This window comes from Ochotona curzoniae, unplaced genomic scaffold (genome assembly GCF_017591425.1).
Source record: "Ochotona curzoniae isolate NIBS_2020 unplaced genomic scaffold, NIBS_Ocur_1.0 contig_523, whole genome shotgun sequence".
Taxonomy (NCBI): Eukaryota; Metazoa; Chordata; class Mammalia; order Lagomorpha; family Ochotonidae; genus Ochotona; species Ochotona curzoniae.
Window position 1 is genome coordinate 1,728,191 of NW_024466459.1, and position 50,907 is coordinate 1,779,097.

Consider the following 50,907-nt stretch of genomic DNA (forward strand, 5'->3'; position numbering starts at 1 on the left):
GTCCCACTGGAAACTGAATCGCCCAATGCTTGGGTCTAAGCATCACCCTAATCTTGCTTGGGCAACACTTACTCTAAAGACCACCTCGCTTGCTGTTTATCTGACAGGCAAGCTGAGCTGAGCACCATGGATGTGCAGCACCTGCTAGATCTGACAACCCTGTCTGCCAGGGTTGCCCAGGAGACGATACCTGGAAAGCAAACACCAGCCCTGTTTTTTTTTTTTTTTTAACCACCGTGTGTTTGAGACCCAAACCACCTTGGCCCTGGCTTCGGTGGGGGTCTGCAGGCCCTGGGCCTGGGCAAGGCCTTAGCCACAGATGAGGTCCCCTCTGCTGTGTCTGACTTCAGAGGCGTGGGCGCTGCCCAGATCCTGCTAGGAGAGGGCCCTTGGAAGACATCTCACAGACTGCTGGAGAGTAAAAGATCAACTTTATTGAACACAGCACGCCTCTGGCCCGGATGTAGGTTGTCCAGACCGACAGCCTCAGAGCCCCTCTTCTGCCTGCTCCCAAGCCCACCCCGGCACACCTCAGGAAACCATTTCCTTAGCAAGGAATAAATAAAACAGACAAAAGAATTAATAAGAAAAATACACATTTTGTTTTTCTATTAAAAATATGACTTGCTGTAGGTGACTACCCTCCTGTCTTCCAGCCCTCAGCAGGGGTGGGGGAGAGGGAGAGGCAGGGTGGAGACATGGCCCAGGACACGGACACCTGTGTTTGTGCCCTCCCGCCATCCCAGCCTGAGCACCGCGGGGATCAGGGGAGGGCGTTGGCGTTGCCAGGTGGGCATCAGAGAGTTTGGTCCTAGGCACTGCATTTGACCTCGTGCGACGTGGCGTGGCATGACAGGGCAGGTCATAGAGGGGGTGGGGAGAAGCTGGGGAGTCAGCGCTATGGATTTCCAAAGATAAGGGCTACCCAGAAGTAAAGGCAAAGGCGAAACTCGTCCACAAAGTGGGCCACTTACTCCAAAAAGTGGCAACTACACGACAGAAACTGGCTTGGGTTAGGTTGGGTTGGGGCGGGGAGGAGAAGGGCGTGCGGAGACTTAGTTCTGTACAACAGGAAAGATTCAAGTTTCAAAGTATCCCAATGGCCTGCTCACCCCGAACCCCCCTACTGCTCTTCTGTTTGCAAGGCGGCTCCCAGGAGGACAGCGACACAGCCCCCCAAGTGTATCTCTTCAGGCCTGATGTCAGCGCCCCACAGTGTGGTCCGAGGAGCCGCTGGGTTGGCCAGGAGCTGGGCAGGCTCATAAAAGTAAGTGCGCAGAGCTCTTGGGATACAGGATCTGCTCTTCTTGAAACGCGGATGTCCTCCCGCGGATGGGCCTCTGCCGGCGCTGCCTAGGTCCCGTCCAGGGAGCCCTCCGTTCTCTGCAGTGACAAGAGACAAGATGAGCTGTGGTCGCGGCCTGCAGCACTGTGTGTCACTCCAACAGGAAGACATGCACACCGAAGCTGGCACAGCTCATACTAAGTCCACAGCTGGGGCTTAATAAGGGCACCTGCTCACATTCCTCCCAGCCTTCTGGGTGGACCCCATGCCTGAGATGCATCTGCCCTTTCTCTCCATGCCTGCACTCTAAGGTCTACAGTTCACACCCTTAGGATCCACGGTGCATCTCCGTCATGGCCAGGAATCTCCCCCAAACCCCCAGGAGAATTCATAGCCTATTCATCGCCATTCCTTTGACCTGAGTGACAGTGAGGGTGCTTCCATCTCATAGTTCACTCCCGAATGCCTGCAAAGGCCCTGAGCTGGAGATCTCCCACGTCAATGGCAAGAACCCAATGACTGAGCCGTTCCTGCTGCTTCTTGGGGTTTGCACTGGCAGGAAGCTGGACTCAGGGGCTGGGGGCAAGGACCAACCCAGGCACCCCAAAATGAGATGCAGGTGTCCAACGCACTCCCTGTGTCCTATTAACTCCTGATAAGTGAGCTCCAGTGACACAGGATCAGCAGCCTCACCAGGTGCACAAAGAGCTTGGGGCCAGTGAGGACTCTGAGCTGGGCAATGAGGCTGCCAGCCTCCAAGGTGGGGTTTCTGACGACTGGAAGGGGCTTTGCCCGAGAGGGAGATGCCAAAGCCTGGCCCTGGGCAATGGCCAGCCTGGAATAGGAGGCAACACTGGGTCTGTAACTGTGGACCTTTATCCTGACCACAGGAGCCACTGCTGGCAGAGCTCAGGCAGGAGCCAAGTTAGAGTGCACAGGGGGCCTTGGGACGCCTTGCCAGGCTAATCAGCTTCCATCTCCATATTGTTCTGGTCCTGCTGTGTCTTGAGTAGCTTTACGTGACAGGAAGTGGGGACAAGTGGCCCCCACTACACACAGCCCAGGGGTCTGGCTCCTTCCCTTGCCAGGAGAAACTCAGGCAAGTAGGCCGGGAGAGCGGTATAGGCACAGTGGGCTGGACATTTGCCAGCACTAGTGGCTCCCCTTGCCCCATTTCCTCCCCTCCAGCTGGAGCAGGGAGCCATGACTCTGGCTGCCCAGCCTTCCTGCAGGCTCCGGGCCAAATCCCCTCCCCCAGCTGCTCCCCTGGCGGCCAGCAACACTCAGGGCCCCATTGCAGGGCCGAGACGCCACAGACGGGAAGGGCTGGGCCTCTGTTGGCAGGGCTTTGGGGGATCTTAAAGGTTAACACGCTCACATCCCAGGCAAGCAGGCGCTGGCCATGCCAATGTAGCCGTGGAGTCAGCTGCTCCTGGCCAGGCTGTGGATGCCCTCCAAGGTCATGTGCTTCCAACACTTCTCAAGATCTTGGGTTCCTGCTTTTAGAATGCACCTCTGGTGAGAATGACAATCTTTCCAGACCTGTGGGGGTGCTCACGTGATCCCTGTGCCTTAGCTGCCTCAGGGATTTCATCTTTCCCACTTTCCAGATGAGGAAACAGAGAAGTACTGAGAGCTCAGGAATCTGCCCAAAGCAACTCAGTCAGGAAATGGTGAGGCAGCAGCAAGGCAAGGCTTGACAGGGGTCTCAGATCCCTAGTCAAATTCGGGCTCTGGTTGACTCCTACATGCTGGGCAAGAAGTTCCTACATTCCTCTCCCTCTACCCCCTACCCCAAACACAAGGGGACATTTTAGGGACAAATAAAGCAACCCTCCCATGGGGATGGGCCATCATGGCATAGTAAGTTAAGCCTATGCCTGTAGTACCAACATCCATCCTATGGGCACCAGTTTGTCTTGGCTACTCCACTTCTGATTCAGCTTCATGTTAATATGCCTGGGAAAGCAGAGGAAGATGGTTCAAGTCTCTGGGCCTCTGCAACCCACGTGGGAGACACAGAGGATGTTCCTAGCTCTGGCTTCAGACCAGTCCAGCTCTGGTTGTTACAGCTATTTGGGGAGTGAACCATTGGATGGAAGATTCTCCCTCCCTCTCATTCTGCCTTTCAAATTAAAAAAGAAAATATTTTTAAAAAGTAATCCATCTACAGCCACCTTTGCTAGAGCTATGAGAAAAAGAGCTTCAGCATGGTCAGTCAGCTAGAATCAGAAGCCAACGCTCTCCTCTCCCTCCTCAGCTCCATTTTCTAGATGGAACAACCCAGGCTTGAGAAGACAGGAGCACTGTCCAGACAGTAGTGGAGTTGGAACTTGCTCTGCAGCTCCAAGCCCACTCCTGGCCAGTGCCACAGTGTCCCAGGAGGGAGGCACGTGCCCTTTTTTCCCTCTTCTGTAAGGAGGCAGAGTTCTTTCCAGTATCCTAAGACTCTCCAGGATCCAGAGTCAGCCCTTCACATTCAAGTACAGGGCGTTCTTGTCATGCTATCTGTCTGTCTTGGCTGCCAGCACAATTCATAAACAAGGCAAAGAAAAAAAAAATGGCAGAGGAAAAATGAAGTCAGAGGTGTGCCATTGAAGCAAGTCAAACAATACGAAATTAACCGTTGGCTGAGTGGCTATCTCATTGTTAAGATATTTCCTCCAATATGTTTCCAGAAGCAACTGCCATTCAACGTGGGGAATGATTGCCAGCTCTGATTTCAGGAAGGAAGTCCCCTCCCATTTCCCTGCTGGGCAATTCCATTGGGTTTCTCCCCGCCTCGCACCAGCTGGCCAGTAGGGAAACCATACCGGCTTCTCCTATGAACAAAACCAATTTGCACAAAGATTCATCATTCCTTTTCCAGTGTCTGGGAACTGCCATGCACTTGGCCAGTGGCTTTATTATTTGGGGGAACTGGAGGGGGCAACCTAGGAGTGGATTTTTGGGCCCATGGGCTGGTTCCTGAGGAAAGAGAAAGTTTTGTCTGGACCGGAGCTGGGACCCTTTGAATGGGACACAAAGTAAATATGCTGGGCCTGAGGGAGTTTATGTTGCTTGGCTGCAGATGTGTCCTGGGTGGACCATGCAGTGTCTCCCAGCAGGAGTACACAGCCAGTGGGACCTGGTTTTCACTTTCATTTGGTGAAAGTCATGATTCCTGGGACAATGACCTCACTTCTTGGAAAGGGTTTTGTGGCATGAAGAGAACACTAGCCAGGGGGAGCCTGGTACCCTGGCCTCTCTGCCCAGCTCTACTGAAAGCTCTCTGGGCAACACCAAGGGCTCCAGGACTCAACCTTCTTACCTATGACGGAAGCTCCCTGGCTTCCATGCAAGAGGCTCTGACTGCAAGGGGTCTGGGAAGAAGACATTCATTTTGTCCCTCTTTTCCTTAAATTGATAGCTTTCCTCCATAAAGAGAACAGGCCAGCTTCCTGTCTGACACAGGGCATAATGAGCTCTGACTTACAAGGATCCAGATGGGCTAAACAAAGGAAGCCAGGGGCGCCCCAGGAAGGGCTAGCAGGGAGCCTGGAAAGTTCCTCCAGGTCACAGGGCACATTTCTCATCTCTCCAGCCCTGAGCTGCCCCATTAACTCCTGCAGTTCCAGGTAGCCAGCTCACAGAAGGCCTGGGAGAGGTTAGGCAGGTCTCTGCAAAGTTCGAACTTGGCCGTGTCTTTCTTAAGCCCTTCAAGCTGCCTTCAAACCTTCTACTTCCTGCAGTAGAAAACAAAGCTTTGGGTCCTTCACATTCAAGGCTTAACTCATTTCTCCCCATCAGTTGTCACTGTCACTCGCATGATCTTGTCTCAAGCTGCTTGAAACCAGGCTCACCTCTCAGCCTCAGGTCCTACTGACTTCTCAGTCTCACCTGCCAGGATCTGGGTCAATCCTCAATACCAAAATGGCCCCTCCCAGGAGAAGGCCAACAGCAGGTCTTGCCTGCACTTCTATAGTCTTTAGGGTTGCTATCATGCCTGGATTCACAATCAGGGACAGTGTGCCCAACCCTCTTTTTGGAGGGCTGGCTCCTGGGGGCCCCTGCAAGCCCAGTGCCTGGTGCGTAGAGGGCCACTTGCCAGGCTTCCCTGAGCCGGAAGGAGCAGTCAGATGCACTGTTCCTCCTACGTGCCTGGCTTCCCGATCTGCCTCCCTCCCAGGGCCGCTGTACCCTGGACTATGTTCAATCAGAGCTAGGCACCCTAGAGACCCAGAAATAAGGGCAGATTTACAGGGCGTTGAGATGTGGTGATGGAAGCAGTAGGAGATGATATGTGGAGATGATATGTGGAGCCTGAACTGGCCCAGTGCAGTCAGAGGGGCCCAGGGTTCCTGGGGGAAAGCACACTAGGTCACTGAGTGTAAGTGTGTGTCGGGGGGTGGGGGGTAGAGAGACAGCCAGTGGCAGTGCAGAACCTGGGAAAGTGTGGAAATATGTCACAGTTGCACAGAGCACTTTCAAATGGATACAGAACAAGTACTTACAGAGTATCTGTTTTCCACGAAATCTGCAAAACAAAAGAGAACATGGTGGTGGTGAAGGAGGCAAACTCAAGGTGGGTTTTCCACTTGGGCACCTCAGGGCTGGGGGCAGGAAAAGGGGGACCACAGGGACCTGGAAGGGGCTACGAGACCCATAGGCTGACTCTATTCAGGTGGCCAGGCACCCTGCCATCTCAATTGATATCTTAAATAGTTTTTCCAAAAATATTAGAAGTTTTTTTTTTTTTAAGGGAAAAAAATGTCAAACTATGGGAAAGTAGGAAGTAATGGACAGAAATTATTCCTGGTCCCACTATTCAGGCTCTGTTGACTTTTTTTTTCTTCTTCCATTTTCTATTGTGAGTAGACATTCTTTTCCAGAACGGTTATAACCATACGCTGTTTTGTATCCTGTTTTGCATGACATGACTTTCTACACATTTTCCGGTTCCTTCCTAAAAGGGATTGCTCAAGTTGCTATACTGTAATTGTTAAGCGAATATGCATTTGTGTGTGTGTGTGTGTGTGTGTGTGTTTTCTTGCTTTGAAACTTTTACTTCACAAGATTCTTATTTCAAAAGTTAGGCTCTGTCCAAGTTTTTTTGGGGGGGATTTTACATAATGTTGCCAGCATTCTCCTTGTGACTTAAGAGAGTCTTCTGCTTTATACTATTCTGTCTGTTTGCAGGAGTGGGGGCACAGAGCAGGATAAGTCAACAGTGGGGGTGCTGTGGCATGGGTGACCTAGCTGTGTAAAGTGCAGGGTTTCTCTGCGCCTCACTCACTGTCTTGGGGAGCCTTGTCGAGCTGTTGGGAGCATGTTCCATCTTACTACCAGGCTGCAGGCTGTGACCAGTTGGCCCTGACAGGCCACAATCATGCATAATGCCCTGGCCAGAGAAGGGAAGGGTATGGGAAAAGAGTCAGTGAACACCAGGCTTCTCCATGCAGGATGAGCAGTCCCAGACAGCATTAGGTGGATGAGGATTTTAATATTAGACCCAAACAGTAGGACCAGGCCCCCGCCAACATCAGAGGCATGACTTTGGATGGGTGGTCCACTGCTAGGGTAGATTCCCCAAGTGGCTCACTGTGGACAGGAGGCTTGAAGGTCTAGCTGCTTCCTGGCAAAAGCCCCAGGAGGAGCGCTGGGTGCTGGTGAGGACGGCAGTGGAGGTAACCACAGGAGGGCCACAGCTGTCCTTCCCACCCTCACTTCTGCACAAGTGAAGCCTTCTGAGGGGCCTGGTTCAAATCCAGCCTCCTAGACCAGCCCCTTCTGGGCCTTGGGCAGCCTTGGAGGCTGGCTGTCAAAGCAGCAGTCACCACCCTTCCAGTCCCTAATTGGGAAATCTCCTGTTTGCACAGATCTGCTTTGCTTCCAGAGCCATCTTCTCACACTCCAGGGTGTCTGCCTCCTGAGGGAACATGACCCTGAGTTCCCCTTTTTTGGTGCTGGCTGGAACAGAGGCAGTTGACAGTGGCCAAGTGGATGAATCAGCCCAACCGCCATGGTGAGAGCCATTGTATCAATTTCCACACATTGAGAGAGATCCCGGGCAGCGCTATGTGCCCCCTACCCTGTGCAAATCTGACCTGGGTGGATCCAAGAAATCCTATGCTTCCAGCTCCCTCACAACCCCAAAGGCCCTGGAAGCAGATGCGAAAGCCATGCCTCATAATGCAACATGAGCACAGTATACTGGCAGGCATTGCTGACCATGCTGGTGGAACACCAGGTCTACCTGGTGGCTTGGGCCTCCCTTTTGGTAACAGAGCAAGTGTCACAGCAGTAAAGTGGGGAACATCCACTTTGTTTTCAGGGAGTGCACCTTTACCGCTGACCCGGTGAGTAGGGTTGGCAGTGCCCGCTGACCCTGCTGGCAGGGGCCCTGCAGGATGGGTGGGGGACTGGCTCTCAAGTAGTCATTGCTCCCTCCCACAGGGGACTTGGCAGAGAGGCCTCCTTTTCTTCGGTTCTTTCTTGATGACTGTTTCCTGTTATGGTTTTCAGCCCAGCTACCTCACCATGTGCCGGAGGGCAGAGGGCTGTGCTGAGGACCAGGGGCTAGGCATCCTGCAGGTCTGAGCCACAGGTGAAAGGAAAGCAGAGGAAGAGGCTGAGTGAGGGATGCTCAGTTTGGGGCTGGCCGACAGCAGCAGACGGGCGGGCTAGCCAGAAGCAAGACTCAAATGTCTCATGTGAGAAGTATTCCTGGTCGCCTGCCAGGGCTGACCCAGGGAAAGCAGAGCTGGCGTCTAGGGAGGCAACCCAGCTTTCCCCTTGGAGGAGGCACAGAGGTGAAGTCCTCTAAGGTAAAATGGCTCCACGCTGGACTGGGTACATCTTTGTGGGAACACTCTGGGCTTGTAAGGTGTCCCATAGTATCTCTGGCCTCCAACCAACCAGATGGGACAGTTTGTGCCTCAGGCCCCACCAACAGATAGTGCTAAACGTTTCTTGCATTGGGAAACACTGCTCCAGGCCAGTCGAAAGCTTCTCTGGAAGGACTCGTGTTGCTGATTGCAATGCACTGCTTTGCCTCCGATTTCAAATGCAGCGTAAACAGGCATCTGGGGGCTGTGCTTTGGATGACTTGCAAGCCATTCAAAAAAGCACGTTCAGAATAAGCTGCAGGACTCTTGAGACTTCCAGCCCCAGAGCAGAATAAAGAGGCACTCCCCTCCCGACTCCCGGCCCCTCAGAAGAACAGCACACACAGGCTCAGCCAGGTGCAAGACAGCCCAGCAGTAGAGAGCAGCCACAGAGGCTCCCCTTGGCACCTGTGCAGCTCGCTTTCAGTTCCTGTTCCCAGGAGAGCACAAGAGGGAAAGAAAGTCACATCATTCCTGTGACGAGTTGAAGCCAGAAGCAGGAGGGGAAGAAGCTGACAACAGATGAGGAGCAGGGTTTGAGAAGGCTTTGCATGCCTGGTTAAAACCCACAGCACCACAGCTAAGACCAGGTCCTGAGAGATGCCCTCCGTCTCAATCAAGACAGCACAGAAGCAGATCAGGCCGTCCCACATAAGATCAGAGGCTGACAGAGATGAGAGTAAACTGGGCCTGGTTAGGTTCCAGGAAGAAAGGAACTAGATTACTTTTCTTTTATTAGATTACTTTCCTTTATTTACTTTTGAGAGGCAGACATAGAGAGAGCTGCCATCTGCTGATTCACTCCTCCAATGTCTGTGACAGCTGATGCTGGGCCAGGTGAAAGTTGGGAGTCAGGAACTCACTCCGGGTCTCCCATGTGAAGAGCAGGGACCCACAAATTTGAGCCACTGTCTGCACCCTCTTAGAGGGTGTGCATTTATCTGAAGCTGGAATTGGGAGAAAAGCTGGGACTTAAAACCAGGGACTTCAATATTGGATTCAGGCAACCTAAGCAGCATATCAACTATTGCATTAACCGTCCACTTGCTCCTTCTTAGCACCACCGACATTACTGCTTTAAAAAGGGCATGGGCACAAACACTTTCCTGTTTCTGGGAAACCATAAGCTATAAACTAGAGCCATGAGTTGACAGCTTAACAGGTGGAGCTTGGTCAATTTCACAAAGTACAGGGTGGTTGCCCTGAACTGGGGTGAGAGCTATGATCTAATGGATATGGGATCTCGGTTTGGAAAAGTGATATGGAATATGGATACAGAAAGTGGTGACCTGTGCACAGCCTTTGAACATGCTTAGGGGTACCCCTGCCTCCAGAGCCAGCCCCTACAACTCCTTCTAAGGCTCTTCCTGGGGCTGCTCCATGAAGGTCGGCCTGCCCCCATGCCCTTCTGCTTATCTGGGGGAGCAGTTTCCCTTTGTGTCCTTCAGGGAAAAGGGGGTGTAGAAGCCAGAACTACGCCCTGTGAGCCATTTCCCTAAATAGCCAGCTTCCAAGTGCCATGCGCTGGAAGGCTGTGCAGGGTGGGAGAAGGGAAGGTTAGCTAGGATTCTGCTCCTTACCCAGTAGCTCCAGGTTGGCCAAACTCCCATCTTCACAGGGGACCTGGGTCTTATTTTATTGGGGGGTCACTCCCCAACCCCTGCAGTATTTTCTCTGCCAGCCAAACCTAAACAACTGCTCTAGGATTTCTGGGGAGTAAGAAAAACTGTGCTCTTTGCTGTCTCAGTGTGGCACATCTCAAGGCATCTCAGAACATTCCAGAGAATGATTCACTTAAGTATGATTCCCCAGAGCCGCAGCACCAGAGCCAGGAAGGACGCTGTTGGAAATGCCAATTCTCAGGCCATCCCAGACTGAATCTGAAACACAGAGTGCAGGACTAGTGCCAAGTGATTTTTTGTTTTTTTATAAACCTTGGAATGGGCCCAGCGTGATTGCGTAGTGGTTAAGGTCCTCACCTTGAACACCTAGGATCCCATACGGGCACCAGTCTAATCCCAGCAGCCCCACTTCCCATCCAGCTCCCTGCCTGTGGTCTGGGAAAGCAGTCGAGGACGGTCCAAAGCTTTGGGATCCTGCACCCACGTGGGAGACCCGGAAGAAGCTCCAGGCTCCTGACTTCAGGTTGGCTCAGCTCCAGCCGTTGCGGCCGTTTGGGGAGTGAATCATTGGATGGAAGATCTTCCTCTCTGTCTCTCTTCCTTTTTGTATATCTGACTTTGCAATAAAAATTAATAAATTAAAAAAAAAATAAACCTTGGAATCATGGCTCCAGAGACTACACCATCACCCTTACTTTTTAGAGACGGTGACAGAGGTCTGGGGTGGTGACAGGTGATTTCTGTGACTGGCTATGGGGTCAGCCAGACTACACCAGAGTCGTAACTTCCACAGAACGCAGAACTTGAGTCTCCAATGCAGCGGAAGCTACCGGGGAAGCCAGACCAAGAGAGATGCTACATGGAGGAGCAGGTGGCCCCTTGGTTTGACAACACTGAGGAAAGAACATGGCACAGCCACCGGTTACCCTGAGTTTGTCCCTACTGTTTCAGGACAAGGACAAGTTACAGGTGCTTTGGGCTCACGCGCCCTCGTAGTTCAGGGGAATAACAGAGGCCCAGGATAATCTTGAAGATGAAGCACAGGAAGTGTTCAGTAAATGCCAGCTGTAATGATGGCAAACGAGGAAAGGCCTCCGAGCTAGAGAGAATCAGGTGGGTGTGGGGATGTATCTGAGGGTGCGTGAGTTGAGATGGGCCTTGGCCTCTAGGGAAAGCCAAGACAAAGGGAGGCTGAGAGCGAATGTGGGAGAGCAGGAAGGGGGCAATTATTAGGAGTAACAGGTGCCAACGTGTCCCTTCTGATTTTGCAGGGGACAGTGGCAGGAAAGGGACTTTTTAGCAGGTGGTCATTGTGAAGGAAGCCCCAGGGAATTAAGGAGAAAACCCTGTTGTTGACCCATCAGCAGCAGGAAAAGGAATCCTTCAGAGCCCACAGTCTCCTTCCCTTGAACATCAGCTAAGGAGACATATCCAGAAACAGGAGGCCATGGGCTCCCTGGACTGGAGCCTTCTAGTAAGGCAAGAGCCGTGGCAGTGGGCAGCTGTCCGCTCCAAGTGCCGCCACCACCCATGCAGGGGCAGGGCTTGGTCTGACCTGAGCTCTTGGGGAAGGTTAGAGATCAGAGCCCTAACTGGCAACAAGAACATAGCCTCAAGTCTCGAGACTGCTCTGCTCTCACTCTGGGGCAGACACTGAAGTACTGTGCTTTTAAACCAAAGTGGATGGAAAATTCACTACACAGTAGGGAAAACAACACTGCTTGGAACAAGTAGCACTCTCCTATGATCCTCTCTTATCCCCATTTCTCCTTTAGTCTCACATCTGAATCTGAGTTTCAAAGGGAGTAAGACATCAGGGTCGCACACCATGTTAGCGGCTGGAAGTATCTCCCAGCAAAACCAGGGCGCCTCACCATGCACCTTGAATCCCTACAACAAGGTACCTTTGGATGCCCATGGTTCTGCAGCCACGAAAAAGAGGGTCCCCTCTCTTTGCTAACAGCAAGCTTCCCTCAGCTGCCCAACACACAAACAGCCCACAACAGTTCTTTGCCAGCCTGCTGTTTGCCAAGCTGCCTCTTTGCAGGCTCCCTAATAAAACTGGACAGAACCAGCTGCAGCTCGTTGTGACTGGAATCCATGCAAAGCATAGACTGGCCAGAGAATGACTTAATGGTTCCTTACGATCTAAGATGACCCATCTGAGATGACACTTCAGCATGTGACACACATAGAAGCACGCCAGGGAACATACACACACAAATGACTTTCCACACGCCCTGTCCTCCATTCCTGAGTGTTTCATTACTAATTTTTGCCCAGTTGCACCCTGAATCCATAAACCCCGAGCTCCTTACTGAATGTGAAGATAGGTTCCTGCCCCATCTTCTTTAGAAGTCTGCTACAAAGCTAATCTTTCTCAGAAGACACATCATCTGGTGTTTGTTAACTCGGAACAGAGGAGGTGAAGTGAGCCTGTTGCTTAGCAATAGTCCCACTTCAAGGAGCACTCCCATGGATGAATCATCTAGAACCAGCCTGGAGACCGTGGGAACCTCCTTGAACAGCTGCTAACTCCATCCTAAAGCAAATGCAGGTGTCAGAACCCAGGGCCTGAACCCTTAGGCCTGATAAAACCGGGTGGAGACAGTTAATCTCAAGGTTAGTGGAATGTTCACTGACACTGCACTAGGGCTCATTTTAAACTGCTAAGACAATGCACTGTAAACTTTAACAAGGAGCCTTCCTGCACATCTCCCACCCACCTTATCAGGGTCTCCTGTGGTGCCCACACCTCTTCCAACAAGGAAAGGACTTTGCCTGCTGCTCAAATGGAATGAGGGCTGGCTTCAAATCCGGCAGGCTCAACCTCTACTTTCTCCCCACTGCTGATCCTGTCTTTCCTAAGATAGTCTTCTCCAACTAACCACTTCCTCTCTTTCTTTAAACTCTAAAATTATAAGACTACATGGCAGGAAACCGGAGTTTCCTTATCTGCATCCAAGAGGACTGCTATAACTTCCCTGCTTTCTGCAAAGTTTTATGGTCCTGAAACCTGAAGGCAGGTCCTCAAATCGATCCACACAAACCAGCCTTGCTCCATGAGTTTTCCCCAGATATGTGCCTTGGAAGCTTAGGATCCCCACCCTTGTACGTCTCTAGTTTATGGGTCTTTGTTAAGATGTTACATAAACACCAAGTTCTTGCCACCACTTTGGGCCGCTGATCACTATAGTTCCTCCCACATGGTAAATGCCACATCTCCCAAGAGATCTTTTCTGTTGGAACTCTGTCCCACCCGTCTCATTCACAGGGTGCCAGAGAACCTTCCTCACCCATTTGTCAAAGATGCAGGGCTCAAGACAGAGGTCATGAAGCCATGGTCTCCTATGGTGAGAGGTCACGGGGCCTCCACTCTTCACTACTTCCTTCCTGAAGCCAAGGACAGTACAGCCCAGTGGTCAAGAGTGTGTGAAGGACAACTCCCAGGAAGGAGGCCAGAACTCAGGGGCTTGCTGTGTCACCCTGGGCATGTGTCTTAAACTCTCTGAACCTTGTCTGAATGTGAGATTTGTTGTGAAAGTTGAAAGACATTGTGCTCGCTTTGACAGCACATATACTAAGAAAGTTGAAAGAGATGATGTGCTGGACTAACAAGCACATATAGGAAACCCTTAAAAAGAGCTTTTGCATAGACAGAGTTCAAAATGGTGCTAGAGCATTCACCCAAGGAGGGAACCACCTCAGGGACCAATAGGAGCGAAAAAAGCATTCCCACACAATGACCCAGAGGACCCCCTCGAACCCTGCTCCTTATTTTTTTAGCTTTCTGCTGAGACAGAGAGAGAGAGGGAGAGGGAGTGAGTGCACCTACCTACCTTCAGATTTGCATGTCACTAGCTTTGGGTGTATTGAGAAGTCAAAATAGGATAACTTGAGCCAAAAATTCTTTAGGAAATGGTTTCCAAAATTCACTTTGTCAATTTCCTCATGCAGCCAGGTTTCTGCTTTGCCCATGAATGGACCAGTTTGAAGAAAAGTAGAACTGGAGAGAAGTGATCACAGCTTCAAAGACCAAGCAGCCTTGGGGAGTGAAGGGCTCCTCTGAGCCAATGACACTCAAAGGCTGGAGAAGCAGAGGACTATTTAAGCTAGGTGCTGGAGGGCATGACTGTGGTGCTGGGTGTGTGCTGGGCCCTAGACCAGGACTGGAGGACTGTTCAAGTGCTGGTGGACATAACTGTGGGTTTGAGCTGGGTGTGGACTGGGTTCGAGACCAGGACTGCGGCAGGTTCACAGACCACGCATGGAGTAGCCTCCTTCACAATCCTTTCCCAGTCCACACTGATGATTCCATTTCAAAGAACCCACTTCAACAGAAGTCTCTGGTACAGACAAGATAAGTGTAGAGCTACCATTTCCCCTAGAATGTTTTTGTCTTCACAGTTGCTGACTTTGAGAATTTAAGTCCTCCCCATGAATTGAATTGCATCAGAGCTAAACACAGTAATTACGAAAATCCAGCACCTGGCATCCAGCAAGGTGTGCAAGGCAGTCAACGAGCAAGAAGGAGTGAATGAGGAAACTGAAGCAGGAGAAACCAAAGAAAGGGATGCAGGTATGCAAACCCATTCAACTCCAACCCAGGAACAGCCAAGACCAAAGCCCAGCGTTGAAGAGGTAGGGTAGGGAAGAAGCTGGGGAGGCTCCCTGGGCAGCAGAGGGGAACAGACAGAGCGGCCTTTGATGGGTAGATAAATGCAGCCTGGGCTCCAGGACCTGACTCACCCTTCCAATAACCTCCTCCTGCAAGATGGATACCAGGATGCCTGAGCATTTGCATGTAACCTAAGCACGGGTTTTCAAAGAGTTCATGCCATATTTTGATGACTTGGAGATCTAATTCAATGTGAACGCTATGCAAATAGTTGCACTGCCAAACTTTCTGAAAAATGTCCTGTCCTTGGTTTGAGTCTTGGGGCTGACTGTAGGAACTGTAGCGTGTGGTTGCCTTTCAAGGGTTGTGGGAGAATCAGCAACTCTGACATAAGCGGTCACCCGTCTGGCCTGCATTGCCTCCCCTCTACCCAGCCCTCTCCCAAGGCTCCACCCAGGATTCCAGGGGAGAGCCCCAGGGTGGGGGATCAGGGACCCTTCACTCACCAGGGTTAGTTTTTCGGATCTCACTGTACACAGTCTCTGTGCCCTTTGTTCCTAGAGCTGGAAGAGGGTCCAGGTACAGGTCAGTAGCTGCCCCGGACCCCAGGTCAGTCTACAGCAAAAGTAGGGGAACATCTGCGATTCCCCAGGCCAGGTCACCCCACCCGTGCCCATCCAGAAGCAGCAGGAACCCTGCTATCCTGACTCCTGAGATACAAGTGGGAGATGAACAGGTCACCTGCTACAGAGCAGCCCTGGTGGCCAGGAAGATGCATTGCACAGGCTGGCAGCACCCAGTTAAGGGACCTCTTGTCCTGCTACGGTGACCCTTGTCAGCTGCTCCATTAGCCCCTCCCACAAAGGCTGGGCTATGGCCTCCCACACCCTGGCAAGCTGGGACTCAGCAGTCAGCGTTTGAGCCTTGATTGGCAGGAACTCCACACAGAGCTCCAGACAGCTGGGTTTTCTGTGCAACCCTGGACCTCGCTGCAGAAGCTGATGACGCTTGGCCCTAGCCAAGGAGTTTTCCAAGAGCTCCCTAGGGAGTTCTAGTACATTCCTTTACAGGGAAGGGAGCGCTAGGCAGGGTGAGACACTTCCTGTTGCCATGCTTAGCACCACACAACACTTCTCAGTGTATAACTAGGGGCTCTGCACCCTGAGCCCTCTACTCCCCAGGGACGCACCCCTCCACCACCACTCTCTCCGCTGCGTAGCCTTGCCACTCTGTCCACACTCTTAGGCTATCAGCATCAACTTTTTTCACTGCCCCATTGCTCACAGGCCTAGGACAAGCATCTTGTATTCATGTGTGTGTCATCACATACCTTCATGCCCTCTAGGCTCCAGGGAGATGCATGGGCCTCTTGTGCCCACATGGTGCCTTTTCTACAGCACAGCAGCAAAATTCTTCCCACGACTACCTCTCACCACCCCAGTGGGCCCCAAACTATGCCAGGGCAGCGGCTCCCACTCCCAAGCCATGCACAGAACTACCTAGGGAACCTACATTGTTTGAAGCAGCAGGGAACAGTGGCACTGCCCCTGGCAGGGCCTACCCCAGAAGAATACTGTGGCAGGTGAGGTGACTGGACCCTAGCTCAGGGCACCATAGCCACTTCCCTAGGGTAGGAGTGAACACACACAGTGAGGAGGCTGAGATCCTAGGCCCCAGTTGCTAGAGCATCTACCGTGATAGAACTGTAGAGGGCGGACAGAGATGCCCACACAGCTCTCTACTCCCCAGGTTTAGGGGGCATCCAGGAAAACTCTAGGGACCCCCAGACTTGATGGTGGCTCCTCCACACCTTCAAGGGACCCTCTGCTCAACACTGGGATGGTAAGTTACTTACTGAGCGCTACCCTAGACACCTGCTGTGGGCCTTGCCTGTTGGGAGCTCCAAGCTGTGAGGCAGATGGGGTATGAAAACAGCAGCAGTATGTGATGATCAGTACAGGGTCCATGTGTCAGGTGCAGCCAGCCCTTCCTCCTCCACCCAGGCCACATCACCATGGGGTGGGGACAGGGGTACTAAGCGGAAATAGAGGGCTGCACAGTCAGTGTGGCTGCTTCATGAGTTCCACCCTGTCCCCTCTGCCAGGGCACGTGAGAAGTAGCCAGCAGAGCTCTCTGCTCTGCTTGGGAACATTCCATCGCCTGGTCAGGACTGAGCAGCAGGTCCCTTTCAGCTCCTCCCTCAGAGCAGCCAGGCCAGCAGGGGGAGGCATGGCGCTGCCCCCTGGTCGGCCCCGCTCTATGATGGGAGTGGCAGAACTTGGCTCTGGGTCCCCTCCTCCAGCTGCCCTCTCTTCCCTACCCTCCAGCAGCTGCCTGCTAATGACTAAACCAGGCCTGCAGGCTGTTTGTCTCTGTGTCAGCCTGGCTTCCGGATGAGGTTTTATTTGGGCTTCTGTTTTTCTCTTGGTAGCAGAGTTGAGAGGTAGCTTCAACGTCATGGGGTTTTTCCCAGCAACTGCCTCAATAGCAAACACGCAGCAAACAGGGACTTGATGAGTTCCTTCCCGCCCCTGCTTCACCCCCAGGGGCTTCTAGGTCATCAGTGGCCAGTCAGGCTGGAGCTGCACATTGTCTCCAGTCCGGCCTCCACAGGTGGGGGAGGGGAAGCCTTGGGGACAGGCAACGGGGCTGTCCAACACAGGGCCAAGTTTTCTCTTCACTGGCCTTGACCCCACAAAGCCTTTTCATCCCCAAGTTATTACCTCTCTCTTTACCTATGGGAGGATCAGAGGCAGACACCAGTGGCTCAGGCCTGGCTACTGAGAAGGAGGTCAGGTCCAGAAAAACTGAATGTGAACCCTCTAGAGGCTATCCAGTAGCACCCAAGTAACCTCTGTGCAGGCTGGGCAGTTGCAACCCCACAGCTTTGGTGATAGGAGCTCAGGCCATGGTCCCTGGCTGCACCCCAACCTAGACACCTCCATGTCTCCGTTCCCTTCTGAGCGAGCCTGGGACTGGAAACAGGCCAGATGCATGCCAAGACCCAGAACCTGACCAGCACAACACTGCCACTCTGCCCTGGCACATGTACACTACACGGAACAGGATGGAAGGCCCTGGTAACAAACACTGGCCAACGGAGAGCAAGATTTAAGTTTTAACAGAAACAAGTTAGGAAGGGCTCAACACCGTGCGACCATGTAACTTGCTCCTTGGAGACAATGTGCTGAAGACATGTAAGTACCCTTAGACCATGAGAACTCAGAGCTCACTGGCCCTTCTGCCTGGTTTGCAGTCTCTTTCTCCCACCTCTGTGTCCAGTCTTGCAAATGGTCACTGACACCAGGACAGGAATCCAGCCTCATCTCAGCAGCTCTCCTGCAATTCCTCTGCGCTTTTCAACCGGAAAAAGAAACCCAGATGCTACCACCAGGCAACCTTCCCAAAGGAATGGAACATGCATGTTTCTCCAAGGCAAAAGCCTGTTCTCTCTCTGCTTCATTTCCCTTAACCAAGCCTGGTAGGGGTCATATACAGCCTTGTGGCTCCAACCTGCCTGGCCTGTGTGGGAAACTGAGGGCCCAGGGCAGTCACTGTCTGCTGTAGGGCTGTGGGAAAGTGCAGAGGGAAGAAGGAACAGGAGGGTCATTCTGCTCACACCCAAAATCTTGGGGTAGTTTCATCCTCTTGCTGCCCTTCCCCTTCCCCTTATTTCTTCACTAAGAGGAAGTAAGCTAGTCCTTGTGGGACCAAGCCTGCAAAGTCTGACACAGTTGTATACTATATATGTCATGGGGTGCAACACAGTACAGTGCAGCCCTGGTGGGCAAGGCCCGTGCTTGCACTCACCAGCGTGACATCCAGAATCGAACTACACAAGAGAAGATGGAAGAAGGAATCCCAAGCTCTTTCCATGCTGGGTGATTTCAGGAAGCCATCATCACCACATGGCTTTGGCTCATGATGGGCAGGCCCAACCTGGAGAACTGCCCAGGACTGACTGCCCAGCCTCAGCCGAAAGGGACATAGATGGCAAGCCCTTAGGAGCGTCCCAGCAGGGCTGAAAGCTCTGGATGGCTGTTTCCTGTGAGTAGGCAGGAGCCTCTGGGTGAGCAAAGGTGGAATAAGATAAGCCAGCCCGAAGCCACCAAGGTGGACGCGTCAGCATTTGTCGTGGACCAGCCTCTCCTCGGTCTCCCCAGCACAGGACTGGAGGGAGGGTTCTGCAGGCCACCGAACCCCTATCCTGGTGTCAGTGATCATTTGCAAAACTATTTGCAAATCAGAGCCATGGGAACAATTAGAAGGGATCCAGGATCCCCTCCTTTTCAAAGTCTGGATCCAAATGTCCTTTCAAGCAACAAATCCTTCATTGTTTTAGGCACATGCTGGGACAGGACAAGGAGGTGAACCCTTTTGGAGGTAAAATTCTCAGAAGGGAAACTACCCAGGAAAGACTTTACAGAGAAAACACATCGCTTTGCACCTCAGTACGGCCTGGTACTCGGTGAACGCTCCATTAGAGGCTCCAAGATTGGAAGGACAGTAACTGATCATTGTTAACATGGCACATGTTGCCCTGCCCACCCTCTCTTGCAAACCATCTTCCCTGGTGTCTACACCCAAGCCGATGGCTAGGTTCTCTCTAGGGATGGCCTTACCTCGATGAGGATCCACGGAGGATACCTCCACTTCTGTGTACTCCACGTCCAAGTTCAGGGGCTCTGTTTGGAAGAACCACCATACTCTCATTTAGAGACAGAATTTCCTGTGGGAGCCACGTACACATTCTCCTTCCAATTTCTAAGGATCCTGCCTTTGAGGGGAGGGGACAGCCAGCTGCAAGCAGCGACTCCGACCTAGGTGGAAGCTCAGGCTGGTGAGGGCAGGGCCATCTGGTGCCAGCCTGGGATGCAGAGGGGCCCTCAGGATTACCCCAAGGTGGGGGTCACAGGACCACAGACACAGAGGACAGCTTAGCATTAGTGGCAGCAGTTCACGCCACTGAGTCCCACTCAAATCCCTGGCTGCCTCCCAGGCTCTCTAAAGCATCTGCAAAGTTGTCAGAAAGATGTCAAGAAGTGGGCAGCAGAGGTAGCCTCCTAAAAATGCTTTGCGAATAGGAGGTGTTTGCACGAATGGACTCACTTGGGGCATTCTGGGGACTTAGAACATGCTTCCACTTGGAATATTAGAACTAATATTAGAACTAGAAGGCCCTGAGGATCAGGGGTTCTCACTAGCTGCCCAAACAATACTCCAGCCATGGGGAGTACTTTATACAGAATGTTTTGCTCACGGCCCTAAGTAGAAGAGGATTCTGAGAAATGGGGTGGCCAGGCTGGCCCTTCTGAGCTCTCACAGCAAAAGCAAGCACGGTCTTGTTACTTTGTCATCCCTGAAAGTCCCTGCCTCAACTAACTAAGAGCCAGTGTCCCCTTGGCAGCCTTCTGGAGGCTGAAGCTGCTTCCTGGGTGTCCCTCAACCTTTCCTCCGTGGATCTAAGTTGCCTTCCCTCAAGGGACCATAGATGGTATCTTTGGAGAAAGAAACTCTCCCATACCCCATCTCACATAGCGCTCAGTTATGGGGTCACTAACGGGTGGGAATGACCCATATGCCTAATGGTTTTGTTTCCTTTTCCTAAAGGTCTTTTTTCCCCCCCCAAACAAGTGCCTAATTCAGATAAACTTTATTAGATAATTACCTTTATTTTCGTTGACTGGTTTCATTGCATGGTTTCCAACATCATCGCTGTAACCTAGTTTAAATGAGAACAATGCATTAGGCTGAGTGACTGCGGAAATTCTAGCTCTCTATAAATTTTTTTAAAACGCACTGCTTGCTCAGTGGCTTCCTGCCATGTTCCTGGCCCTGCCCTTTTGGCTGCCTGACCTCCACCCTTGGGGTACTCCTCAGCTCTGCCCAGTCCCTGCAGTGTCCCCACCCAGCGGAAGTTGATATCTGACACCAGAAAGGCTCAGATTCATGAACCAGCCAAGGAAGACCTCACAAATCAGTGTGGTAATTAGGGCCAGGCAAGAAAACCTTGTCCCTGTCCTTCTTCTGACAATCACTGCGACTAAACAAAGCTGGGTGAGCAGGGGTATTTGGCCTGCACCCACCTCTGGGTGTCTGGGTCTGAATACTGGGTGTGTCCCCCAGCTCCCTGCTATGGCAGACTCTGTGATGATGGCTCAAGTAGTCGGGTCTCTCGTGCCAACCCCATGGGAGACCTATATTGAATTTCTCATTGCTGGATTTGGCTTAGCCTAGCCCTGGATACTGCAACATTTAGGGAATGGGCCAGTGGATGGAAGATCTCTAAACATCTATTTTTCAAATAAGTCAAATTTAAAAATTTAAAGGAAAAAAAAAAAGGCCCCAAATCTGGGCTGGGACTGGCATTGATGCATTATGTAGTGATGGCCACATCTGGAAAACCGAGAACCCCTGCCCCGTCATCCCTCCTGGCCCTGCCCCATCCAGCTTTGCAGAATCTATCCTATATCAGGACTCAGGGATCAGGAATTCCTGGACTGGCCAGGCACCCTGCTAAGCAGAACCCCATGCTCATGGTGAGTCTCACAAGCACGTATTTCTTCATTGGAGAATTTGATTTGATGCCTAAGTGAAATCTGTCCACTGGTTTCCCTGTGGCAAAGGTGAAGTTATCTCCATTTACCCAGGTGCAATATCTGAAGAGAGTGCAGGCCTAAAAACAGAGAACTCTAAACCCTATACTATACTGCCCCGTCCATCTTAACTAAGCACTTATCCCACACTGTGCCTCTAACACCTTGCAGGCTGAGGAGTGACAGCAAAAACTAGCACAGACTTCCTTTTCCTTCACCACAATCTCACAAGTAGATGCATCCTTCCTTGGCAACCTCACCACATGATTTCTTTTTATTTCTTTAAGTGGCAGTTCTCAGCTTCTCTGAAGAAGCACTTTGCTGCATCTCTTTGGCACGTCTAGAGCATGACCCCTGGGTACTGGGCCCATTATTAAGTAAAACAAAGGGTGCTTGAACATAGGCATTGCAATATCCACGATAGTCCATGGCTAACAAATACCAGGCAGGTGGAGTGGACAGTACAGATGCACTAGAAAAAGAAGGACACAATATTTTTTCCATTCAATATTTTTGGGTTCTAGTTGATTGTGGGTATTTAAAACCACAGAATGTGAAACTACAGAGAAGGAGGAACCCCTGTCTTATACGTGTAATAATTCCTGTTATGAAGATGTTTTGCCAGGGGCTGCTGTGCTGGCACACTGGGTTCAGCTGCCCTCAACCCGGTGATATCAGATCACCGGTTTGAGTCCTGGCTGCTCTATTTCTGATTCAACAATCTGCTCTTGTCATTGGGAAAGCAGCAGAAGGTGGCCCAAGTATGGCCCAACTACATGGATCCCTCTCATCTGCCTAGGAGACTTGGGTGGAGTTCCAGACGTTAGCTTTAACCAGAACCAACCTAGTTGTTGCAGCCATTTGGGGGTATGAACTAGTTAACGGAAGATATCTCTCTCGTGTGTGCCCTGTCATTTTTCCTTTCAAATAACTAACTAAATAAATAAATAAATAAATTTTTAAAAAATGTCTTGCTGGTGCTTTAATATGGTATTGGATTTCCGACAACAAAAAACGATTACACACAAGCAACAGTTAAAATCTTGAAGTATCACCAACTATTTTCCATGTTTCATGCCATAGGAGGCTTAGAAAGTAGTGACATGAAAATCGATTTTTCTACCTTTCTTCTAAGTTTTTTCTTTATCAGCTCACCATCCAATGGCTCATAAGATGAAGGAACCCTGATGGAAGCCAGGGGTCTCCTAACATCAAGCCCACTTAGAGCTCCCGCATCTGAGAAGGCAAATGAATCCATAGCAAGTTAGGAAAACTCTCAGCAACGAAGAAAACTTTTATTTTACCGTAATGACTGTTGACTTCAACATTGGGATCTGATACCTTCTCATTGTTGGAGTTCAGAAGTGGTACTGCTGGCCTTAAAATGAAAGGAAAACAGATCTTAACAGAGAGGTAAAATGCATGTATATGGACCTAAGCCCAAACTGACAAAATAATCAAGGGAAATCATGAATAAATTAAGGAGAGTTTTCCAAAGGGAGAAGAACTTCACTGTCTCATTTGGAAAACGAATACTCCCCGCCCCTCGCCCGGGAGTACCAGGATGCCACACCCCACCCCAAACCCTCACACTCTGCTACTGCTTCTCAGAAGAGCAGAGCGCTCATTTCCATACTTCGAGTTTCTAGACTTTATGACAATAGCATGCAGTCATTTGGTAGAGACGAACTCCACTCTGCCACATAAGTACGTTTTAAAATTCCCATCCACTACCGTTATAATTTCCCAAGGAAAAGGGCATTTCACAAATAATAGTGTAGGAAGAGTATGAGCTCAGGATGAAGGCCATTCCTTCCCCTGAAATCAGGAATCCGCCACTGGGACAGGCACACACACACACACACACGGCCCCTGTGTTTCTGAGCTTGCAGAGAATCACTGGAGATTTCCTAAGGGCCAGACTCCCCCTACAGACACAGCCTTCCACGCCCCACACAGCCTTCCACGCCCCACACAGCAGCCACGCCCACACAGCAGCCACGCCCACACAGCAGCCACGCCCACACAAGGACACTGACCTGGACATCTCCACCGGCATCTGCTTGCCTTCAAAAAAGAAGAGAGAAACAAAGCAGCGTCAGAGAAGGCACCGCACCCCTGGCCTGGGGGGGACACTCACATCCAACATGTTTGGCTTGCTGATGATGGAATGCTCACAAGAAAAGAGAAAACATGGCCAGATCCATTCACCCCTAGGGGTGGGAGGATCAGAAAAGGCTAAGAGGGAAGAAAAATGGGAGGCGGGGAGGGAACGGGTTCTCTCCATTCTAGATTCGAGTATTGTACATCATTTCCTCCCCATAGGACGTTTTGACTTTGTGAGCCAACCATGATTGCTATGAGCAGAGTCTACCAGGGACCAAGAGTGGGAGCCAGATTAGCTGGACAGGTGGGCAGCTGTCTCCTTGATCCAGGACAATCCCATTAAAGTAAAGGCTAAGTCAATTACTTCACTTTCCATTTCACATTGGCAGAGCCAACGCCACAGTCGGCCTTGAGGAGGAGTTTGTCCTAGAGCCCGTCCTTTCCCGCTTGGGAGAAACATCCCAGGCTCCTCACCCAATCTGCCCTGACCAACTCTAGAGACTCCCCAAGCAGCATCCTGCCTGGTGGACCTACACAAACGATGTTACTGTAACTCCTCCAAGTCCAGGCTCCACACCTACCAAGCTTCAAGCTTTACTCGTCAAGGGAATCTCCCCCATCAAGGTGTCCTCAGCCCCTTCCGGGGCAGAGCACCAGCCACCCAGGGGAGATGAGCTCAGCCTGCCTGTGGCCAGTGCCCTGGGAAAGACCACCTGTCAGAAGGGAGGGAGAGAGAGCGTGGCTCACCCTTGGCTTTCCTCAGAAAGTAGCAGCGGGCCCCGATGATCAAGGAGGCAATGATCACACCGATGACAACCACTGCAATCAGTCCCTTCTGCCACGGGGCAAGGAAGACTGCAAGAAAACATTCAGATGTGTAAGCTCCCCCTCTGTCAGCCAGAAACAACACCAGACTTAACGGTGTCGCAGGCAAGCCTGATGGGTAGAGTCCTGATAATGAATGTTGGTCTAGCTCTGGGTGACTTGGCACCCCTGGCTGGTGCAGAAGGGATGGTCTCTACTCCCAAAGGCAGGCAGCTATGGTGTTCCTGGAAAGAATAAGCTAGCTCTGGGGGTGCAGACGTCTTTCTAGGGTGCCTCCTCGGTCCCCCTTTGCTGGAGGGGTTCCCTCCCCATGTCCCTTCTGCATGACCCAGGCCCCTTGGCCACAGGTGTTCCTGAGGGGAGATGTTTGACTGTGAGACAAGTGGTATCCCTCTCAAGAATCTCTTAAGAATATTCCCAGTTGCTTACCCACCCCATTTCCTGTTTCTCACTTAAGCTTACGTAAGTAAGACTTCCAATTCATTCCAATAATGTTTGTCACTGGGCAACCAAAGAGTCTGGAAGGCACTTGGTTTCTTAAGTCTCAGGCATGCCGTCTGCCAGGTGGTGTGGAGTTTTTGACCTTGCCCTTGGAGCCCAGGCTGAACCTGGCTGGGACTTGACTCACCTCTGACGGTCAGGGTGTTGCTCTGGAAGGCACGTCTGGTAAAGCTGGCCCGGTTGGAGGCAGTGCAGTAATACCTGCCCTCCTGCTTCTTGCTGGCCTGATGCGTCCTCCAAAATGCCTGTGTCTCATTCAAGGTGATCTGGTAGAAGGCTTGGTCCAGGTTCTCTTTGTAAAACTTGTACGTGATCGGGCCGGTGCCTTCCTTCACAGAGCAGCGCAGCGTCATTTCTTTCCCAGTCTCCACCTCCTCATTGAGCAGGATGGAGAGCCTGACCTCTTCCACCGGGGCTGGAAAGAAAGAGAAGGGTGAGCTCCTGGCAGAAGGCTGAAGATAAGGAACTTGTGCTAATGGACCCCTCTTGGCTTCACTGACTGAGTCAACTATACAAGAGATGGAGGACACTCTGCTCTCTTCTTACCTCTCATGTATTTCTGACCACTCAGCTTGGCTTGACTCCCACTGCTCCATGTCTGAAAATGCACTCTCGGGCCCGGCGGCGTGATCTAGTGTCTAAAGTCCTCGCCTTGAGCGCACTGGGATTCCATGTGGGTGCCAGTTCTAATCCCGGCAGCTCCATTTCCCATCCAGCTCCCTGCTTGTGGCCTGGGAACACAGTCGAGGATGGACTAATGCTTTGGGACCCTGCACCCGTATGGGAGACCTGGAAAGAAGTTCCTGGCACCCGGCTTCGGATTGGCGCAGCACCGGCTATTGCAGTCACTTGGGGAGTGAATCATCGGACGGAAGATCTTCCTTTCTGTCTCTCCTCCTTTCTGTATATCTGACTTTGTAATAAAAATAAATAAATCTGGAAGAAAGAAAGAAAGAAAGAAAGAAAGAAAGAAAGAAAGAAAGAAAGAAAGAAAGAAAGAAAGAAAGAAAGGAAGGAAGGAAGGAAGGGAGAAAGAAAGAAAGAAAGAAAATGCACTCTCTCTACTTTGCAAGAGCCCTGAAAGGTCACCTGAGCCCCTGCCCATGGTCCCTGATTCTCCTGAAGACAAATGGCTGTTTCCCAGCCTCTCCTGCTGCATTCAGCTTTCTCTGCTTCTGCGCCACCTCCCATCCCTCCTCTTATCCACGCCTTATTTTCTCTTTTATCTTCTGAAGTACAGGTCCTCTGAAAAGTTCAGTCTTCAGCGCTCCATCCATACTTGTGTCTATTGGTTGTGTCTACACTCAGAATTTCTATTCCAGAGCCTTGAGCACCTACACATGTGCCCTGCTAGCAGCTCCAGGCCTCCCTGCATCGCCTACCCTGGGAGCCCAGCCAGTGTCCTTGCCAGTGGCTCCAAGAAGAACTCAGCTGCTTCCTTTATCATCCTCGCTCAACCACCAAACTTCTGGTCCTGAGTTGGCTCACCAAGTAGACTTCCTTCCATGGGAGAATGGCCAGGTCAGCAGCAGCCATGCTGCCCCATGAACTACCCTCTTGTCCTTGCAGAGGCCAGTAAGACCATGAAGCAGTGCTGGTGGGAAGAAGCCACACCAGGACAGACACATCCCAGATCTCTTCCACTGGTACACAATTATAACGCAAAACAGAGACCAAAGACAGCAAGGCGAAGGGGAGGGGGGGGAGCCTTGTTATGCTCTTGCAGTTCTGACAGATGCAGGCTCCACATCCTGCAGCCCCTGCCAGGGCTGGTAGGAAAGCAGCACCCTGACTTGCCATCCTCAGAGATGGATGGCACTGATGGCCTGGGAGGCAGCAAAGACCAAGAAGGCCCCCCTCTGCCCCCTTCCAGCAGCCATGCTTCCTGAAGTCTGGGTGTTCTTCCTCTGAGAAGTGCCGGCCATGTTTAGAAAAAGGGCTACACTGATCTCAGCAATTGCTCCCCACCCCTAGTATTTTGCAGCCCTGTTTCCTGGATCCTGTTTGCGAGTGGGTACACATTTATTATGTGGCTTTTGTACAAGAATCACTCACTTCTCTTCGCATCGCCATGATCCCTGGGTAAGCCTAACTTGGAAAAATGCTAACTAAAGCCCCCAGGTCCTTGTGATTTTTCTCTTAACACAGCAACTCACCTATCACCTTGACCTTCACAATCTCACTGGATATTTTGTCCTGGGAATGGCAGTTGTCCACAACACACTGGTATTCCACGTCTTTGGTTGGAATATCTTTAAATACTGCAGGGTCATTTGAGTACTTTGTATAATTCTCCAAGATGGTATTTGCTTTCCAAAGCTGATAAGAAATGGGCAAAGTTCCATTTGCTTGGCAGCTCACTTCTATGGGCTCCCCTTTGATGATCTCAGACTTCGTGTTATGAGAAATCCTGGGCCTGGAGAGCATTTCTAGAAACAGGGAAAAACTGTGTGTAAGTGGCATTAAAGGCAGAAGCAATGCATCCACTGCAGAGGGCCCTGTCCCAAACTATGGGCTTTGCTTTTTCAGTCCCTGCAATTTCAAATGCCTGCCCTTCTTATCTATCTTTAAGAGACTCCTGCCTTAGACTGACAGGCAGTGTCTGGGGAAGGAGGTGGGCTGTTGGAGGGAGGGCAGTTACGTGCCTGATGATCGGGGAGAGAAAAAGACAGGTGCTACAAGCAAAACACAGACAAAGAAGAGTGGGGGAACAACTGACCTATTGGTTTAGCTGCTACCTGGAATGCCTGTGTCCTGTATTAGAGTTCCTGGGGTGCTCCAGGTTGACCACAGGCTTTGGTGTAAGTAATTGGGCTCCTCACTCCAGTTTTGGCTGTTGATCGCAGGCATTTGGGGAGTAAACTAACAGATTGGGGATTTCTCCTTTACTCTACTTATCAAAAAATTAAAACTAAAAATAAAAGAATGAGAGGGCTGGTGCAGTGGCTTGGCAAGCTAACCCTTAGCCTGCAGCACCAGGATGCCATATGGCCATCAGTTTGAGTCCTGGCTGCTCTACTTTCAATCTAGTTCCCCGCTAATGGCCTAGGAGGATGGCCCATGGCCTTGGAACCCGTGCACTCATGTGGGAATCTTGGAAAAAGCTCATGGCTACCAGCTTCAGACCAGACCAGCTTTGCTCTCACTGCTGTGGTCTTTTTAGGTACTTAACTAGATGGAAGATTCTTGCTTCTCCCTCATCCTCTCCATAACTCCTTTTTTTAAAAAAAAAAAAAGATTTATTTATTTTATTGGAAAGTCAGATATACAGAGAGGAGGAGAGACAGAGAAGAAGATCTTCCATCTGATGTTTTACTCCCCAAATGGCTGCAATGGCCGGAGCTGAGTCAATACGAAGGCAGGAGCCAGAAGCTTCTTCCAGGTCTCCCATGCTGGTGCAGCATCCCAAGAGAATGGCTTTGGGCTGTCCTGGACTGCGTTCCCAGGCCACAGGCAGGGAGCTGGATGGGAAGTGGGGCTATCGGGACTAGAACCAGCGTCCATATGGGATTCTGGCACATGCAAGGCAAGGACTTTAGCTGCTAGGTTATCATTTCGGGTCCATCTGCTCGATTATTCTTTTATTTCAAGTAAAATAAACAAATGTCAAGCAAGCAAGAAAGAAAGGAGGGAGGGAGGGAGGGAGGAAGGGAGGAAGAGAGGAAGGAAGGGGAAGAAAAAAAGAAGAATGGGGGGGCGGGGTGGGGAGTCAATGTTTAGTAGTTAAGGTGCTAGTTGTGGTGCATCCCACACAGGAGTGCCTGAGTTCAATTCCTGGCTCCAGCTTCCTGCTAATACAGCTCCGGAAGGTAAGTGGGTTCCGGTTACCCCTGTGGGAGGCCTGAACTGAGTTCCCAGTTCAGGCTTTGGCCAGGCCCAGCTCCAGCAGTATCAGGCACCTGAGGAGTGAGCCAGTTGATGGGAAGCCTGTGTGAGTATATACATAAATAACAACTTAAGAAAAGCATCACACCCTCACGAATGGACTGTTTACATTATAAACTCACACGTTCACATGTGCTTAAAAATATACTATTTTTGTGTTAAGCACACATACAGAATTATGCAAGCGTAACAAGTACACAGAGTATGTTTTAAAACAAAATCTTGTCAGGGTAGGCATTATGATATAGGGGATAAAGCTGCTGCCTATGGCACCAGCATCCTAATTCGTGTCCCAGAGGCTCTGCTTCCTGCTAGTGGGCTGAGAAAGTAATAGAAAACAGTCCAAGTCCTTGGGGCCCCTGCACCCATGTGGGCTCCTGGCTTCGAACTGATCCAGCTCTGGTCATTGCAACTATTTTGGGAAAGAACCAGCAGACAGAAGCACATTCTCTCTCTCTTTCTCTCTTTGGCTCTTCCCCTCTCTCCCTGTTAACTGTCTTTCAAATAAGTAAACCAATAATTTTTTGCAAAAAAAAAAAAAAAAAAAAAAGAATGACCAATGATTTTCTCCCAAGGATAGCAATGAGAGGACTAAAATGTAAAGGCCTACAATTGTCTCTTGTACTCTTTCCTCTTGAATTAAATAGTGTGTTCACATATATGTTAAAATCTGGGTTTAGCTGAAATGAAAATTTTACAGGGATAAACCACACCCCAGATTAGACAGCAAGACTAGGACTGGATAATATTAACTGTTCCACAGTCATCTGGAACCTTGCTTCTCACAGTGGAGTACAGGGTCCATGGCATTAGCACCACAGGGTCCAAGCTGAAGACACAGAATCTGCCCCCATCCTGACCTGCCCTGTCAGAACCTTGGTCTTTTACATTTTTACAAAAGAACTCCCACAAAGTTCATGGGAAACAGAATTACAAGGGCAGATTATTTGGGCACAAAAAAAAAAATAGTTAAATCCATGCACAGTTTTTTGGCACCCAAACTAACAGCATGATCTCTTAACAGTTTTCCCAAACTGTTTGAAGTCCTCACATGCACAGATCCAGGAAGAAGAAACCCAACTCTAAGTGGTCCCAGTGCCTATACTGAACTCACTAGGAGTCCCACCACTTCCAGTTAGCCAAGACACAGACAAAAACTGAAACTCAGGTCTTGTTATGGTTTGACGTTGACTGAGCAGGGTCTCCTTTCTGACCTTTTGGGTAGATGTAGCCAGACTCGTGCCAATTCAGAAGTCACATTCATGGGCATGCAGTCCTGACACAGCTTGAGCCCGATCTTGGCCAGCACATTGTTCTTGGACCACCTCTTGCCCACGCTCAGAGCACAAATACCCCCTTGCTTCTCTTTGGTCCCAAGATATCCTCCTCTCTCTCTTTCTTGAGAGAGTTCCTTGCCTGACTCTAATCTCCCTGAAGACGGGAGTTGAGGACAGTTGGCAGGCAGTTCCCCTCTTCCCAGTCCATCTCGGCAAGGACATACTCACCACACACAACTATCCAGACAGTGTTGCTTCTCTTGACTACTTTGCCAATGCTTGCAGTGCAGGTGTACATTCCACTGTCCTCCTGCGCTGCAGTTTTTGTGAAATTTTGATTTTCTGATATGATTGTGCCTTCCTTCAGCATGGTGAAGTTGGCTGGGGGTGCTCCTGGGATGAAGCATGACAGGGCCAGGCTCTCACCTTGGTCCAGATGGGTGGAAGAATATTCCAGCTTTGGCTTGGCAAACAGTTCTGGAAAACATTGAGTGGGAATGGGACAAGATGTGTCTGGGCACCTTCCAAGGGCTCAGGGAGGAAGTTATCCAGGGAAAATATCCTAGCAAGAGTTATCTTTGCCCATAGGGACTGCTGTGACAAAATGCCACAGACTGGTCTCTTGATAACAGAGCCAGATCTTAAGGAGCTCTCTGTCCCCAGGAAGCTGTGTAACATACACAAAGTGCTCAACAGACATTGAGTTGACTCTTTAAATAATACAGTATCAATCTGCTGAGTGAAAAACATGAAACAGGAAGATATTTATCATCAACACTAATGCACTAAATTGTAACGGGGGCCAGTTTGTACAAGGGGACTTCAAAAGGTGCACAGAAAAACAGAAATAAGGTTTTCAAGTTGGTGGAATCAGATTAGACAGACAGAGAAGGATTGGTCGAGGTGAAGCAGACAGGGTGTGATCCCAGGAAACAGGAAAGGACAGGCGATGGCAGAGGGACACTTGGACACCCTGTGGACAAGGGGAAGCAGCAGAGACAGTGGAGTGGTGCTACAGTGACCAGATATTCCAGCAGCGATCAGATTTCCACTGGCAGCCAGCAGCACAATCTGTAATAGCAAAGACATGGAAACAACCCAGATGCCCAATAAAAAGGAGTGGATTCTGTGGAATACTACTCAGGCATTAAAATAAATGAAATTCTATCATTTGTAACAAAATGGTCCCAACTAGAGACCACTATAATCAATGAAATAAGCCAATCCCAAAAGGACAAATATCATATATTCTCTCTAATATAAGGCAACCTTCACACAAAATATAAGATCAATAGATACAGGTATATAAGCATATACATATATTCATTTAGTGGAACTGTATAATGCAGACTATCATACTAAGAAAGGAAGTTACAGTGCAGTAGGCATCTCTACTCCTAAATAAAAGATGGACTCCCAATGAAACTGTTAAATGTATCTTGACTATAGGACACTGGACTCTACCATTGTCTGTGCCTACACTTAAATAGAAGAATGATGGACTTGCGGCTGTTGCTGAAGGATACACTACTATAATAGTACAGGGGGATTCAGTAGGGTGAACGTTTAATTGGGAGGGTAGGAGGGGAAATCCCTGAGCCTATGGAACGGTATCATGTAAAAAAAAAAAAAAAGCAGAATTAAAAGATAAGTTTGTTTTGGTACAAACATGCAATTGTCCACTGGGAAGTTGGCAGACTACCACCCTAGGAAACTGGGGACTCTTACTGTGATGGCATAGTCAGTGATTGACCAATAGGGTGATTTTTGGTAAATGAGCGAATGAATGCACAAATGGACACTTTCATCGGAAATCAAGAAGCACTAACCTCTTCTACCTTCAGAAACAATCTCATCCAACACTCATTTCTTCATCTGACAAATTCCTGCCCTGTGCCAGGCAATGTTCCAGGTCTTAGCATCTAGTTCTCAATTAAATAGATCGTGTTCCTCTCCTCAGTAGCTCCCAGAAGCAGAATATATATAATGAACAAGCAAGAAAGGAAGAGAATTTTTTAAAGAAGAATTTGGGGCCCAAGTATTTTAGTGAGAACTGAAGCCAGGTGATGTGAATGGCAATCAAAGGGATATTTTAGTGCCTGGGTCTCGAAACCAAACAGGGGATGACTCTTATTCTGTTGCGTTGTGACCCTAGACTCTTTCAGTGGGTTACTAACCTCTTGGTCTTAGTTTACACATCCATAAAATACGTACCATAATACTCATCTCCTCGAAATACTGTGAGCATGAGCTAGGTAAGTATATAAACCATCACACCATGTGTATCACAGGGGAGTTTGTTCCTATACTTTTTGGCAAACAACTGTTTTCTCATTCTGAGGCCATCCTAGGATTCATGCCTAGTATCTAGCATGGTGCTTGGCACAGAAGGAAGCAATGTCAAAGTGATAAGGGAGATGCCCACCAATGTTCTAGAGGAGGCACTGGACTAACAGTTCAGCAAAGTCATCTCACTGAAGCACTGGAACGATCCTGGAGAACTTTGCCACCAACTCACAGAGCCGAGTCTAATTCAACAACGCACCCAAGGTCACTGAAGCAGTGAGTGGCAAGGCTAGGACTGAGCACCAGAACCTATACCACTTACTCTGCACTGATTTCAACCCAACAGGAGCAGAAAAGTTATCAGCTCTGGATTCCGGTAGAGGTGCCCCTTGTGCCCACCACATGCCAATGTCCTGCAGGAGCTACCCTACCTGTAATGTTGACCATGACGCTGCTGACCTTGGAGATGTGTCTGGATTCCACTTTGCACGTATAGTTGCCATTGTGCTCCACCAGGGCCATTACCGAGTAGACAGCCTCATAGCCATTTTTGTTGGAGGCCACAATCTCCTTGTCCTTTTGGATTATGATTTCCGGAAACTCTTGGGGCTGGGGCGTCACTTGGATGGTGCACTTGATGTGGAGCTCATCTCCTTCTGTGATCTGATCCTTTTGTGGGCTGATGTGGAACTTAGGAATAGAGAAGGATTCTACAAGACAAGAGGACCACCTGGTTGGATCTATGTTCAAACCTGGACACTACCTACTCTGCTCTCCTCTGTTTTAGCTGTTTCCCTTTTATAACTTCCATTTATCCCAGTGAAATTCTAAAAATTTAACCTCTCTTGTCAAAACCCCTTGGGCTGCTCTGCTGCTGCCTTCCTTGCTCCTCATTCGTGCAGCTTTTTCTTAACAACAACTTTCTACCCTCCTTGAACTTCCCAAAGTGCAGACACATTGTCTAGATCTCATGTGCGGAACCTTCTTCAGATGACCTGAGATAACCCAACAGGTGAAAGTGGACTCTGTATACCACTTGCCCATCACATACTTTCTGGGCTTTTCTCATATTATGTCATGGAACCTTGTCACTTCGGCAGGAATATGCAATAGCTTCCAAAAGTGATGGCCAAATAGACTATGTGGCTCCACAGAAATGCATATTTAAATAACCCTATCCCAAAAAAGCAGCTTCCAATCTGTAATGAAACTTGGAAAAATTAATGAGACATGGTTTATTTTGGAGTAAAACTTTGAAATCCATGCATACCAGGAACCTTTAAACAGTGCGTGGGGAAATGTGTGTTAAAAAAAAAAAACAAAAAACTAAGGAGTCATTTCAATTCTTGCACGAAAATAAACTTTTTTTTATTTGATTTTTTTCATGAACTTTATTTACTTTTAAGATATATTACTTGGAAAGGCAGATTTATAGACAGAAGAAAAAACAGAAAGATCTTGCATCTGCTGGTTCCCTCCCCAAGTGGCCACAACTGCCAGAATTAAGCTGATCTGAAGCCAGGTTTTTCTTCCAGGTCTCCCGCAGGGTACAAGTTTCCAAGGTTTTGGGTCATCCTCTACTGCTTTCCCAGGCCATAAGCAGGGAGCTGGTATGGTAAGTGGAACAACCGGGACAGGAACCGGCACCCAAATGGAATCCTGGCACTTACAAGGTGAAAATTTAGCCGCTAGACCATTGCACCAGGCCGTTCCATGAAAACAAGATTTACTTATTTATTTGCAAGTCAAAGTGACAGATAGTAGCGAGGGAAAGGGGAAAGAGAGAGAAAAATAAAGGTTATCTTCCCTGTGCTGGCTCATTCCCTTTATAGCCACAATGGTTGGAGTTGATCCAGGTAAAAGCCAGGAGAAAAGAACTCCATCTCAGTCTCCCACATGGGTGGCAAGGACCCAAACACTTGGGTCACCATTCATCGCTTTCTCAGGTTTGTTATCAGAGAACTAGACAGGAAGTGGAGCAGCCAGGACTTGATATGGGAAGCCAGTACGCAAGCAGCCAGCTTAACTTGCTGTTCCACAACACTGGTTCCTCCATGAACTTTTTGAAGTACCTCTGCAATTTCAATTTACTTCTTTAAATGCTGGTCATGACTCACAAATAACTTAACATTATCTGCAAAACACTGTATTTAAAAAATACGGGTCAGATACCAGCGTGTAGGATCTTTAGGAGAGTAGGCTGAGGCTACCATGGTTTTTGTTACCATGGACACATCAAAAACAAAGCAGAGCATAGAGCAGTGTGTGTGTGTGTGTGTGTGTGTGTGTGTGTGAATGCATGTGCACATGTTTTTTTTAAAAATTGCATAATAGTCAAAAAGCTAGAAAAAATATTGACTTAAAGTGGTTGGAAATAGCAGCTCCAGCCAAAAGACCCTGCCCCTTTTCAGTTCCCACGCCCAGTGAGCAGCCACAAAGAATGACGAGAAGGGGCACAGGAGCCTGACCTCTCACGGTGACCAGATCGCTCCTGGTGAATTCTGAGATCTCCTTGTGGGATCCAGACGTAACTGAGATGCTAACTTGACACTGGAAGACTAAAAGACGTTCCCGCTCCTCTATGGGGAATTCCAGGGTCATGAAATTCTGGTTCCAGTTAGTCTTCTCTTTCCTCTGCTTGACCGTTTTTGTGTTGTGATCTATTTTTTCCACTAGGAAATGTATTGGAGCCTTTTCCTCTGGGACAGAGCAATTGACTGTTACAGACCCGCCTTCTATGGCCTCCTTCTTGTCCAGTGTCACCCTGGGATTGGGCACTCCTTTAGAGAAAGAGAAAGGTTGTTAGCACCTGTGTAAACGCATGGCCCAGGCCCCACTTAGCAGCACCCTGCAGAGGACTCATCCTTCTGGCTTCCTTTCTGCTCCCTACCAGCTAATTACGGGGCAGGAGTCTGCCTGATATCGACCCAGGCACTTTGTCCAAGAGATAAAACTATACCAGCAGTATCTCTCTCCTTGCAATTTTATGATGCAAAAGAAGAGATGGATGTGGGAGGAAGTGTTGCAGTGCCAAGGGGAGCTCTGCCAAGGGGCAGAAGATGACGGGGGGGAAAGAAGCTCTCACATGGTGGTTCATATCCCAAGTGCCCACAACAGCCTGGGCTAGGCCAGCTGAAGGTCTAGAGCCTGGAACTCAACCCAGATCTCCCAGCCGGTTAGCAGGGACTTCACCTGCTGCCTCTCAAGGCATAAGCAGGAAGCTGGAGTCAGGAGCTCCCACAGGTGACGTGGGTGTGTCACTAGTCAGACCAAAAAGTATATCCCACTGATAAGGATGAAGTTTAAATGGGTGAAAGGACTTGCATTTGTATGTCCTGGAACCCAAGCAGAGTGACTGCTGAATCTATTGTCCTTTTTTTTTTTTTTTCTTTCCTTAAGGATTTATTTTTACTAATTTGAAACGCAGAGTGACACAGAAAGATCTCCCATGTGCTGGCTCTTTCCTTAGATGGCTGCACAGCCAAGGTTAGGCCAGGCCAAAGACAAGAGCCAGGAGCTTCATCTGTGGAAGGCAGTTCAGTCAGCCTGCATTGCTTTCCCAGGACATTAGTACGGAGCAGGACTGGAAGTAGAGCAGCCAAGACTCGAACCAGTACACATAGGGATGCTGGCCCTGCAGGCAGTAGCTTAACCAATTACGGCACAGCTCCAGATTCTAGTGTCTTTATATGTGACAGACACCCAGGTAGCCCAGTGTTAGCATTCTCTTGCAACCTCTATTCGGGCTGCTGTGTGTGACATTTTGTCACCTGTGTGCGAATCCCAGAGACTCACCTTGCACCATCACCTGGTACTCCGAAGAGGTTTTCTCCTTGTTATTCAGAATTACAGTGCATTTATATGTCCCAGAGTCCCAGACCCGGGCCTGGGGAATGAAGAAGCTCTCAATGTTTTCCTCGGAGGTGACATTGTAGAACAGCGTGTCATCCTTAAAGAACAGCACCTGGTGCTGGGGCTGGGTGTACGAGGTGGTGCTGATGTCCACAAGGCACTGCAAGGTCAGGTTCTGCCCATTGGACACCGTCCAGTCTGGCAGCACCTCCATGTGGATCCTGTTGATGGTGAAAGCTACATGCAAAGGGGAGGAAGGCAGATACACCTGTTATCTGAGAGATATCCTCCTGGTGACCATTACCTGTCAGATGTGGCACTGTCAAAGTCCATGCAGTGGCATGTCCAGAGCCTTAGTGCCTACAGAGGCCAACAGAGAATCACTGTGTGCAGTGAGGGCACTCAGCTGCTCCAGTTTCCACTGGGACCAGGTGGCAGAGTGTGACAACTACAAGGAGGGCCCCCCAGGGAGCACAGGTTTGTGTCTCAGCAATCACGAATGGCCTTGGGCATGTAACCTCTCTGAGCTCATCTGTGACTGGACAAAACTGGGGGCCCAGCAGGTACTTCACAGATGGCAGTCAACCCCTGATCCGAGGCCATGTGGACATGCCCAGGAGTTCTGCTTCCCCACACAGACCGCCCCAATTAGCTCCAGATGGGCTCAGCACACTAAGCAGGGATTAGAGACTCAAAGCCCCTCCTCTGAGGCAGCCGTTCATGTTCCTTGCCCCCCTGCCACCGAGGAGCAAGGCACATATGTTCTCCTTGATGGCTGAGTGCCTAGAGCAGCTGTGACGCTCAACTAGAGCAGCCGACGACTTCCAGCACTGATTGGTAGATGTACAGAGAGACCCACCAGCTGGATTTCTGGATAAGCTACCCAAGGAAAAGAACTAAGCAGAGATCAAACTTGGAGACTCATTTACAGTGATGAGCTGATGAGAAGACAGATTGCTTAAAAATAGATGTTCCCTAGGTAACTGAATCACCAGTAAACCACTTCCATTTGTTGGGTACATTACTTTAGTGTTTTTGGCTGTTGGCTGGTGTGTGGGTGGCCACTGCAACAGAAAGGTCCCAAGTTAGAAGAATTTGGACCACACTTACTGCTCAGGACTTCAGTCCATACATCTAAGCAGACCGAGATAGGTATGTATTTTAAAGATCCTGTCGGCTCTCTCTATGGGTCCCCTCCTGCAACCCACACAGGGTCCCCCCTCTGCCCCTAGCTGTACTTCAACACAACTCAGCCCTCTCTTTCCTATTATCCATGTCAAGATCTGGGCTTAATCAGTATTATAAATATTCACTCTCCAAACCTTGTGGTCTACACGTGACTAGAAAGAATGTGGAAAGTTTTGGGGGAAATGTATTTAAGCCCATGACCTGAAAATCAGGAGTGTTCAGCCTCTTAAATCTCCCAGATCCCTACATTTCTCCCAGTAAACTTCCACTAGACCTATTTCAAAGAGACGATATACCTATGCATCCATCCATCCATCCATCCATCTTTTATGGATCCATCTTTATCTATCTATCCATCCTTATACCCATCTATCTATATTTCATTTCTCTCTCAGGCATCTGGACTAGACTGAGAACTACTGTGGTAGTATACATCTTTAGTCTACTGCTTTATTCACCCTTCACGTACCACCATGAGGGGTGAACAAAGTAATCACAGGCTTTTTAATTGACTAGATTTTCGAGTGGATAGTGAGATCAAATGCTTCAAAATGTCTAAAAGATAGATGATGTCAATGTAAAAACCGCAAAGAGTCTAGAGACAGATACTAAAATTGAAATAACGTGATTGTGGAAGAGAGTCAGATAATAGACCAATATAAAGGAATCAGCGCAGTAGCCCCCTGTGCGGGGAGACAGGCAGACACACAGGTATTGGCCCTGTTCTATTTGGCTGTGACAATGCAGCAAGGGTGGCTGTCTGCAAGCTAAGCAGAGAGAAGCTTCAACCAACTCGCCAAAACCTGGACCTTGGCCTCCTGGGCTTTAGCACAGTGAGAAAATCAGCGTCTGTTGTGGGAGTCATCCATGTTGGTTGGTGATGGGAGCCAGAGCTGACAACTGCAGATGTTCAGAAATTGTGGCGGAAGGTGTTTGCTATATGCCAGGTCAGAGCACCCCGGTTAGAGACCGCCTCTACTGTGTCTAGCTTCCTACTGATAGGCACCCTTGGGGCAGCAGGTGATGGATTACAGCAGGAGGGACTCTGTGCCTAAGGACCGTGGATGTCCGGGTTGCTGGCTTCCACCTGCCCACCAGCTGTGGTGAGCACTTGGGGAGTGAACCAACAGATGAATGATCCCTTCTCTTTTTACTCTTTCTCAGCTGTTGATACATAAATGAGCAAATAAAAAAAAATTTTTTTTTAAAGAAACTGTGTATGGAAGTTTGCCAGGTGGGCTGTCTTTGGGATACTGTCCAGGGGTTCACCAAGTTTCTGGCAACAGAAGGAAAAGCTGTGCTGATGGGGAACCATTTCTTCCCTTCTGACTTGTGGGTTTCAGGAATTCTGACGTAAGCAGTTCCCTTTGTGCTTTGGCTGCTAAGTTCTGCTTCCAACAATCTCTGTGATGTATGCTTGTGTGTTAAAAAGGCCACGGCTATATGTCCTGCCTGATTTTCCTTTCATTTTCATTTGTCATCAATGATATTGTATATCGAACAATACTTTTTTTCAAATAAGTGGTCTCAAATCCCTTTTGGAATAAGCTGGCCAAAGACACTGATAAAATCTTCATAAGCCTTTGAACATTTTCATGTGTTTCTAACATGTCTCAGACTTTAAAAGCAGCTCAGCGGTCCACTGCTGCCCCTTTTCTTCTGGGCTAGCAACTGAACAACAAGAATGCGGAAGAAACCCATCGTCTTCCCACTCAGAGACAGGAAGGTGTCTTCCCCTCACCTTGTCAGTACCCTCTCTTTCAGAGTAAGCCACGCTGTTTTGTCCAGTGGTTCTACCGGGAGTTGACAGCACACAGAAGTGCACAGAATCAGACTGCCTGAGCCAAAACCTACCTCTGCTATCAACAAGAGGTGCAACTTCTGGACAATTACTAAGCTTCTCCACATCTCAGTGTGCTTATCCACACAACGGACACAATAACACTAAGTGTGAAGGAGGACTCAGTTTAAATGGCTTGTACCTATTAAGGGCTTGAGAAATGTTAGATCTGCCAGTTGCAGAAATAAAAATCCACTTTGGGAAGCCTTAAAACTGGATCTCCACTTTCTAGGCAAAAGTTTCAAATGAAAGCTATTTCTATTTCAATTGAAAGCGTCACTGCACTATCTTATTTTGTGTCCTGACTGAGCCTGCGCCCCATGGTGGGCCACACCCTGGCTGGTAGAGAAGAAAAAGCCCTGAGCCCGCAGTCCTCACAGGTGACTTTGGGAGTCATTGGGCCATCACTTTTCCTCTGTAAATCAGGGACGTTAATACCTGCCTTTCCTCGTGTTTTTATCCAGAACAATAACCAGGTCAAGGTGGCTGAGAGCCACCGTTCTGAGAGGTCATGGGTTTATTGCCCAGTCCCCAGTCCTGGCACCTGTCCCTTCCTTCATCCTTAGCTCTGATCATGGCACACACTCCCTGGACCAGACACTGTACCTGGTATCAGGGGCTCAGCAAAGGGTGAGGTTGCAGTTTGCCCACAGGGAGCTCACTCTGTATTTCACAGCTCTTCCCCACCCTGGGCCTTTCAGCCTCAGCTCATTCCTTCTCTGGCCTTCCCACTACCAGGCCAAGTTCACTGCCCTTTCATAGGAGCCCTGTTTCCAAGCTCACTGGGCAGCGTGCCACAGAAAGCCCTCAAGGGAGAAACAGGGGCTTCCAAAGTGAGTTTGGAAGCAGATCAGGTCTGGTCAAGCCTTCAGCAAATCTACAATCTCAAAAGAGACCCTAAGCCAGAAGCACACAGCAAGAGCTAGACTGGATTCCTTATTCTCAGATAAGAAACATAGGATATCTCGGGACAGGTGTCGGGGCATGGAGTTAAGCTGCCATTTGTGATACCAGCATCCCATTTGAGCACCAGCTCCAGTTCTGGCTGCTTCATTTCTGATCCACATTCCTGCTAATGCATTTGGACAAAACAGTGGAAGATGGACCAAGAACTCAAGCCCCTGACACCCATTGGATAGAAATCCCAGACAGAGTTGCTGGGTCCTGGCTTCATCCCAGCCCAGCCCCAACTACTGTGGCCATGTGGGAAGTGAACAAGCAGAAGGAAGGTCTCTGTTTCTCCTCTGCCCATAAGTCTGCCTTTCAAATAAATAAAACTTTAAAAATCCTTTCATGTTATATGTTCTCCTTAGTAAAAGGAAACCACAAAATCACGTGTATACAAACATTCTCTATGAGAAAAATAGTAACAACATAAACAAAGAAAAGGAAGTATTTTATTTTAAGCTAATAAGTTTTGGAGTAACTTGTTAAGGTGCTGTGTATAGCGCATAAACCACTCAAACCACCTTGAAAAAATTCTACCTAATTCTAAACATAGTACAAAAAACTTTTTCCTCTTTGTGTATTTTTTTAAAAAATATTTATTTATTTATATTGGAAAGGCAGATCAGATTTACGGAAAGACACAGAAAAATCTTCCATCCGTTGGTCAAACTCCCTAAATGGACACAACGGCTGGAGATGAGCCAATCCAAAGCCAGAAGTCAGGAGCCTCCTCCAGGTCTCCCATGTGAGTGCAAGGTCCCAACACTCTAGGTCATCCTCTACTGCTTTCCCAGGCCATAATCAGGGAGCTGCATGGGAAGTGCAGCAGCAAGGGCACAAACCAGCACCCATATGGAAGCCAAGCACTTACAAGGTGAGGATTTAGCTCACATTTCTCACTTTGTAAACCATGCTCTCCATGTATAAGTCATGCTGAATTGCCATATACATATCTTAGGGTCGGCACAGTCCGGGGACTGCTCACAACCTGGGTCTCTGAGAGGTGCATGCATGGATGAAACATATGTTTTCCTGGAGAGAGGACCCACAGCTCTCCTTACTGAGAGTGTAATGATGAAGGAAGGAGCTGCAGAATGGCCTGGGATTGGTCTGGATCTTCTCAGCCTGCAAGAATGCAGGTTGAAGGAGAAGGGTCCAAAGTTATCAAGTTGCCACAACACAGACAAGGCACCCAGGGACCCCAGGCCTGATACCCAATATTAAAGCCACAGGACCCTGTCCTCAAGGCTACCAGGCAACAGATGCTGATGCTCCTTGGAAAGATAAGGGATGGTGACTCAACCAGCTACCTTGCCCTCAACCTGGAAATGACTCAGAGACAAGGGGGGAGGTGAAAGGGCTGGGGAGGAGGAGGGACGGCTTTCCAGAGACAGGAAAATTACAGGGAGTCCTGAACTCAAGGGAAACATGCTGGTCCAGACTCCCTCCTGAATCTCAAGCAACTCCAAGTTCAGTACAAGGTCTTATCCTTGAGACATTTATCCAGCACCTGTGCCAGGCACTGGGTTTAAGAGGAAAAGAAGAAATCTCGGCAGTCTGGCCAAGATGGCAAGATTCCGGGTGGTTGGCGTCCAATGACGTCAGTGGGCACTGAGAGGAAGGGTCACTGGGGAGAGGTCAAGGAAGTTTGAAGAAAGTGGCCCTTGAAAGGAGCCCACTGGGCCAAGGGCAGGAGGTGGGCACTCTGGGCAGGAAAACAAACAGCATGTCCCAGCACCAGGGGGCATGACCCAGGCTCAGCCACTTTCAGGAAGCGGAGTGTGGGGCCCCAGGAGCCAGAAAGGGGGCCCTTGCCTGTGCAGGGGACAAACTGGGCCTGAGCTGGGCTGACAGAGGGGATACAAGGGAACAGCTCAAGGGAGCTTACATCTGGGACAGTGAGAATGTTCCAGAACTGGGCACTGCTGAATTCACTAGGAATATATCAATCCCTGTTCATATTTGTGCATCACGTCAAAGTCTTGATGGATTGAATAGTAGAAGGAAGTTTCCTGGATTAGGTGTCCAGGAGAATACAGGGGTCGCCACAATGTCCCTGGGCAGCAGCTGGCCCTGGATTCAGTCTGTGCTGGCCCTGGATTCAGCTTGAGACTCAGGCTTTGGGGATAGGGATGCGGATCAGCTGAGAGGGTGTGGGCCTCGTGCTCCAGAGAGGATGAATCCAGGGATCCTGCCAAGTGCGGGGTGGCATTCTGACCTCCCCTCCACAAGTTCACGACTCAACAAGAGCGGGGAGAAACACTGCAAGAGGGGCTAGAAGGCTAAGGAAGGAGACTCTGGGAACTAAGTGGCAGCCAGAGGTGGCCGGGCGTTACCACCTGCAGCAGGCGGTGGACAGTGGGTGGTAGGCAGAATGGTTTAGGCTTTGTTGTCCTCCAGGTCCCTCCTGTGGCCCGAGGAAGAGCTCCTGCAGCAGAGGGGGAGACCAGGCCGCTGCCAGGAAGGGGCTGGACTGGGGACACAGATAAATAAATGGAGGCATGGGCTGTGTGTGATACTTACTTGTTCTAGAAAAAGAAGTTGTAGTTACAACATAGTGGAGGGACAAGAGCCAGAAGCAAAGGCAAAGCCCTGAGGCAGAATAGGTCAGTCAGACTGACCTGGAGGATGGGTGGGGAGGCGGATGAGCCCCAGCCAGGGCCAGCAGGAAGGGACCCCCAGACAGGATAGTTTACTGAAGAAAGAGCTGAGGTCATCTCCTCAAGCAGTGGGGGTGGGGACTTGAGAGAGGCAGGGAAAGGCTGAGGCTAAGGGTGTGTGTGTGGGGCGGGTAGCTCCGGGCCAGCCGATTCCAGGGTAGACCTTGCCCAACACAGGCAGGAGCCTTGTGGCTTCAGGGTCTGTTTCCTTGAACATAAATCCAGGCAGCGGCTAAGTCCTGGAGAAGGTGCACAGAACATTTCTCGAGGAACACTAGGAGGGGGAGGTGGGGAAGGAAGTGGGGAACGGCAGTACTGGGAAGCAAGAGGTCAAGAACCAATGAGGGAAGCAGGGACTCCAGAGCCTGACCTCTCTGCTGAGCAGGGTCTGCTTCACAGGATGGAGACAGGACCAAGGTGAGGGGTGCGTGGGCTAGAGGGGTGGAGGGAGCGAGGTCAGGACAAAGGTGGACAAGGAGGGTTCCTGTCCCTGGTCCTAGCACATTTGCTTAAGAGTTCATGCAGCCCACTGAATCAGCTGTTTGCTCCGACTCAACCTTGAAGACACTGCATGCAATGGGTTATCATTCCAGTATTACAGATGGGGGAAGACGATGCAGAGAGGCCAAGTGCAGCTGCTCTGAAACACTGGAGCGGCACCTCTGGCTCCGGGCAGATGGTGGAGTTTCCAGCAGGGGAGGTGCCTGTGCTCATGCCCGATAACTGGCTCACCCTTGGATAACTCAGTCATCTCAGTACTACCATTGGTCAAGTGAATGATGATAAAGAGAAGGGATAATGCCATCTCTGTGGCTTGCCATGGGAATCCAAGGAAGCTGGCTTTTCCAGTACACATGTAAACGTACACACACACACACCAAGCCCTTGCCATCCTGGCCCACCGCTCTGAGCCCTGGCTCCATCAGTTGGTCTAGTCCAGGAACTGTACCCCTGCCACACCCAATCCCTGCCTGTTGAAGTGCTCCCAACCAGGGCTTAAGTTCTGCGGTTTCAGCCTGTTCATAGCTCCCTCGCAGAATAGCCCCCCTTGCAGTCCTGCACCCCCAACCTCTCTCCTGCACCTGGTCTCAGACAAAGCAGAACAAAACCATCCCACCAGCAAGGTGAAGGCTCCAAATCAGTTCTAATGTGGATGAGAAACTAGACTTCAGAGACGGGCAGTATCCCGGCTCCCTGAGTGTGAGCGGAAAACGGTGTTGAAATATCAACCCGGAATGGAAATGAGACCCAGCGCCTGATCTTGATCATTTAGGAGAAAAGGGCTGGGTTAAGAGTGTAAATCATGTCTGGCTTTCACTGAGATTGATAAATGGATTGCATCCTATTCCGAATAAAGACAACTGGGGTGGGACAGGAAAATGAATGATTTCTAACAGAACAATGACAACCACCACACCACAGAATCACTCTCTTCTTTATCACTTGCATGATCCCAAGAGATCCACTAGGGTTCAGAAAACAGATGCTGTGTCTGCAATGCAATGGATTAAACCAGGATTTTCCACAAGGATTCCAGATCTCAAATCATGCAGCTTTCAAGAGTTCTAAAAGCCCCAGAAAAGACCCAACTCAACCCACGCCGAAACATCAGAACTTACAGTTTTCTTGACCTTCAAGGTTCGAACCTGGAAGATAAAGAAGAAAGAGGTTGGTCTTAGAAGCGTCCCCGCTCTCATCCATGCTCCTGGGGCCACGATGAAGGGGGCAGAGATGCCAACTCACAGAGCAGCAGCACCAGCAGGGCTCCAAGCCGCAGGGAGACCCCTTGGGTCCACGATGCCAGCCACATCTTGAGCTCGTGGTCTGCCTGACACAGTTAGCTCTGCCTTCGGGCCATGCCTCTGGGGCAGAAGACCGCACTGCTGCCTCACAGCTGAGAGACCCACCCTGTGGGGAGCAGAAAGCACTAACTTCTCTCAGGGCAGGCAGAGGCAGGAGGGACTGGCTGTGGTGCTGGGCAGGTAATGGCGAGCATTGCTGGAAATCAGTAACAATGAGGCCTGGGCTGGGCTGATAGTTCTTCAGGAAATGACTGGCTTTCCTGAGGGACTACTAAACGTAATCCCTTTGTTTAGTTTACAAGGGGTGGGGGCGGCGGGGGGGAAGCAGTGGCACTCGCCTCCTTATTCTTGACCTTTGTGTCTTGCCTGGGTCTGGGGGTCCATCTCTTGACAGAATGACAGGGGGTTCTCCCTTCCCCCAACCTCTCCTCAAAGTGCTTCTCCTCAGGCAGCCACCAAAGTCACTCTATGTACCAGAAGCAGACTGGGAGGCCTGCCCTAGCATTTGCTCAGGGAGAGGGGGGTACCAGTGTGGGTGACTTAGGTGGCCAAGGTCAGCACCCCCTGCAGCCCCAGATACACCCCTAACACTAAGCACATCAATTCCTTCCTTTCCCTGTTGGAAACCTTGTAATGATTCCACTGTGTCCTCCAGAAAAGTTGGGCTACAATCCCCCGTCAACTGTCCCTTGCCTACCTTTCTAGCCTGGACTCTCTTCACTTCCTTCCTCGTCCCTACATTCTGGCATCATTTGTTTGTGTCTTCGCCAATGCTGTTCCCCTCTCGGGAACATCCTTTCCCCTGGTTTCTGGTTAATTCCTGCTCTGTTTACACATCATCTCCTACAAGAGTCTCCTTTGCCATCCCCACACAGAGCTGTTCTTCCTCATTTTTTTTTTCTTTTCTTTTCTAAGATTTCTCCATTTTTATTAGAAAAGTAGATCCACAAAGAGGAGAGACAGAGAGAAAGATCCTCCATCCTCTGGCCCACTCCCCAAGTGGCCACATTGGCAGGAACAGGGTTCCAAGGCTTTGGGCCATCCTCTACTTCTTTCCTAGGCCACAAGCAGGGAGGCAGATGGGAAGTGGCGCAGCCAGGACATGAACTGGCACCCACATGAGAGCTTGATGCTGAAGGGGGAGGATTAACCAATGCAGCCATTGTGCTGGGTCTACTGCCTTTGCTCTTACCCTAGCCCGTCTCTTGCCCGCCCTTTGCCGGACACAATGCCGTGCAGCCTATCTTTCCTGCAGATGGACTGCTGGCTCCCTGGTGGTGGGATCAGTGCCTGGAATCAGAAGATGACCAGGAAAAGGTATTAGTAGGATGGGTGACGGTCTAGGTGAGTGGAGAGAAAGTTACTCCATTACTGTTCCTGAGTGTGCCCTGTGTTTCTAAAATGCCACCCTCCAGGACTTCACAGGGCAAAGCTAAGACAGAGCAGAACTGAGGGAACACTGACCCCAGGCACTGCAACAGGGGATGCAGGAATCCTAGGCCCCAGCTTCATCTGCTGTGCTGAAACACCCTCCCTTATTCAGCTGTCTTTAAGCTCTACTGAAGTGTTCTGATAACTGTGATAACATATCTTGAAATCAGATGTCAGCCTGCAAATACCATTCTTTTAAGGAGTCACTGGGGCTATCCTTAGCCCTCTTCATTTCCGTAAGAATTTTTAGGGGGCTAGCAGGGCCCTGACCCCAAGACGGCAGCACCCAGGAAAGCCGGCGGGGCAGCCTCCTGCCAAGGCGATGGCGCAGGTGGATGCAGCAGCGTTGGACCGTGGCTAGGTGGACGGTTGGAGGTGCTGGGAGTGGACAGGGCCGTGTAAGGTGCTACTTCCTTGGGGTCTTGTAGGAGAAGGAGGAAAAGCTGGATGCTCTGCAGGGGATCCTGTTGGCTTTCCTGGAAGAAGATTCTCTTCTGAATATCTGCAAGGAAACTGTGGAAGGACGGTAGGAATCTCAAAGTGTTGTCCCCAAAATGAAAAAAGAAGATGAGATCCAGGCCATGGCCACCCTCATTGAAAAGCAGGCGTAGAGAATCAAGATGGTGGAATAGGGTAAGGACATGTTTAAATGGACAGAGAAACATTTAATCAAGATGAAACAGAGAGGACATATTTCAGGAAATAGAAAAGGACAGAACAACAGCAGAGGGGTACCTGGAGACTGACAGACACAGGAAAGCAGCGGGCACAGCAGTGTGGTGTTGCAGTGACTGATACTCCAGCACGGCGATCTGAACTCCAACAGCAGACGGAACTCCACCAGCAACCAGGTGGGAAGGGACCTGGGAGCTTGGAGGTGAATCCAGACAAAGAAGTGCCCATCCTGCTGGTCCATTTGGTTTGACCAGGAGCAGAGACAGAGCAACAAATCTCCAACGGGCAGTGCGAGAACAGAGTGGATTTCAAAGCCCAGTCAGCCCCCTACAGCTGAATTGGGCGCCATTTTGCATAAAGAGGAAAGGGAAAGGACAGAGCATGCTCTGAGCAGGAAGTGAGCTCATTTCTGACTCGGTGAACTGCAACGACGTGGCATTTTACGGGTTCCACTCGGGGCAGGTCTGGGTAGCCCTCGGATCTGACGGCCAGCAGATCAAGAACTGTAGTGGTAGCACGTCGGGCGCCATTTTGCTCACAGTGGCAAAAGCTTTGGGACTGCAGGGGACAACAGTGAACTGCGCATGTGCTGAGCTCACGAGAACTCGCTGAGGTCCTGCAGGAAAATAATACCAACTGCGGCATCGTACTGGTCAAAATAGGTCCGTGTGGGACTCAGACCTAACATCCAACAGGTTCCAACAAGATCAGCGCCACCAACAACCTAACTAGATACGACACCTGATGTCTCTCTAATCCTGGGACCTGCTCCAACTGGAAGTGGGAGAAAGTTTGCAAAGACAACAGTGCAGCCTCAGCACGGTATCACAGGAGGAGGAGAGTGGTGAGCCAAGAGCTGGGCTGTGGAGACCACGGTGGAAATCTGACATAAGAACCCAGACCTGGAACTCGCTGGAGGTTGTGGCACAAGTGGCTGCAAGCAAAAAGTTATGTACCAACTGCAATAAGTAAAATCGCATTGTAGACCTGTGGGTGACACAGCTTAGAAACCTGCCCCAAGAAGAAAACTCTGAAAAACAGAAGTACAATGATTAAGAGCAAAGGAAGAGACAAAGACACAATGAATATTACCAAAAACTCCCCTGCAAGGAAGCAAAACCCTTTGCCAACCTCAGAGTTAACTGAGGAAGACATCGAGAAAATGGGGCACACCGAATCCATAACACTCATTTTAAAGATTCTGATCAAAAATGAGAAGTTAATGCAAGAGTTCAAAGAATTTAAGGAAGCAGTAAAGCAAATCAAGGCTGGTATATCAGAAATTAAGAACACAATAGAGAAATTTAAAAGTACAGTGGAGAGTCTCCAAAATAGAATGAAGCAAGCAGAAGAATCTCAGAATTGGAAGATATCTCCTGTCACCAGGGGGAAGCAAACAAAAGCTAGAAGCAGAGCTGGGTCAGGCCAAAAAAAAAGTATTCAAGAATTGAAAAGACACTGGGCCCAGCACGATGGCGCAGTGGTTTAGGTCCTCGCCTTGCACGCCAGGATCCTATATGGGCGCCAATTCTAACCCCGGCAGCCCCGCTTCCCACCCAGCTCCCTGCGTGTGGCCTGGGAAAGCAGTCCAGGACAGCCCAAAGCTTTGGGACCCTGCACTCGTGTGGGAGAACCGGAAGAGGCTCCTGGCTTCGGATTGGCTCAGCTCCAACCATTACAGCTGCCTGGGGAGTGAATCATCGGACGGAAGATCTTCCTCTCTGTCTCTCTCCTCTCTGTATATCCGCCTTTCCAATAAAAATAAAATAAATCTTAAAAAAAAAGAATTAAAAGACACTATTAAGAGGTCAAATATAAGAGTTATGGGAGTCCCGGAAGGTGCAGAAAGAGAGGCTGAGTTTGCTAATGTATTTAATGAAATAATCAAGGAAAATTTCCCTAATCTGGGGAAAGAATTGGGAAACAAGATCCAGGAGGGGCACAGAACTCCCAACAGGCTTGATCAAAAGCGATCTTCACCATGACATATGATAATCAAGCTCTCTTCAATTGAACATAAGGAAAAGATCCTTAAATGTACAAGTGAAAAAAATCAATTGACATATAAAGGAATGCCAATTAAGCTCACAGGAGACCTCTCACAGGAAACTCTACAGGCAAGAAGAGAACGGAGTGATATATTCCAGATTCTAAAAGAAAAAAAAATTGTCGGCCTAGGATAACATACCCTGCAAAACTTTCTTTCGTTTTTGAAAATGAAATGAAATTATTCCACAGTAAAAGAAAAGCTAAAAGAATTTGCCTCTTTTCAGGATGTTCTCTTGACAGAGAAGAGGAATAGCACCTACCAAAACCAAAGACAGGAAGAACATCCCAGTAAAATGACAACAGAAGACTAAACCAATGAACAACCCATTCCTTTTTTTTTTTTTAAGATTTATTTATTTTTATTACAAAGTCAGATATACAGAGAGGAGGAGAGACAGAGAGGAAGGCCTTCCTTCCGATGATTCACTCCCCAAGTGAGCCCAAGGGCCGGTACTGTGAGGATCTGAAGCCGGGAACCAGGAACCCAAAGCTTTGGGCCATCCTCGACTACTTTCCCAGGCCACAAGCAGGGAGCTGGATGGGAAGTGGAGCTGCTGGGATTAGAACCGGCACCATATGGGATCCCGGAGCGTTCAAGGCAATGACTTTAGCCGCTAGGCCACACCCGAACAACCCATTCCTAAAATGACAGGACCAAAGTACCACCCATACATATTAAACCCTGCATGTAAATGGCTTAAGCTCAATCAAACATCATAGATTAGTAGACTAGATTAAAAAACAAAACCCATTTGTTTATTGTCTGTAGGAGACACACTTCAAAGATCAGCGGAAACTATATCACATGGGTTTTGTTGTTTTCTGTTGGTTTCATCTCTTCAAAACACTTTCTTCTGATTAAATCATTCAATAACTCATAGATCATGCAGTGGCATCATTTTCATCAAGAAGGTTCTTGATTTTCATTTCTTCAGCTACACATTAGTCATTTAATAGCATGTTGTTTAACTTCTTGGTGTTGTTAATTTCTTTTTTCTCCCAGATGTTGAGTTTGTTTTGTGGCTCTTCATTTAAGGGGATGTATAGTAACTGTGTAATGGAGACTGTCATATCTAGTAACATGTCATTTAACTTCATGGCATTGTAAATTTCCATTTTTCTTTCCATTGTTGATTTTGTATCATGACTTTTCATTAAAGGGAATGTACAGTAGCTGTGAAATGGAGACTAACATCCAGATGTGAGGATACAATGCAGTATGCATTTCTGTTTCCAGACAAAGATGGACTTACAATGAAACTGTTTACTCTATCTTGACAATAGGATTCTGGACTCTCTGCCTTTGTCCATGCCCGCAATGATGGACATATGACTGAGTATGAAGAACTATATGCTAGTAATGAAATAAAGTAACTAGGTGGCGGGGGGAAAGTATTAGGGAGGAGATAAGGGAATATGGAACTATATCATAAAATGATAGCAAAAATAGTAAAATGTAAAAAAATGACCTGACCAGTGAGGAGGATGAAGCAGATAAGGACGACTTGGGCACCGCCACCATGAACCTCAGTTCTAATGCAGCTCTGTCCTGAAACACCAACGTGGAAGACATCCTCCATGCCCGAAGACTGGAGCGAGACTCGCTTCGGGATGAGTCGCAAAGGAAGAAGGAGCAGGACAAGCTGCAGAGGGAGAGGGACCGACTGGCCAAGCAGGAGCGCAAGCAGAAAGAGAAGAAAAGGACACAGCGAGGAGAGCGAAAGCGATAACCTTGGCCCGCTCTGGGCTTCCCACCGTGAACTTGACCAGAGGGAGAAGTGGTTGTACATACAGGGACTCGAGAAAAACTGAGGACGCCGTCAAATGGCTTTGCAAGGCACTTCTCCCTTTGTGGACACGATGGAAAGGACATTCAGACTCACCTCCCATTCCAGTTCACCAACCACTTGAAAAAGTTGCGGGCTGGCATGAACATCAGGAAGTGATTTTGCTGAGCAGCTGGGGCTGGCATGGCAGGCAGGAAGGATGGGACCCACAGGCAACAGACGTGAGAGAGCTACAGTCAGCACACAGGCCTGCGTCTACTCCATGACCCAGGTGACCAGAAGTAAGATCTAAGACCACTTGCCCCATCCTATGGCTGTGGGTCTGATTAATCTTGATGAGTGGCCCTCAAGTCCCACCTAGGTGGTCTGCAACACACCTCGGCAGGGTGTGTGCACGTATGGACGCATGCTATGGAAGCCCCAGGTCTGAGGCTTCTCTGTGGCTTTAGAACGGCTTCAAGGTCCAGAGGCTCCCATTTACCCCTGAAACCAGAGCCACTCTCACAAAGGGCACTTGAAAACACAGTGAACCAGCAGAATGCCATAAACACACAACAGCTTCTGAAACAGCAGCACCACCGTGAGAAAAGATGCCATGCTGCTTCGGGGGCATGCTGACACAGAAGGGGCTCCCCGCTGCTTCTGAAGGCCCACCCCGGGGGCCGCCCCCCTCCATTCTGGCCTCACACAGATCGCTGGCAATCGGGGACCTTGGGGAGGACTCTGTGCCATTCCCTGCTGGATACTCCCTCCAGGGGTCAGGGCATTTTTGCCATTGTGGACTTCCTCATCCACAAGAAAAAATCAG

General features: G+C 49.6%; 1 protein-coding gene across 4 annotated transcripts; it reads right to left on the reverse strand.

Moving 5' to 3' along the window:
• Nucleotides 1–414: 414 nt before the first annotated feature.
• Nucleotides 415–50,576, reverse strand: PECAM1 (platelet and endothelial cell adhesion molecule 1). 4 transcript variants are annotated; one of them, XM_040989512.1, is made up of 17 exons: nucleotides 50,196–50,576; nucleotides 44,099–44,263; nucleotides 43,975–44,001; nucleotides 35,663–35,956; nucleotides 34,336–34,647; nucleotides 32,299–32,577; nucleotides 29,810–30,058; nucleotides 26,576–26,848; nucleotides 24,547–24,834; nucleotides 23,841–23,948; nucleotides 23,027–23,054; nucleotides 22,292–22,365; nucleotides 20,060–20,113; nucleotides 19,014–19,076; nucleotides 14,898–14,954; nucleotides 5,779–5,801; nucleotides 415–1,383 (listed from the first exon to the last, which is right to left on the reverse strand). In XM_040989512.1, exons 2-17 carry the CDS (start codon nucleotides 44,163–44,165, stop codon nucleotides 1,354–1,356), a joined length of 2,226 nt encoding a protein of 741 aa, XP_040845446.1. In that variant the 5' UTR covers nucleotides 44,166–44,263; nucleotides 50,196–50,576; the 3' UTR covers nucleotides 415–1,353. The 4 variants fall into 4 exon arrangements, with proteins under 4 accessions (XP_040845446.1, XP_040845448.1, XP_040845447.1 ...); XM_040989514.1 differs by lacking the exons at nucleotides 19,014–19,076; nucleotides 50,196–50,576 and having other exon boundaries at nucleotides 44,099–44,411; XM_040989513.1 differs by lacking the exons at nucleotides 14,898–14,954; nucleotides 50,196–50,576 and having other exon boundaries at nucleotides 44,099–44,411.
• Nucleotides 50,577–50,907: the final 331 nt, after the last annotated feature.

What these genes read in the sequence shown, in the direction of transcription:
- PECAM1 (XM_040989512.1), bottom strand. Translation starts at nt 44,165, where the DNA reads ATGTGGCTGGCATCGTGGACCCAAGGGGTCTCCCTGCGGCTTGGAGCC. An exon ending in CCTTGAAGGTCAAGAAAACT is followed by an intron (nt 35,957 to 43,974) that starts GTAAGTTCTGAT and finishes CTTTGCATGTAG; the next exon opens with CTTTCACCATCAACAGGATC. An exon ending in TGTCTGGATAGTTGTGTGTG is followed by an intron (nt 26,849 to 29,809) that starts GTGAGTATGTCC and finishes CCCTGTTTCTAG; the next exon opens with AAATGCTCTCCAGGCCCAGG.